This window comes from Cavia porcellus, unplaced genomic scaffold, assembly GCF_034190915.1.
Source record: "Cavia porcellus strain 051 isolate PalLab524CR breed Dunkin Hartley unplaced genomic scaffold, mCavPor4.1 scaffold_4, whole genome shotgun sequence".
Taxonomy (NCBI): Eukaryota; Metazoa; Chordata; class Mammalia; order Rodentia; family Caviidae; genus Cavia; species Cavia porcellus.
Window position 1 is genome coordinate 40,516,182 of NW_026947487.1, and position 72,089 is coordinate 40,588,270.

Here is a 72,089-nt window from a genome sequence, read left to right on the forward strand (position 1 = left end):
TCCTTCTCGCATACCAGGGCGGCTATTGTAAATTGCAGGTTAGAGGGGGTTGGGCCTACAAAGTGACACCTCATCCCCCACACTTTGTATCAAACCTGTTTTTTTTTTTTTAAACATAGACTCTATCTCCATTACAAATGGGCATGAGAGTCTAAATCTAAAACTGGAACCTGGGGCTAGGACCCACCCTTTTCTTGTATAAGTGTTTTTATATGCAAGACTATGCATTTTGAAGTTTTCTGCATTTTGTTTTTACACACAGGACTACAAGTTTGGAGTCTTTTGCCAGATAGAAAATGATTTCATCAAAATTACACATTAAAAATTATACTTAGGGGAGAAGTGATTTTTAAAAAGTTGATAGATTGCAAATAGCATCAGTGTGCTGAATTGATCCAAAAGACATTAATTTACTTAAAGCCATTAAACCACAGGTCGATGAAGACCTTATTGTTTTTGGGTTTTGTTGAATCACACACATCAATATAAAGCCTCTGGGTATATTTACCAGGCCAGAAACAATGAAGTGAATTACATTGAAGAACAACCTACCAAGCTTTTATATGTTCTAATCCAATCCTCCCACATCCATCTAGCAAACACCTAACTAACCATGTGGATTTTGCACAATGCCCCAAGGGCCAGAAAACTTGGATTGCAAAATGGGAGTTTTAGATGCTTGGGTGCTCTTTAAATACCTCTTAGTTTAATTGTTTGTCTCTCCCTTTTGATGAAGAGGGCCAGTCTCCCAGCTGTACTCCTGTCCTCCCCCCCCCCACCAGAGGATAAGGGTAAGGCCTGATGAGTCACCCAAAGAAATAAGATGAAATAAACTTAACCTAGGAATTTCCTAAGTCCCTTGATAATTTTTTTAAGTAGCATAAACCATCTACAAATCAGTTTTCTTTTTTTTCCCCAGCGGAGGTGTACAAAATAACATTCAGTGCCCCAGAGACTCAAAGAGGAGGACAGGACACAGAAGTACCTGTGTCCTTAGGCTACTTTCCTGTCAACCTCCCAGGTGGTTTACTTTCTTAACTTTCTTGGGATTTGCAGTGCAAAATTAGGTCCAAAGATTGTTTAAACAGAAGACATTAAAGATCCAACAGAAGCCAAAAGAACCCTTTCCTGAGCTCCTGTTGCCTGACTAAAGCCACAGAGGTGGCATCCAGTAAGGAAGAGACCTATTTGCAGCTGGATAGGAAATTCTACAAACATCATCATAAACTGTCATACCCTTCTTTACCTAAAGCCATTTGTCTCACCTCCTTGCCCCCTATTAAGTCAGAGTGTAAGTCCTTATCCTTAGCTGGTCAGCAAGCTTCTTCCTTAGAATGAGCCCACATGGGCATGTGATGAAATTTTTTCATTCAGTTATCTGTTGTTAGACCATTTGCAAACCTGCCCCCCCCCCGCCCCGCCTCTGCCACCACTGGCCCCTATATTAGTGCGGGAAAGGTTTCCTCTCAACACTCTACCTCTACTACTCTTAGCCCTAGATTTTTGTATCCCTCCACCCCTAACTCTACCTCCTTGCACTGACTCTCACTTGACCCCTTACACATTTACTCAGGTGTATAGAGTTGGTTATAAAAACCATGGGAACAACTCAGCTCTTCACCCTTCTTCCCTCTCCTGGCACACATGTGAGGTCACCACAGGTGATGGAGAGGACTGGAGTAGATGGGTAGGATAGGATAAGAGGAAGGGATGGTGACACTTCGACGTTTGCTGGGGTGGGCCTCGGACAGGAGTCCACAGTGTGAGGCAGGAACCTCCTGGACCCAGTCCTCTCAGTCATTTGCCACCATCAGGGAACATATCCAAGGGTCTCATAGGTGAAGGCATTGGAAAATAGGGTCCTAAGCTCAGTTTCACCACTCAGATCTCCAGCTCATTCTCATCAACAACCAGAAACACTGACTCTGCCTAGATTTTTCCCAAGCACATAAAGCTATATACAATTTAGAAGAGATAAAGTTCCAGCCCAGCTTAACATTTTACATGTTTTTACCCTGATGATTCAACACTCGATTTTTTTTCCCTGATAAACAGGGGAACCGATCACATGACAAACAGAAGCCCCCTGCTCAGGACGTACATCTCACCTTTATGAAAGTGACTGTCTGGATAAATAGATAAAGAATATACTCCAATTTAAGTATAATTGATACTTCCCTAATCACCTTTTAAGGAACACAAGAAGTAAAACCAAAGAGCTGTGGTTTTGTTGTTGTTGTTGTTTTTGTGGTTTTTTTCTCTTTTTATCAGTACCAGGGGGATCGAACTCACGACTGCCTGCTTGCAAGGCAAGTGCTTATGCCACTGAGCTAAATCCCCAGCCCCGCCAAAGAGCCGTTTTTTATATCCAAAAATATATGCTGACATTCAGTCACAGCAGTGATTACATAATATCTGTCCCCTATGTGAATCAATGATCAGAAAGGCTAATGATTCCCAGTGACACACAGTTACTTGGTGACAGAAATGGGATAGAACTTTGATTTCAGGCTTAGGTCAGAGATGTTCTATGTCTCATGCTTGCCCCTGTTTTGGACCAGCCTTTGTCAGAACATGAAAGTTTGCTTCCATTTGTCATTCATGTCACAGGGTTACATGGCTCTCTGTGTCACAGGTTTATGTTGCAGCTGTGGGTTGAAAGTGTTGGGGAGGATTGCACCTCCACTGAACATGCTCAGACTGATTTCTTGCCATTCCCTAAAAACAAACTACATAACAATTGCATTTACATAGCATTTACACAGTATTAGGATTCTAAGTAATCTACAGATAACTTAGGGATATGGAAGATCTGTTCAGGTTATATGCAAACACTCCATTACTTCTAGAAGAGACCTCAAATCTTAACATCCTCAGGTGTCCTGGAATCCATCCCCCAGGATAGTGAGAGATGGCTGTATTAGGTTTTGAGGCAAGTGGTCTTCAGGACCTCATTCAGTGCCAAATCTTGGGACTTACACTAAACTGACACATTCCTTGAATACAGGAAGAACTTTTATATCAACTTTACTCAGAGTATCGTGAGGCCAAAGTAGTTCCAATCAAAAGTCTGACCCAGAAAACAGACTGCAAGGAATTATTCATACTCCAGTATAAACAGAAGTCCTCAGCCTGACTTTATGACTACATATCCCTTATTGCGATAGTTTTGTTTGACTGGCCCTCATAGACCAATGTCTTAAAAGTTTTGTCTCCAAGGTGGCGCTGTTGGGAGGTAGCAGATCTCAAGGAAAAGAGGTCTAGTGGAAGAAGTTAGGTTACTGGGGACTGCCCTTGAAAGGGATATTGGGACACTAGTCCCTTTCTCTCTTTTGCTGTCTGGTCACCATGAGCCAAGCAGCTTTCTTTGCCATCTCCTCCTTCATTTTTTACTGTTCCATCACCAGCCTAAAAGCAATGGGGTCAGTGAACCATGGAATTAAATCTTCAAAACTATTAGCCAAAATAAACCTTCCTTCTTTCTCATTATCCCTAGTATGGTCTCACAGTAACACAAAGCTGACTAACATACCTAAGGAAGGATTCTTGCTAAGTGTTTGACCTGAAACCACAGAAGTCTCCAAGGAAAATATTTCCAGTCTGTATGAAATTCAGAAATGGAGAAACAAGATAGATGTCACTATGAAGAAATGAATGATACATCAGAGAATGACACATTCTTGAAAAGCTCTGGCCCCCATTTTCCAAATATTAATGTCTTAGGAAAAAATTAGAACATCGAAAAGATGGAAAGCTAGTTCTACATTTATCAGACCAAAAAGACATGACCAATGGCAATGTGTGGAGATTTATCGGATTCTGTTGTGAAAGAAAAAAATTGATAAATAAGTCTTTGGGGGGAAATCAGGGAAATTGGGACATGTCTATTAGATAGTAGGAAATGACTTAATTTTCTTAAGTGTGAAAAGAATATTGCAATCTTGTAGGAGAATACATTGTTTTCATATTCTTTCCAAATCAAGCACTGTCATAATGTTACCAATTTCTCTCAGATATCTCAAGCACACACATAAATAGAAAAATCAAGAGAGCAATATGTGAATATTGTTAAATCCAAGCAGAAAACTTTTATGTCTCAATATTTCTGTATGTTTTAAATGTTTCACAATGAAGTTTTGAGTAATGATGCATGGTCTTATCTCACAGAACCTAGAAATTTCTGAATTTTAATCCTATTTTTCACTAAAGACAAGGGATTTTGTTCCTTATTAATGGGATTATAAGCATGGGAATATACCTAGCGATATGTCTTGTAAGAAGGAGAGGCTCTTCCCCAAATACACAATCAGTCTCTTTGTCCTTGTATTGCTGCAGCTGATCCAGTACACACCAAGACATATTTTTGGCATCCTCAAACCAAAATATATGGTGCAATACAATTTTTTTCTTAGGTTCTACTTTTAATTTGAAAAGCTTACCAAAGAATACAATAAAAACATGTAGACATGTTTTTGTCTAATATATAATGAATCACTATTAATGAAAATAACATAATTAAATCAAATTAGACTGTTTAAAGAATTTTCAATACAGTTTTCACAATTTATAGTCAGTTCCAATGTGAATTACACACACTCTTTAATTTTACAAGGTCAACTGAATAATCTTTCATAACATATGTCGAGGATAAAAATGTCTTCTTTGTCTTTTATTCTTAACTTTTAATTTCCTTTTTGAATCAAGCTTTCAGTTTTGACCTTCATAATTACTAAGGAAAATCAGATTGTGGTAATTAGAATATTGTGGTAACATCATCTAAAACTATGGTCTTCTTAGTCTTTTAACTTAAGCAATCCTAATTCCAACTCCTGAGAATTTTAAACTGATTTAATTTTAGCAGTGTGATAACACTATTCTTTTTTATAATCACTGAAATATTTTCAAAGTAAGTCAGAGTTATTATACTCATTTAAAATGTTATAAGAGCAAAGGGAAAATCCTCAGAACAACAGATTAATTTGAGGGAAACATGCATTTCCTAAATATTAAGACATGTAATATCCAAATAGCTAACATGGACATTTTTCTGTTGTTTTTTTGTCAAAAATATTTGGTATATATTTTCACCTAGGTTCATTAGGGGTTTTGTTTGGTTTTTAAATGAGAAGGTCAGAGTTCCAGCATGTTAATTAAAACTGAAGTATTTGTAAAATAGGAAGATGTTTCTCAAGGGTTTATTCAGCCTAATTCATTTAATATTTCATATCTAATTTTTTTCCAGCATTTTAATCCAGAAATGTGTTCTTTTCTCCTTTCCAATTATGGTAGTTAATTCACACAACTGTCTTCATTAAGAGAGCAATATTTTCATTCTTAGTCAACTGATTAAGGGACTAAGCAAAGTACAGGACTGTGGTCAAATGCTGAATTAGAGAGCTTTCCAGTGGTTTAGAGCCAAGAGAGAGGCAGCCAGATTAACTGCTTCTCTGGCTCCTGTAAATTGACTTAAGTGAAGATGATGAAAAGGATAAAAGAGGGGATTTCCATTTGCTGAAGTTAGTTTTGTTTTTGTTTTCCCTGAGCCAGAGTCCCTCTGAGTACTTCAGGCTGGTCTTGGAACTATTCCCTCAACTTCCTGAGTGCTGGGATTTCAGGCGTGAGTCCCACACCCACTTGAATTTAGAAAAGAAAGGTTATAGTGATAAAACAAAATTCTTTCCATCACTGGGAACAAATTACTTTTTTAGCAGTGTATGAATTACAACACTGTAAGTTTAGCTATAAGTACATCAATATTAGAAGCAATATTAAAACTAAGGATCAAAGGACAATACTCAAAGATAGAAATATCTATAAAAAAGCTCTAAAGTGAAAATTAAAGATCAGTCTTTCTGAACAAAAACTTAAGTGAAATTAGACATGAGCTTTGTGTGGACACATGCCGTTTGTCAAAAAGCAAGGGTTCCTGCCTAGGACAGGGACAGAGGGGAATGTACTCATGAGGAGAAAGATGGGTGAGGCAGAGAGACACTGAGACAAAGACATGATTCCCTTAAAACCCTACAAATGAATAGAGATGCTGAGAGTCCAGGTCTAGGGTTGCAAAGATGACTACATCCCCAGAAGCTGGAAATCTGAGGGGTAAACACTCTATAAGCACATAAATCACATTACTAAAGTGTGACTGCAATATAGAGGGTAGAGCCTCAACATCTGTAGAAAAGGACAACTACGTGTCCATTTTGTTACTGCAACAAAATAACCAATGATGCGTAACTTTTAATAAAAAGAGGTTTATTTAGCTCGTAGTTTTGGAGGCAGGAAGCCCAAGATTAGACATCCTATTGTTTGGGTTCTGATGAGGGCTTCATGGTTGACAGACAGCAATGACACTGTACGCAGGAAATTACACAGCAAGACAGGAAGCCAGAGAGGGGATTCGTGGGCCACTCTTCAGAGGCTCATTCCTTTTATAACAACTCACTTCATGAGAATTAACCAGGTTCCTAGCAGCACTACCTTAATCCCTTCCAAGAGCAGCGTTCTCAGTGTCCTAGTCATCCGCCACTAGCTTCTACTAGGAGGTTCTGCTCTCAGATGTTAATAGTCATTTAACCATCAAATATATAACTCTAGATTGCAAAGCCAGCCCACCCATTTGAACTTGATTTTCATACAGTGTTTTGTTAGTTGTCTCCATTTGGATGTTTGTGGACATCCAAGCTCACCATCTCCCACAGCGCAACATCTTCTAAGCGTAATTTACCAATCTCCACATTTAAAGGTCAACATTTAAAGTATTAAAATAGCACCCCACTCAAGAAAAGACATCTTTATGTATTATCAGTCAGAAAGTTTTGTAATCTAAAAGTGGTCACATCTGTGCCGACACCACCCATTTGCAGTGCTGTGAGGTAGGCTCTACCGTTGCTAGCCTGATTTACTGCAAATCCTTCTTAAGCTGAAGCCCTGCAGGAGCTCAATCTTGACTTCCACATTCACCTTCCGCACTGTGGCCAGAATAAGGTACCAAAAATGTAATTCTGGAGTCAAAAATGGCCAAAAAATCCTCCTAACATGTAAAAACATTCATGATGCATTACTGAGGGTAGATAAGCAGGCACCAAAGCAGTCTGTCCATGGCAACTCCATGTTTAGCTTTTAAAACTGTGCACATGTACATCCAAGAGCAAAATAAAGAATATTCAACAAAACATTAAGAGGTTAACTTCCTTCCAGTGGTAGATTATGAGTGGTTTCGTGTTTTGGATTTCATTTTCTAAGCTTTCTGCAGTAAGCACATACTAGTCCTCAATTAGAAAATATCTTAATCCATAAATCTGACAATGTCAGTTTCTTTCTTAAAATCCTGAATTAGCACCAAGCTGGCAAGGTGAGGTCCAAGCATCTTACATGCAGGCAAGGCCCTCTACAGGCTGCCGATGGTCCCACCCCACAGTACAGAGCAGAGGGTCTCAAACATCAGAGAAGACCAGACTTACGCTGGGCCCTGGAACTTCGGATTCTGTAAATCTGAGGTGGGCCCCCCAAATCTACATTTCTAAGAAGTTCCCAAGGGATGCCAATGTTGTAGGTCTAGGGACACATTTGTAAAAAAGCATCACTGTGGTAAAACACACAATGTAAAATTTATCATTTTAATAAGTGTACAATTCAGGGACACTAAGTACATTCACAATGTTATGCAACTTTATCATCCTAAACTGTGCAACTTTCAGAACCTTTTTGTCATCCTAAACAGAAACCTTACACACATTAAATGATTTATTTAGGTCCCTGACTCACCTCTATTATCTTATGTCTCAATGAACTTGTCTGCTCATACCCTGTTACCTTTTGTGTCTAGCTTATTTAGCACAACGTCCTGGCTCAGGGACCTTCATCTATGCTGTAGCACACCTCCCAATTCCACACGCTGAATGTTTCCTTGTGTAGATCTACTGCATATCGTGTATCCATTCACACACCAGTGGTATTGCTGTAGTCTCCACTTTCTGGCTACTGTGAGAGAGACTGGGATAAGCACCCTGCTTTCTTTTGTATACATACCTAGGAGGCGCATTGGTACACCACATTGTAGGGCTGTTTAACTGTTTGAGGAACTGTCTTCCATGATGGCTGCACCACTGACATGCCCACCAACACTTCTCTACCTCTTCACCAACACTTGTTCCTTTTTTTCTTAGTGACAGACATCCTAATGGGTGTAAAGTATTATTTTCAATTCTCATTTCCCTAACAACCTAATGAGAATTTCTGTGGTAGCATGATCCTCATAGCTTGTCATTGCCCCAACACTGTCATTTACAACTCGGTGTTTTCACTCTGCCAGTCACTCTACCAGTCTCTCTGTGTGGCGTCATCCTCAGCTCCTGGAGAACAAACACCAGTTGAATCAGGTGGCAATTTCTCTGATGGCAGTGCTCACTTTGAATCTTCTTAGCTAGGGTATTTACATCTCTGGAACACAAGTCTTCAGTATTGGGGGCTTTTTTTGAGGCAGGGTCTCACTACGTAGTGCAGGTTGACCTTGAACTCCCAACCATCCTCGTGCCTCGGCCTCCTGAGTGCTGGGATGACAGGCGTGCACCAAGTGCTGGCTGAGGCTTTAATTTGGTCAATGTGTACTTTTCAATAGGGACAGATCAGAAACTAGAAGCATTTTCAATTTCATCTCAGGGCTATGTGAACTTATTCTGTTTTTCTAGGAAACTTGGATTTGGACACACTTCAGAAGTCACCAGAACCCTCACATTGACAGCATCATGCTGATTCAGGCAGGGTTAGTGTTTGTGGTGGACAGCATACTGGTAGCACTGGCAGTTCGGATTCTCCCCAGGAGGTGGGAGATACATCCAATGAATACTCATTCTGAAACTCACCATTTCAGTACAGGCTTCAGGAGCCCAGTGGCCAGGGTGTGCTAAGACATGCTTTCTTCCATATCGCCTTATACCGAGAGAAGCAGCACTGGCTTGGGCCTCTTTGGCTTCCAGCTACAACACATTCTACAGTCAGGGATACTGCTCTAATCCCTATACTAAGTGACCCAAAGGCCCTCAGCCTCAGGGGGCCCTGGAGCAGGACAGAGCTCTTCTAAGGTCAAGCTAGGAAGGTAGCATTTCTGCCAGCTTGGCTATATGTTCTGGTGGACTCCAGCATTGGTGGCATTGGTGGTAGAGACATGGTATGGATTACATGGTGAGCTCCATCAGCAGGAAAATCACCATATAATTCTCAGGGCTTCCACACAAAACCATTCTTGAGCAGGCATGGTGACACATACCTGGAATCCCAGCAGGGGATTATAAAAGGAGGCTGAGGCTAGAGGATCAGCATAAGTTTGAAACAATCCTGGGCTACACAGTGAGTTCAAGGCCAGCCTAAACTACATGGTAAGACCCTGTCTCCAAAAGAAAAATCATTCCAACTGCAATGGAGAATTCTATGATTTTGGAATACCACTTCTGTCAGACAACTGGCCCAGGTAGACAGAATCCTTGACCATGGGACGTCAAGTGACCGTGCATTCAGAAGTATTCTGACTTCATTTGGACTATTAAGGACTGACCTACCTGGACAAATTCCTTTGGTAAAGTACTAATCCTAAATGCCACACAAGAGGTAATCATACTTCAAGATAAGATTTTTAAAGAGAAAATTAAAATGAAGTCTTTAGAGTATGTCCTAATCCAGTGACATTTGGTGTCCACATAAGGACATTTAACCATGGACATGTGTGTGTATAAAGGAAGACCATGTAAGGATACAGGGAGGGGACAGTCATCTGCAAATTAAGGAGAGGCCTCAAAAAAAGCCAACTCTGCTGACCCCTTGATTTAACCTTAGACTTTACCCTCCAAAACTGAGAAACTAAATTTGTTATTGACAGTACCTACTCCATGATTTTCTGGCAGCCTTGACAACCCAATGCCACCCCCTACTTATAAAGTGAAGTGGATCCAGAGCATTTCATTGTAAGATGGACATGGACCCTTGGGAGGCTGAGGCAGGTGGATTGCTGGTAGTTCAGGACCAGTCTGAGCTCAATAGTGAGTTCAAGACCAGCATGAACTAGAATGGGACCATATCTTAACAAAACAAAGATGGAAATGGAACATGTGGGATTGAGTCTACACTGAATCCGAGGGCATGACTAAGCTTCAAGGTGGGCCAGACACCCATGAGACCACCTTGGTCAGTGCTCCCCTCTCAATACCTGCAGTCATATAAAGGGTATCATACAACCAGAGGAACCAGAGAAGGAGCACACTGAGTTTATAAATGGGTGAGCTTGTTATGTGGCTGCAACCAAGCCATGCTGGTGGGGCCTTAACAATAACACAATGGGAAGGGGAGATCTTTCAAAGCACAGAGCTTTGAACAGTGTATCTGGTCACGCACTAAGCCCAGAAGTAATCCGCACTGAGAATGTGCACTAAGTTATAGGCATGGCAAGCAGCCTGGTTCTCTACTCTGGGCCTTGGAAGAAAATGACCACAGGAGCAGAAATGAGGAAGACAGGGTTAGAGGCACGTGGAAGGGTGCGTGGGAAAGAATGGGGGAGGGAGTGTGAAGATCTGTATGGCACACATTCATGTCTGGAAAGCAACCACCATGGAAAAAGACACTGAAGTACTCGATACACAAAATGACCTGGTCGGTTAGCTTCCACCAGTCTTCATCATCAGCAACCCAGGACCAGCACAATGGGCACCTGCATGGAAGGCACAGACACAGAGACCTTCCACAGTCTTGGGACTCCATACATCAATGGACACCACAGTACTTGACAGGCACAATTTAGCAAGGAGAGTTTAATCTGGCTTACAAATTCAGTCCCTGGTCCGCTGGCTCCCAAGCCGAACCATCATGATGAAAGGGTGCAGTGGACCAAAGATACTTAGTTCAGGAAACAGAACGGAAGAGAGCCAGTGTGGGAGAGGCGAGGGACCAGCCCACAGGCCTCAGAGCCACACCCCCACGACCCAGTGCAACAAACCTGCAAGTGTGCTCCATGAACCCCAGAGGCAGTTGCCAAAGCCAGTGAAGGCAAATCTCCACCCTGACTGCCTCAGACTCACAGTAGGAACTATCACTTCCTACGGCCAATCTAGTGACCGCCACCTGTGAGCATTCAGCCTGTAGCACTACAGACAAATGCTGAACCCCGATACACTACTGTTGAGAAGGGAAAACCAACCCATTTCCTTGGGGGCAAGCTGACTTGGGTCTCACAACAGCCACTTCTTCCATGTAGAATACCCTGTCTGCACAGCTTCCTTTCAGCCGGTCTTGCTTCTGCTCTGACTTTTAGGAATGGCCTCTACACCTGCCTTCTACAGGACAGAACGGACACTTACTCTCCTTTCTCTCCAGGTGGGAACTGGAGGAACTGAAGAGGTAGAGTGGGAGATGCCAGGCACTGTGGGAGCCTGCTGTGAAATGCATTCAAAGAGTATTCAGATTTTATCAGGCAGAATCAAGAAGCCTCCACACTAAAAGTCTGCATTCTTCACAGAGGGTCACTGAGTTTCCTTTTTTCCCTCAGCCTGATATCCCATCAGTTACTTTCTCAAGTCACCTTAATGTAGTTAGGACAAAGATTTAAAATACTGAATCAAATATTATTTTAATTTTTTTCTACAGCAAAATAAAAACATACATTATCTTAAAAGCCACATTGTATATTAAATACATTAAAATACTGACAATTTTATAAATAAAATCATTTAAAACATAAAAACATGATAAAAATTCTCTGGTATAGGTTATCTGCAGGTCAACAACTGATTCTGAAAATATAAAAACTTTCCGTACTGCTTTTAACTTAAATTTTACAAAATTATCAAAAGTTAAAAAGTGCAAAAGTTAAAAAGCTCCATCTTGTCCCATTTTTAAAGCAACTAGAGCACAATGTCTGACTTTAAAAAGATGAATTAGGGCATGATACTCATCATATGTTGCTTAAAAGTGAAAACTGCAGACAGACTTCCTAGACCCTGGGGAAGGCAGGAAGCTGGCTGCCACCAACCCAGAGCCACCACCTGCCTTTAGTTTCAAAACCAGAAGATTCCTCCCTGGCTCACCTCTGAAGAGTCTTCCTATGCCTGCTATTCCCTGACTTCCAGAATCTTATGCCAATATGGAAACTCTTCCGAGGATTGAGGCATTTTGCAGGCGAACGTAATACACAAGAAATTATGATCTAATTCCAAATGAGAAGAAAGCACGTCATTTGGTCACTTGATTGCATATTGCCTGTTGAGGTAGGATAATTTTCTTTTTTCTCTGAAAATCGCTGATTATAGACATGGTGATTGTACCGGAAAAGGTTCTAATGCCTTTTCCACATTCTTCCAATTGTGAAAATTCTCTCTGTACCACTCAACTGATAGGAAAAACAAGACAAAAATTAAAAGTGAAGAACTGAAAATCAATTAACCAACATTTACTAAATTCCTGCTATGCAAGGGAAGTCTTGCCTATTAGCTTATCAGCAGACAATTTGATTTTTAACTTACAAAGTAAACAATTTGATTTTGAACAATGAAGTTAATCAAAAGACTTTTTGTTACCTGAATCTTAGAACTAAAACTTACCCATTTTTTTCTATTTAACTTAAAAAATCCTTCAATACTGAACCTGTTGAAGACATTCTGATTTTAGGGAATTCAAAGTGAAGTGAAGCTTAAGTGATTTGCACTGGTTTTAAAAATTACTTTATAGAAAAAATCATAATATTTGTTCATGCTAATATGATAATAATATATCAAAGGCATAGTGAGATGATGTAAGCTTCCTTTTATTAATGGATGAAATTCTTTTATGTTGTTATTCTATCAGCAGAAGTGTTTCTAGTTAAAACCTAATAGTTTTAAGTTATCTTTGATTTCGTTTTTTAATATTCAATTCAGGTATTCTGTATTTCAAATTTGGAATCAAGATCTTTTCTCATGAGTGTATTTCTAAGTACAGTAGAGCTTTTAACACACATGCACAGACTTCACATTTATTTAATAGATTTTCCTGTACATACTCAATTTGTTCTGTTTGTTTCAATACAAAATGACTGAGGACACCCAAAGGCTATAACTGTTTATAGTCACCAAATCTAAGATGGCACTGACCTTAAGACTGACCATTATTTTACATAAGAAAATAAGAAAGAAAATAGCTGCCCTAAGTTTTCGCTAAGAAAGAAAAAGTTACAACAATTTAGAGACATCAGTGATTTTAAGGCATATACCTTTCTTTCTCTTTTTTAAAAACTTATCTGTATTACCTTTTAAAGCAGAACGTGACCTGACATATATCTTTCAAGGAAATAAAGAAAGTGAATCAATTAATTAGTGATTAATGCTAATAAGATATAGAAAGACTAATCCGAGATCATCCTATGAAATTTAAGATGCTTAAGAAACACAGTAGAGTAGTATTGTTGAAAATACGTTAAATGTAATAATTTCAAAAGTGCAAATGATCCATCACAATTTTGTGAATTGTATAGTGTTTTAAAAAATGAATTAGTTTTCTTCAAACACTAAGGAATTGTCTCCCAATGATCAGCTTATAACGTACTTGTTTTCTTTATTCCTTCATTCCAAGGCACTTTAGGTTTCCATCCTAAACCATGAATTTTTTCTGACTTCATTGGATATCTCATGTCATTGGTAGGTCTTGGGAAAAAAAATATTTAAAATGACATTGTGCATACATCCTTACAAATTCAAACATTTGTATAAGAGGTCTTATGTATGTTCATGCATCTTTACCATAATTCAAGTCTAAAAACACAAAATTCCTCTTAACTACATGCTTACTGTAGAAAATTTACAAAGTATATGGGGGAAAAATTCTTGATTTTTAACACCCCAAACACTTAAACCTCTCTGTGATTTATCCTTTTTAAAAAATTTATTTCACACAAACTTTAGGTATAAGTCTAGAGCTAGCATACATAGGGAACCTGAAAAATGTTTGAAGAATAAAGAAATAAATATACATAAATATAAATAAATGTAACTTGGGACTTAAGCATCAGGCTCTGGGCCAGATAATTTACATATACCATAAGTAAATCTTATTTCATACTTTTACAAGCATGGTATCATTATCATCATCTCTATTTCACAATGGAGAGAACTCATATTTGGACAGTGTCAATACCTTTAAGTCAGATAGCTAGTAATAGTGTTATACTTTATCTGCATGACATTTATAATTAGGAAAAGGCTGTTTTACCAGGTAATTCAAAAGAGATTAATCAGTTTTCAGTCAGGTCTATATGCTTTATAATTTTGTAAGTGCCCGAGATTTCATAACCTTTCCCCAATGTTTTAGCTTGTTACTCACCTATCATTAACATAATCAACCCAATTTTCCATTTCAGACTCTGAATTGGTCTCTTTGATCTGTCAAAATAGAGAAGGTTTTTGAGTCAAATTAAAAAATAAGACTAGAGGATAATAATAGTAATTAATAGCTAATTATAAAAAGACCCAAGAGACAACTGTCTCAAAGCAGGGGAAATGGCAAAAACACTGTAATTTACAATCTACTTTCCACTTGAAGCTCAAAAACAATACACAGATTATATGAACTATGAGGGAAAATGTACTTTCCTGACTGTGGTTACTACTCAGTTCACCTTTCTATTAACCTTAAATTTAAAAATGAGATTCTCTAAAACATATGTACACTCATAATTATTTTACTTAGCAGTGTTCTTTGATTCTAGGACATACAATTTTGCACTCATGAAACTGAAGCATATCTTTCAACTAGGGTATATACCAGTCGTGGCAAGCCTATAGCATGCATGTTGTTTTTCTTTTAAGACAGCAGATGTTAATGTATGAGTTGTTTGCTCTAAATTAAAACCTCATAATTCAGGTTTCATTGCAGTGTTGATACTTTGCAATAAATAAGTGGGTATGGGGTTGTAATTTGGACACTCATCTCTAAATGATTTGCCGTCACTGGTACGTATGTTAATGAATTTATTTTTCCTGAAAAGGAAATGAATGATACAACTTCAGATGATGCATGTGATACACATCATGATGAATTTCATTTTCTATGTGTTCTCTTTTAAATTAAATAAACCATAAACTACTGATATCGACTGTCACTTAATTTAGTGACAATTGTGTAAATAGTACCTTTTAATAACAGATACATTACCAGTTGTATTAGTTCTTTGGCAAGCTGGACAACAGACATTTCAAAATTGGTTCCGATGTTATAAATTTCACCTGGTTTTCCTTTTTTGAGGACAGTGAGAAATGCTTCTACGACATCAGTAGCATACAGGAAATTTCTTGTTTGAAGCCCTGATCCATGAATACAGCTAGACAAATGAAATGAAATGGAATCACAAAGTATACAAAAGCTTTCCCACACTGAAATAAATCAATGACTGGGTACAATTCCAGAGAAGGCAGTTCCCACAGGGAGCCTAGAAATCTTTTATTGAAAACACAAATTCACACAACCTTTAACTTTACCCTTAGTTCTTAAAAGATATTTAAACCTCCTACAGACACTCAGTAAGAGAGTGGCCAACACAAATCACTGAGAAATATTTATTAACTTTATACCATAAATTCATTTTGAAGAAATATCTAGTTCTGTGAATTAAATTTATTCTTTGAAAAAGTAAAATTATATAAGGATGAAAGTAAAATTATATATAAAACTTTAATACTACTACTCCAAGTTCTATGATAGATCACTGAAGAATTGAAATTATCTTAGTAAATTATAAAGATGAATTACAGACATAATTAACCTCAAAACAATTATATTACAACAGAGAAGAATCCTTAAATTTGGTAAGATATTCAAGTCAGGGGCTGGGGATTTAGCTCAGCGGCATAAGCGCCTGCCTTGCAAGCAGGCAGTCGTGAGTTCGATCCCCGGTACTGATAAAAAGGTAAAAGACAAAAAAAAAAAAAAAAAAAAAAGATATTCAAGTCAGTGGCTTTCAACAATAAGACTTCATGATTCAAGGAAGACTTATCAAACACTGTCAACATAGAAAAGCATAGAGATACAAAGGTCAATGATAACATACCATTTCCTGTTGTGTTGTAGTAAAGATATAAACTTTGGAATAACCTAAAAGAATATTTGAATATTATTTCAGATTTAGGAAATTTATTCATTAACATGATTCTGAACTTATTAAGATTAAAAATTATTATTAAGAAATACATATGAATAAATTATAATTCTTATTACTAGGGATTCATGGAAAAAACCTGAATTTGATAGGCAGAAAAAAAAACCTTTACGATACTTTGCTATTTCACAAAAGCCAGTTACTTGAAAATAAAAGGACATAAACAGTAGGAAAATGAAAAGAAATTTTTCATAGACAGTTTGCTGTCATCACAAAGCTCGCCTTAGTGTTGATTTCTTAAGGGCAGGAATCATATTTATCACTCTATGTATTAGGACTCACTCAAAAAGTGCTTGTACAACTTTCGAAAAGTAAATTACAGTGTTCTTAGATTCAAAGAAAATTTATGTCAAACAGAGCAAGTAAGAAATCACTAAATTTACATTAAACCTGCTAAGGCTATTTCAGAAATGAAGCAATGTGGTATTAATATTACACACCAAACAGATGAAAGCAAACAGCTGCTAAGTAAGAACACCCAGTCTCCAGATCTATGCAGGGCAGGTAACAGTCATTACAATCCGGCTTAGTGATACGGAAGCCAATTGCACAGACATTTTCAGCCACTTAGCTGTATTTCTTTATTCACTACATATATTACATTGTGGAAGACGTTCAGGCCCACAACAATAAAGATAAACAAGGGAGCAGTTAAGCAGCTGATATTAAGACACATTTATGCGCAAGCTTCCTGCATCACCCTTTAACTGGCTCTCGGTTAACTTTCGGTATCTTGTCTGCAAGCTAAGAGGTAAAACCGCAGTGTGACTGCGGTGGTGGATACTCTAGTGCTTCAGAGGGTTTGAAGGCTCCAGCATTTTCACATATAACATTTCACTAGAGCCTCAAAATCCTTCCTAAGCATTTTCATTATCTCCCAATTTAAAGACAAGTTCAAAGTTATGCCAGCTGGAGAACATCAAGTTGATACTTCAGACTCAAGTCTTGAAGTCTGCTGAGATTTGCATAGGGCCTCCATAGAGCATGATTATGACTACACATTTCTTTACACAAATAACCTTAGAGATTGTCTTTAAAAAAGGACAAGTTACAAACACTATAAAAAGCATTTATGAATTCAGAAACAAAATTTACCTTTTCTGGATATTGATGTGGCCCATAAACATTGCTACTTCTTGTGATGACAGCTGGAAACTTAAAAAGAATGTTCAACATTCAGGTAATGGAAAACTCCAGCACTAATAATTATGTTAAGAATATGCAGTTTTAAAATATAGGTACCTTTGCTTAAATAATTCCATACATCTAAGGACAGAGTGAAAAGACTTTTTGTATGTGAAGTTCCTAAAAAGTCCGAAGAGGATGGGGTCCAAAAGGAAGAAGACCACTCTCTTGAAAAAGGAAAGACAAAAAGATACGGAGGCTGATTGCTAAGTCCCATAGCAGGACATCAAGGACCTCTCTGCCTGCTCATTTTAAGACTCTCTCTAGAGCTCTTAAGTTTGATTAGAGGTAAATTTCAAGTCAGCTCTCTTCATTGTACAACCCCTACGGACAGCAGTGCCTCTATATCATAAAAGGTAAACAATCTTGAATTTCTGGGTGGCTTTCTAACTCATCCCTAATAACTCACAAAGATCAGTGGGAAACCAAACGTTGGGCATTCGAGTTGATTCCTATTGGGAAAGGCTTCTGCAGTGATACTGCCACAACTCCCAGGGACAAGTCTACCTCTCGGTCCTGAGCAACCGAGAGCCTAACATGCAGAGACAAGTGCATGGCAGGAAGGGGTGGTTTCCCTCTGTCTTCCTCTACTCCAAAGGATTCCAACAGGGTTTTCACGGTAGCTATCACACTCTACCTATCACTGAAACAGGGAAAATATATATATTTTTAGTATTCCTTTAGTGATGAATTAAACATAAAGAGCTTAAATTTTTTGTTGTCCAAATGTAGCAGAAAATGGACCTCCCACCGATAATCTTCCATTGTCCAGATAATAGTTCCTGTTACAAATTCTGTTACTACTGTCTCGGTTGATACACAGCTGGTCACTATGATGCATATTGTAAGAACCAATCAAAGACGGCCAAATACTGCACTTCTGTTCTTCCTGCTTACTTAGCCCATAGAAGCCCCAAACTACCAAGGATCAGGGCCTGCTGTTTTGGGAATTATCATGATCAGTGCCTGTCAATGTAAAATAAACACGCCTCCTAATCCTGGGTGTCATCTCAGTGCTTCTGCTTGTCATTTCACACACAATGTGATAAATTAGTATTTTAAATTTATCAATATTTAAGTTTTTCAAGCAGCACCTTTTATCCTAAAAATGAAATACTACTAAAGCTGACTTGGAATTTTAGCACTTAAGTCAAAAGTAACATCATTCAAAAGTTTCTAAAATAAGTTTGTACCTTATATCGTTCCCAATAAGACTGTACAAAACATTCAGCAGCTGCTTTAGATGATGCATAAGGATTTGTGGGTTGTTTGGGTGACGATTCATCAAATTCCTAATTGTAGAAACATATATTTAACAATTAAGCACTATATACATTTTCTACATAGAAACCATATTACACTGGCAGGTTTTGAGGAGCATACCAAGCTTCTGCGTTAAAACTCTCTTTGGCTGCTGTGTCAGACCTGATACTGAGGGGAAGAAGTGTAAGAAGAAAGAAGTTTACCTGATAAAAACTGCAGAGTTGACAGTGGTTGCTTCTCAAAAGCAGGGTGGGGGATTAAAATGTAGTCAGGATTTGCTTTTTCTTACTGGAAGTCTTTTCGAACTATTTTTTTTCAGTATGTTACGTTTAGCAAAATGAAAAAAAAAGTTATTAAAGATAAAATGAAATAAGTTTCTTGTAAACACCGACTATGAAAAATACAGCTTTCTGCGCAGGGAAGCCACGGGGATCCGCTGCCATTGCTAACCCAGTCTCTCCCAGCAAGAGCCCAGGCAGCGGGAGGGCGGTCACCGCAGAGCTGAACTCTGGGACAAGAGGGCACTAAGGAGCCATATGGGGCTTTGGGGACCACTCCGAGACAGTGTGAAAATGAGGAAGAACACCACGCTCAGGGGCTTTGAGAGTTTGTCACTAAGGCCACAGTAGGGAATGTGGATGCAGCTACAAGAGCAAGGACACAGAAAGCACACGGAAAGGCTCGAGAACCACGGAAAGGTGTCCAAAGGAATGCCATCTGTAAGTCCGCAGATTAGAAACTGATAACTAACAAATACCAGTAAAAATTATAATTAGCATAAAAACAGGCTTTCATTCAAGCAAAACTGTATGCTGACTGGGTCAAGATTAGGTGGATCTTTAGAGTTTATAGGTCAACCACATTGGTCATTTGGAAACTAAAAGTATAGTAATATAAACAATCGCATTCTTTTCTTTATAAAATCATGCTATCTGCAGTTTTATTTTAAATCTGACACAAAATCAGACAACAATCAAGTTAATTATACAGAAAACAGCCTTTAACTGCTAATAACCATTCACAGTTAATATACAATAATTATTAGTTGTACATAGGTTCCTCTGAGCTTTCCTTTAGCACCGTCTTAATTTCAAGGTCACTGTACTGAGTAGCATAGATATGTACTGATATATCTATGTGTTAAAAGAAAGAAAAATTTAGATTGGAGGATGGAATCATCTTTTTGTGTAAAATGTATAATATTTGGGAATTATTTCTTTTAAAGACTAGATTCCAGTTTCTACAATAATTTCACACTTCCTCCTTGACATTAGAAGGAACGCAACGTGATTTCCTGGCTGGAAGGGAAAGCTAAGCAGGAGTACAGGGCAGCCTAAAGAGTCTATGCATTGGTCTGTAAGAATGCCAGTCACCACATTTGTAAGCCTGGGACCAAAAGGTAAGATCCGTTTTTGTCTTGCAAAACAGTCAAATTATGAGTACATCTCTACCAGGACCAGGCCATTCCCCAGGTGGGATAGCATTGTTTACTTTCAATGGATGACAATAAAATAACATTCTGGAACGTGCCATGAGTATGTACAGTTAAGAGTATGAGAAAAGCCCAGCATAGCGTTAATGAGACAGATTTGTATCTCAGTACATAATAAATAGATGGAATTCATATTTTATAAGCTTACCTTATCAAGACTGCCCCCATATACTTCATCTGTGCTGACGTAAATAAATTTTTCCACTTTGGCTTCATGAGCAGCACTTACCAAAACATGAGTACCATAAACATTAACATATGTAAACTCAAAGGCACGGACAAAAGAAAGATCTAGGAAAAGAGAAAAAAAGCTAAAACAATTCCACCAAGACACAAAAGTGAACAATGAACTCAGTTTCTAAAATAGTACTATCTACTTCTCTTCACTCACTATAATTGCAATGTTATAACACAGATATTCATTGATACTCATGACTTCTATAAATCTCTATCACAAAGCACAGGTAAGATTCTTAGAACCTAGAAAACTGTTGGTGCTAAATTTGTCTATATAAAAAAAAGAAAATACAAAATACTCCATGTAAATCTTTTCAATTTTAAAAAAATTGTAAACTTCCGAGTTTGGCTATTCTAGCATTATACTTTGCAAATCCATTTCTTATTAATAGAAACAATAAAAGCTGGGTAAACAACTTTAGAATATGCCTACTTTAAAAAAATTGAACCTTTCTAGCAGCCCAAGATTGAGGGGACTTTCCTATGATTCATAATCCAGAAGCAGTAAGAGAAGACATTGATAAATATAATTATATAAAAATTTTTGCATGGTTTAAAAAAAACTAAAAATGAAATTACTTAACATACATAACTAGTACTGTACAGAATAGTAATGGTGCCTATACAAAATTACACAATACTCACTATACAAAATATTTCGAATAGTCAAAATACAAAATTGCCTATAAAAATGACTATATAAAAAGAATGATATCTAGACAGACTGAAAAAAATAAAAACAAGATAAAATTCTTGATAAAAACACTTGGGAATAAATACATGGAGCTGAAATGCATTATTACTTGGGAAGAAGGCAATGGATCTGATGGATTTACTTTGACAAGCTAATTGTACATGTGTATAATTCCCGAAGTAGGCATTTAAAGAATTCAAACAGAAGGGGCTGGGGATTTAGCTCAGTGGCATAAGCGCCTGCCTTGTAAGCAGACAGTCCTGAGTTCGATCCCTGGTACAGATAAAAAAGAAAAAAAAAAAAAAAAAAACAATTCAAACAGAGTATGTATCTTCCAAACTATCAGGGAGAAAAAAGAAAAGTCTCTCAGTTAAGTCCTTAGAAAAATCAAGTAAAAGGGTAAGTATCAAGGGTGATCAGAACAGATTTTTTAAAAAAATTCCAAAATCTTGTACTTACAAGAAACACAGCTAGACCACAAAGCTAGAGAATGAGTTGCAAGTTAAAATATGGAGTAAGACATACAATTAATGTGACATTTATAAAGCTATATTAACATCAACACCATAGACTTCAAAGTAGTGTAATACTAACAAGGCAGAAAAATCACTTCATACAAATGAAAAGCTCAACTCATAGGACATATACTAGAGATAACTGCTTTTCACTTTTCTCACTGAAATATGTCTCTCAGTGAGAAAAGTTTAAATAATCCAATTTAAAAATAGACAAAGATTTCAAGTTACCCCCCCCAAAAAAAAACATTAAAAAGTTCAGTCTTACTAGTAATGAGGGAAAATGTAAATTAAACACGTAAAGAAGAGACTACTCCACAGAGCTGAGTTTGCCAAAAATAGAAAAATCTGACAAAACTAAGCTTTGGCAAAATTTGGAGCAACAGAAAGTCATACATCACTTGAGCAGTGGAAACTAACTTGGAAAATAGTTTGACATCTTAATGTTGATATATGCCAATCTTATGATCCTATCAATGTATCAGAGAGTAATATAGACTCATGTGTTACCATGATACATACATAAGAATGCCCATGGCAATACTGTTCAGAATTGTCCAAAAGTATAAATAACCCAAATGCCCATTAAGAGTACACATAAGTAAACTGTGGGAATTGGAATTTGCATAGTACTGAAAAAGAATAAACTGTATGTACATTGTCTTACTGACAGCTATGACCAGCATTATTTTTCCCTAGTGACAAAATCCAGCAATGGGGTTGAATAAGCAGATATCTAACAACCATCTTTGAAAGAGGACACACACGTTTCACCAGAAAACAGGCCCGTGGGCACTAAATCACTGATATGCTTGGCATGATGTACCTCACTATTATTAGTTTGGGTTGTTATATAACCTTGAATGTATCTTAAAACTCTGAACTGACCCAAAATCAGAATAATGATTACTTTGGAGATAAAGAATGAGGAGATAGGTGTGGTTTTAATTTTGTTTTTCTTAAATTGGGTGGTGGGCACACAGTGAACATAATATTATTATCTGTACCATTCTGTATATTTAAGGTACTTGCTAATAATTAGCCTAATATTTTTACTGAAATAGAACACATTCAGAAGAACTTAGAAGTACTAAAGGACAGGACATTGCTTAATGCTCCGTAACAGTAGTTCGGCCAGTGCCTGCTGCCTGGTTTAAAGTTATAATTTCCTTTGCTTTTCTCTACAGTTTTGCTGTCTATATACTTATCCCTAACACTATAGGTTAGTGTTGGCTGTTTTTAAATTTTGTAAAAACACACAAAACTTCACGGAAATGCTTTGGATGCTTACCTACATGTGTTTGTGCAGCAAAATGTAGCACTATATTGATTTCCTCTGTTTCAAAAAGCCGTTTCACCAAATGAGCATCGCATATATCACCCTACATGAAAAAACAAACATGAAAAAGCTAGGTTTCTTTTAACACTCTCATTCTTAATAATCATTTTTATTATAACACCCCCATCCTCTACCTCCCAGGTCAACAGAGAATGTTTTCAAAATTCAGCCATGTGGTTAGGCAAGTACAGTAATGATGCTATTTCTCCAACATCTGAGAAATAAAGTACTTCTGTCTCAAAATGTTTTTGCGAGTAAGTGTGAAACAGCACTTTACTGAGCCGTAACTAAATGCTGTGCCATTTGTTTCATCACATTCTCGCCAAAAACATCAAGAAGAAAGTTTTTTAGCATTAAAGATATGCCTTTGAGAGAACCACTACTAAAATATACTTAAAGTAAGTGTAATTAGAATGACATTGGGAAACATTTTGTTGCAACTAAATAATACTTTTTTATGTTTATAGGTACATTTAATTTTTTTAACAATACATATTTTCAACTCTCTGAAGAAAACACTTTCACAAAGAAAAAAGTGCGAAAGTTTGTTTAGTATATTGTTAAAAAAAAGTTTACAGAGTCACATTTTAGGAAATCAACATAAATCATGACAGTTTTATTGGACAGTAACATTTCCCTATGCAAACTAATGAACTGGCCCTGTGGTTTATACATCTGACTTGTCTGAGAGTGGTTAGTAACAATCAGCCTTCCAGAGACAATCTGACTTCGCAGGGAAGACTGCTAAGAGCTCCATGGTCTGGCTGGCCTTCAGGGTAATGACACACTTCAAATCCCAGGAAGGTCTTATTAAATAGGTTACTCAGGATTTAAAGTCACAAACTATGGAAATTCAGTCAGCTACTTATAGACTCTCTGAGGTACCAAAAATCACATGAAATCTTTATGTGGTGTCAAAGTACTATTCTCTAGAGCCCAGTGTACTATTCTCTAGAGCCCAGTGTACTTGTGGAAATTAAGTATTTGATCTTTTAAGTGTGCACTAAGTGTGTCCTCCTAGCCCCTATCAATATGTTTGTAAAGTAGAAAGATACTACAGTTTCAGCATAACTGAAGAGATGCAACATAGAGCTTAAAATTCTATTATTCTGGAGGCTGAGGCAGAAGAATTCCAAGTGTGAGACCAGCCTGAGCTACTGAGCTAGTTATAGTGTTCAAAGCCAGCGTAGACTACACAGTGAGACCTTGTCTTAAGGGGAGGGAGGGAGCAGTAATTTTAAAACTTGAAGGAAGAGACAGTACAATTTTAAAACTTCAGTACCTTTATAAATTTGTAGTTTTTTTTGTTAGAAATGGTTTCAAGATTCTTCAAGCTTGCACAGTAATCCAGCTTAAAATAAGACAGCATTGTTGGTGGGAGGCAACACAAAAAGCAGTATTAGCTTTTTCTACACAATACCAACTTAAGGAGTGTAGAAGTTAATTACTATAACATGAAAACATGTCCTCTTAAAAGTGTGCTTGCTCTGTGTTTTCATATATTTTACCCTTCTGACATCTTAAGAGTAGAAAACAAGAAATTTTTTTAATCTTTTAAAATACAAAACAAAAATAAAAACTCAAAACCAAATCTTTTTATAAATCTCTAAAAGATACTCTGCACAAATTTGCCTCCAGATACTGGTGGCTAGAAAAATGCATCACTCCTCACAGAAGAGAAATTAATGATTAAAAATATAATTGCTTAACACATATTATAATTCATTATAATTGGTCCTGAGTTAATGGTTGGCAAGTTAGTGTACAGATGGGGAAAAAAGTAATGATCAATCAATCTTGTTGTCCATAACAATGCAAAAATTCCTAAAAGTTATGTTATTATTTGCATGTATAATTTTGCTATTATGCTTTACAAAACTAAGGTCTCTATTTGCATCTTTTCATTACTTGAGAAAGTCAGTGATCACCAATTATAGCTGTCAGATTTTTCAGAAAGACTTCAATCATTGCAATAAACTAAAAACTAAATGTATAATTTTTTGGAGGTGGCAGTTACAAAATCAAGAACACAAATTCTTTAAATAAAGAACACAAATAAAGCATGCTGACACACACACACACAAAAACCACAATCACAATCACAATACACCGAACACTGAATTTAGAAAATGTGATTTTTTTAAAAAAGTACCATACTCAACACTTGAGTTTATGAACTAGCACAGTAAATCAAAGTTTCAAAAGATTTTATATAAGATTAAAAGTAGCATGAACATGCAACTAAACAGGTGCTTAAGCTGTTACAATGATTAAATAAAATACTGAAATAGCATAATAGGATTCTACTACTGTTTTTCAAAAAGAAATTAAATTGGGGCTGGGGATTTAGCTCAGCGGCATAAGCAAACAGGCAGTCGTGAGTTCAATCCCTGGTACCAATAAAAAGGAAAAAGACAAAAAAAAAAAAAAAAAAGAAATTAAATTGAAACATAATTTCATTGCACGAAGATTACGTTTTTACAAAACTTACCTTGTCTAGATTTATGATCATATAGTTTGGATAATCTTCTACTAAAGAAACAATCACATGCGATGCACTATAAGAAAAAAGTGTTACATTGTTGAGTGGAAAATTTAATGTTGTTAAATTTCTAAATTTTCTTCCAAAACTTGAGTTTTAGGAAAAAATTCAAACATAACCTTTAATTTTTCAAAGATAATGGAAACAATATAACACACTAAATGTAAACACATGCACTTTTTCACTAAACTTTTTGAAGTACCTATAAACTAACTCTTACACTTTTTTTACACAAAGAAAATTTACTGGCTTTGGGGGACAAAGCTAAAAATTAGTTTAACCAAAAGATGCTGTACATGCATGTTTGAAATGTGAGTGTGAAGCAAGATGAAAAACATAAGAGATGTTAAAAAACCATGCCAACACTGTAACATCCCTTCTTAGGAACTCCAGATATAAGCATGAAAAAGTTCAATTAGCATGAGCACAATCATTTATAATGTTTATAGAATTTTCCACAAATGCTATCTTGTGATATATGAATTTGGCAGTGTGTATCAGAATCCTACAGGAATCCTGAACTGCTTCCAGGTTTCCAAGGCTAGTATTAGCTGACACCACCCAGAGCTGGATGCCCATAGTGGCTCCTGGTCTTCAGAAGACCTTGAAGGGGAACCAGAGGCAAATCTCAGTGAGATGATCCCCAGCATCACAGAAACAAGTGTCGGGTGCCCAGGAGTCAGTCTGTTGGTGGTGGTCCTGGTGGTACTGTTTAGCAAATGCTTCACTGGACCATTACTCTCACACCAGTACAACCCTCTCCTGTCTATACTCTTTTTCTTAAGAAACTGCCTGCCTGATATGTTTGGCCAAGTGACTGTCAGATTAGAAGATGAATTAATGTGCTATTGGGCAATCAACAAGAATCCCACAGTCTCTTTTCCTTTACTAAACACTCAGTTCCTCACAAGCAACAGAGGCTCGGGGATGGAGGCAGCAAATAAGCACTAATAAGCAATCTAATTTCAGGTAGAGATAAGTGTGTGAATTGGGAGAGGGACTATTTTAGATAGGTGAGTCGGTAAGGATTCTCTACGGCTTGAATTAAGTGGATCAAACTGCTAAGTAAAGGAACAAGTGCAAAGACTTCATGACAGAAAGGACACTAGGCTGGTGTGTTCTAACCATCATGAGTAAGAGCAGAAGGCACAGAGCAGCTACAGATCAGATTGAAAAAGTATGGTTTGGACACGTGAATCTGCTAGATATGGAAAAGAGTTTGAACTTTATTCTGATAGAAGCCACAAGAATAAAATTCTATACATAACATGATCTGATTTACTTAAAAAAGTAAAAAAAAAAAAAAAAAAAAACCACTGACTTCTGTGCGCAAAACAGACTTTAAGGCAACAAGTGTGGAAGCAGAAAGACAATGAGGAAGCTACAGTTGGTGTCTAGTCACAAGAAGGCGGTGACACGGGCTTGGAAGGAGCGTGTTGAGAAGCGTTGCATTAAGGACTTATTTTGGAAGTAGAAAGGTCTCGATCAAAGAAGAGTATAAGAGAGAAAGGCAATAAACATCTAGTATAGGTTGGCAACAATAGAATATTTTAAGTTTGCTGAACAAACAATCTTATCACAATCCCCAAACCGTTTTGGGGGCGCCAGTGCATCACGATGGTGGGGAGTGGAAATTGGCAAAAACTGACTGTACTGTGCGCATTCCCAGGAGTGATAAAGAGTGATGTTTGGGGCAGTTAGGAAGTTGGGGGACAGTACCACAGTGGCACATTACCGGTTTGGGGAAGCAGGCGATTGAAAGACGTGGCAGTTTCAAAGGAAACACGCCTTGGCCGGCCAGGGAGAGAGGAGACAGACGGCCAGAGCGGCTCTTTTGGACTCTCCCTTGCTAGACCCCCAGCAAAGCTGGACCCAAATTACAAAAGGAAACAGAGCCGAGGAAGTTTGGGGTTTCTGGGGCGGGGGAACTGCTCGGCCAGCAGCGCCGTTACCTACATGAAACCAGCACCCCCGGTCACCAGGACCCGCTTCGCAAAGCTGCCTGGGGAACTCAGGGGTTCCGCCAGGGAGGCCGCCGACATCTCCCAGCTCAGCAGTGTATACCTAGCAACGTAAAGCACCGCGTTTGAAAACCAAAGGAAAGTACCACTGCGACGATTTTGCGACATGACTCGCTCCCTCCACACGTTACGGCGCTGTCACTGGCAGCTTCTAGGATAGGCTCTGAGGCCCATTTTCCCGCCCACCGGTGGGCGGGGCATATCCTCGCAGTGCTACTGCGCAGGCGCACGTGCTCTCAGCCTATGCGGGGTTGGATGAGCATTAAAGGGGTTTCCGGGATAGTGAGGTTAGGAATATGTCACTAACCTGGATTAGGCTTTACTTAGATAAACAGAAGTCTGAAGTTTTAAGTGAGTGCTTTCTTTTCATTCTTGTACTTACACTATTTTTTTCCAGAGATTACACACTAGTTCAACTAAGAACTCTGAGGACTTGTGTTCTTGCGCCGTGGAAATGGGAGTTGCAATAGAAAAATTACCTTTTATAGTTAATATTATTATAGACAGCAAAACCTACTTGCAGTTTTGATAAGGATCTTCCTTAGAGCCCATCCTTAGATCTTATCCTGTTATTCTCCCTGTCGTTCACTCTGTCAATCTCCAGGTTCAGCTTGCTCTTTCTTGAAATGCCCATGCAGGATACTTCCCTGACCCTGAAGCCTTTTCCTCTGATGTCTATCTAGTGCTTACTCCTATTTTTTTCAATTCTTAGCTTGAATGTCATCCTATAGAAGTTTTTCCTTGACCACCCCAATTGAAGTAACAAGTTCTACTCTATCCCTGCAAAACAACCTTACTCTTCTTTATAGCACTTATCAGCAGATACATAAATGGTATAATTGCCCATTGACTCTACTCTATGGAAGTAGGGGATTTTAATTTCTGATGTATTTTATTTTTATTTCTTTTCCAGGCTGATCCCTGGCATAGGATAAATGATCAGTAAATATTGTTAAGCTGATAACTAGATATTTTCCCCCACATAATATTTTACCAAAGCATAAAAAGTAAGAGAATATCCAGTATATGAGGGCCATCATATGTTAAAAACTTATTGAGGGCAAAGTGGTAATATATGAAAAATTCAAATACACATAATCTATGACACCTAAATTCCATGATGTTTTAAACAAATCATTGTTCATTGTATTATTTAATAAGAAAATATTGTACACAATCTAAACGTGCATGAGACTGACCTTCAAAATACAGTGGACTTACATAGCCTTTAAAAAGAATGCATTATCATGGAATAAAACCAAAATATTTGGACTGGATACTTACAGTTTTTAGAAACCTGAATCTGCTATCCTTTGTTATCCACTACGTTGGTTTATGTTAGGCTAGCTACAGGATGAGTATTTGGCTTATTTTAGGTGAATTGAAGCCATTTCTTGATATTTCAAATTGTACTAAGGCTCTAGTACACTCTATTTGCTTTTCTTGAACTCTGAGAACCTACTAATTTAGTACTTGTTAATGACCATGTTCTTTTAAATGAACTAAAGAACCCAAAAACCCTTCTTCAGAGACAGAGAAAAACAAAGCTGATCAAGAGAAGAAAAACAAGGCTGGGGATATAGCCCAATAGCACAGTGCCTGCCTGGCAAGTGTGTTTGATTCCTGATATGAAAAAATTGTTTAAAAGAGAAGAAAGATAAGAGAGAAACCCTCATGGCATTCAAGGCCTGTCTATATTCTGCTTTTCCTTCAAGACAAATTTTATCCCTGTCCTTGCCTTGCAAAAAATACTATTAAAATGTAAAAAGAAACTTTAGACAAATTAAGTTTATCAGGCTTTATTTGAGCAAAAAAAAAAAGACTTTATATATTGGGCAGCATTCAAAACACAAAGATTCAGAGAGCCCGCCCCAGCAACATGTTCAGGCAGCGTATATAGAAAAAAATTGGAAGTGACATTTAGAAATAGCTTGAGTGGTTACTGCTCCAAATTTGTTTTACATAGATAGACCTGGTCTGACCATGCATCTGATACATACAGAGTCTTATTGGGAGTGGCAGCCTGTGTTTGGAGCAATTCCTGTACTATGATTGATGGAGACTGTTAGTTATTAGAAGAATATATTCCTAGTTATATTTCAGATTGTTTATATACTGGGTTGTAGTACTCTATGAAGAAATTCAAAATACTGGCAGAAACCCAACACCAAATTTAGTTTAATACTACATCTGTTTGCAGAGGCTTGTTGTCCGAAGAGCTACACGTTAAACTATTAACAAGGGTTACTTTCGAGTACTGGATGTGGGCAAGTAAAAGAGAAGTAGGGACTGTCTTTAACTTTATACACTTTTGACGATTTTTTCTCTAAGCTGCATTAGTTTTGTAATAAAATTAAGTAATGTTTCTTTTCTTTTTTTTTCCATTTTTTTTTTCTTTTGAGACAGGATCTTGCTAGTAGTTCAGGCTATGTCCCAGGCTGGCTTCTAACTCATGGTGATCCTACTGCCTCGGCCCCTAAGTGCTAGGCTCACAGGCATACCCAGCTTAGTGCAATTTTTTTAAATCCTCAAATATTAACATCTCTAGTTTAATTCTGATCAAAGATACTGAAAATGCTAAATAGAATAGGAAGTATTCTGATTTCTTTTCCTAAATGCAGAAGTATGTCATAAGAACGTGCTTATATAATAAAAACTTGTTCAGTGAAAATAATTTATGTATATTAATTCAGGAAATAATTTTGAGTCTTGCTTTTGTTTACACAAACATCATCTCTGACCAGCTAGCCCTTACAATGCAGTGAAGGATTCAGATAAATCAAGTCATTTACAACAGAGCGGGCTAAGGGCTCTGATAGGGAAGTAAGAGATACTGGTTCCAGGGGCATCTGTCACACACTTGGGAGTTTGAGAAAGGCTTCCTAAAGTGCATTGGAAAAGGGAGAATATGGTAGGGAAAAAGAAGGCGTTGTAGATGTTCAGTGGTAGGATAAGCGGAACTATTTCAGCTAGAGGATTTGCAAATGGTATAGGCCTCGAGATGAAACTTGGTGTATTTATGAAACTGACAGTAGTAAGGATGGAGGTTAGAAGTTGAAAAGTTTGGGGGCTGGGGATTTAGCTCAGTGGCATAGGTGCCTGCCTTGCAAGCAGGCAGTCATGAGTTCAATCCCTGGTACCGATGAAAAGGAAAAAGCCAAAAAAAAAAAAAAGAAAAGAAAAGAAAAGAAAAGTTTGAGAGCTGTAATCTAAAGAGTTTGTGCTGTGTACTAAAAGCAATAGTGGATCCTTTGAAGGAAAGCGATGCAACCAAACTTTCCTAAAGCTTTCTGTGGCTCTAAAATTGAGCTGGACTGCCGCCAATTAGAATTAAGACTGGGGGGAGGTCAAGTTGCCATAGGCCAACTATGTGATGGTCTGTATAGGCCTGTTGCTGCTGTTTCCTACAATCAATCACCAGAAGAGCCAATAAACGTTGGATATGAGGGCCTTGTATGGATAGACTCTACATTTCTCAGCCGTCTGGCCTGCTGAATGATGATCTAGTTCAAGGAGAGAGGAAACCGAGGATGGAAAATTTGGGACAAGAAAAGTCAGGCTTTAAACTTTGGGCAGGTTGAGTGTCTTTGAGACATAAAAGTGGGTATGTCCAGTAGATTATATAGGCGTGGTGAGGGAAAAGAAATTAAGAAAATAGTTTCAATTCTGAAGGCCTTTTCCTTTCTTGGCCAAAAAAGGAACTATCACATTTCTTCAGCTCCAGAACCCACCAACCCAGGCCAGCCCATCTGCGCATGCGTAGTAGTAGGCATGCCACCGCCAAAAGGATAGTTTTCCGCAACCTGAAGCAACATCCTCTTGGTTCTCCATAGGAAAAAAGGCGGGAACTAGCCTAAAGGTAGGAGAATGATGGGAGGCGAGGCTCTGCGCATCCCGCCCACCTCAGCCTCTTATAGGTGGATATCCTTGATTCTTGGAGGAAGCGTTCTCCTCATTGGCTGTTATTCTCCCCGCAGTTCTGGCCACACCCCTTTCCCCGGCTGCCGACGTGGGGCTGACGGACTCAGGCTGTTAGGGTTCGGGGTGTGGGTGCAGAGCGGGAGGCAGGGAATGGGGGGCCTGCGACTCCTGGCGGTGGCCCTCACGTGCTGCTGGTGGCCGCAGGGTAGTCAGGGTAAGACCTTGCGGGGTAGTTTCAACAGCGCCGCTGCCCGAGAAGCTCAGGGCCAGAGCATCGGCCACTTCGAGTTCCACGGTAGGCGGGGACGGGGCGGGGGCGGGGCGGATGGGGGCGCCCCTTGGGGTCCGGCCTCCGGCTCCTGCCCTGCTCCCTGCTACGTCTAGCCGGCGGCGGCTTCCTTTCTTACCCTGGCCTTCCCGCTCCGCCGCTGCCTTGGGACCGCGGGATGCGCAGGCTCATAGCCCAGACCCGGCGGTAGCCTCTCCCGGACGCCTGAAATTATTCAGTTTCTGTTTTCCCGGCCCTCGGGCCAAAGGAATGCCCAGGGGACGGGTCTATTGCAGCTTTCGAGCTCTGTCCTTTCCAAGAAGCATCGTTTGCCCTTTGCTGACTCCACCTGATTGTAAACCTTTAGGCACTGTGGTTGGAAGTCCACAGCCCAATCGTGTGAATGAAAGCCCAGGAGCTTAAATTTGCTGTTCCGTTTTTACGCTGATGTAATAAAACCTACTGGAGCAGAGTGCTGGTGATCTAATTGGCATTACTTGCAAACCAGTTTGATTTCTTGAGTTCTAGCGTGATGGAGTTATGCTGGATCATGACACCTAAAATTAAATTGGTAGAAATGCGTGTTAGTGTATTCGGTAAATTACGTAGTTGGTATCCTCTTTTGGCGCAATTGAAATCAGAGCTGCAACAGATTTGTACCTTTATGCTCTCTGCAGTTTAATTTTTGGCTCATTTATTTCAGTGTTTTTCCGATACTGTTAATTGGACTAGTATTGTATTTCCAGAATTGTTTTCTTTGATGAAGTTAGGATATAATCTTTAGTTCCATTAAAAGATGTAATCGTGAAGGTTAGAATATCCCGAAAAGGATTCTTAAAAGATCATAGAAATGAGAAACTGTTTCTGTGTAGGAAAGGAATTTAAAGCATTGGGAAATTAGAGAATTGATACTGTAAAGAGAGGAAAACTGACTTTAAAAATAACTTAAAATTTTAAGACCGCTAAGTAATGAAACCTGGTTTTCTAAAATCCAATGTGGTTTGGTTGAAGAAGGAATCCTTGAAATAGTTTTATTTCTGTCCTAATTTGTTTCTTAATCAGCTCACTGTAACTTTAACAGTGAAAATGATGGCACTGTAGTAAATGGCACAGTCTGAACAGTGCTGGAAAATCTAGGGTGTTTGGCAGTTGTGACGTGGATTATTTCTCATGATCAGCAGAGAGATTTAGACACCTCTTATGTTCACCATAATTACCTGGGAAGCATAGAGGAGAAATGTATACAAATTTAGATTTCTCAGTATGCTGCAGTATTACCTAATGTAGTGAATTCCAGTTCAGTTCAATATTAATAGTGAAATTATACCGAAATAATGGCCTGTAACTCTGAATGCAGTGTAAGATATTAAATAGGACCATAGACTCACTTTTAAGACTATTGGTAATATGTAATCTAACCAATAATTCTTGTAAAAAAGTTAAAAAAACAAATGAGAATATAAGGGCTTAAAAATGAAAAACGGTTCCTTGTTTCACCTCTCCTCACCAGGGTCCCTTTCTCTAGAGACAACTAGTTTGCTTTTTCTGCTCTGAGTCTGATGTGTGCAACCGAGCTCATTCCGTATTAACCACTTACCAGTCCACTTATTTAAATACAGGACGACCAAAAATTGCATATTTTAATTGATTTTATACAATACTAAACAAGAAATATAAAAAGATCTTATCAAATTTATTCAATACAAGAATCGACTAGTTGCTGCCTCAGTGACGCTTATTAAGTGGTTAAGCACCCAACATATATTGGTCTGCAAGTTCTTTTGTGAAAGTTACAGAAATAAATTTTGTTGCGGGTGTAAAATGCACATCCCAAAAACATGTATTGAGTCTTTCTTGCTATTAGATATGTTTTAATATTAAAAGAGTAATTGAGTATTTAAAGTCATTTTATTAAAATATGTAAAGTCATTTTATTAAAAAAAAATTCTGGCAGGAAATTTCTACAGTGAATGCAAAAAGTATAAAAGGTGTGGAGTGATTGTAAAATGAGACAAAATTTCTATTACAGTGCCTGTCCGAAGACTGCAGATGTTTCTGTTATTCAGTAGTATGTTAGCATTGGACTGCTGAATCATAAGGATATATCACACGTTAATTTGAATAGTCTTGCATCTGAATGCCTTGTTTTTTCTATTGTGATTCACCTGATTAAGTGAGATTTAAGAAAATTGTTTTTTAAGTACTGTTTTGATCAGTAGGTGTTGAATTGTCCTGCCTTCTCAATGCCATATGACACAAACTAAGTGTATATGATTTTTGTATTAATGTCAAGGTGACCATGCCCTTCTGTGTGTCAGAATCAACAACATAGCAGTCGCTGTTGGAAAAGAAGCTAAACTCTACCTGTTCCAAGCCCAGGAATGGCTAAAGCTGCAAGAAAATAATCATGGCTATAGTTGTAGTGAAAAATTATCCAAAGCTCAGTTGACAAGTGAGTATATTCTTTTCTTTCTTTCTTTTTTTTTTGACCACTACATCGGTACCTGTGTTTTACCTACCAAAATGATTCATGACTATATATCATTTTGTCAATTACATTTCAAGCTGAATTATAAGGAAACTTTTTACTTTTTCAAAAGATAGGATACTTTTTTCTTCTTTATCAATCAGTTTTGAAAAGTAGCCAGACAGTTTATAAAGGAATGTTCTTTATAGTTTGCTTAGTTCACACTAATGTAACAGACATTTTTACCTAGGAGCAGCATGGAGAGAATAACATTTGTTTAGTGTGTGTTTTCTGCCAGTACAGAGCTAAACACTTGAGTATGCACTGCTTCAGTTAACTGTTAGCCCAGTACTGTTTTATAACATGTCTTTGGGATATGGGAGTTGGTTTTTTGGTAACATATTTGTTGATGTCTCCACATCATTTGTAAACCTCTGGGTTTGCCTGTAGAGGTTCCTATTTTTCCTCATTTAGTGGCTTGAGTCTTCACTCTTCCATTCTCATCAACACTATTCAGTTTGTTAGAGCAGTGATAGGGAACCTTTTAGTGATGCAGACAGCCTGCTGCAACATGTGTGCCATAGATTCACCACCACTAGGTATTAGCTATTCAGAGTAAAAGCCATGCAAAACTTTAATAATTTAGAAATAAAGTAACGTATGTTATTCCAATCATATTACCTCTTGTTATGTTAATTCATTATGGGAATTATGAGGAATTGGATGCATCTGTGAGAAAAAAAATAGCAGCCCTCCCTCCCCCATTCCAGGACTTATCTCCTTTTGCCTCATCAGGTAAAATACTTCAGTTTCTAAACATCTAGGTGAATCAGCCACTGTCTGGTTCCTTCAAGAGAGCTAGCCAGAAAGGGAATAAAAGTAAAAGTTTGAATCCTTTGTGGCTATCATCTAGATTTGTAGGTTGACATTGCTAATGTGCTAAAGAGGTCTGAAAGATTATATTCAGATATCCAAGAGACAGTTACATGAAGTTACTTATGTCAACTCTGAACTTCAGAACTTACGAGAGAAATTTGTGCAAATGCTCACTCTTTTCCTTTCTATACCAATTTATCTAATATCCTACACATTTAATATAAAAGTTGCAGCCTTTGGCTCCAAACTGAACTCCCTGTGTCCACCATCCAAATCACTCCTCTTCCAGTGTTGCCTGCTTTGGGAGCTGGCAACACCATCCAGCAGTTATACAGGGGAAACTCAGGAGTATTCGGACGCTCTCGTTGTTGACCTCTCTGCCCCCTTCCAGTTTATCAGTACGCCTGAGTCTGGTTGGTTGCCTGGCTGCCAATATGACAGAAGGGTGTGACAAAGCAAAGTTGCCTGGTTCGTGGCAGCCAAGAAAAGGCACAGGGGAACAGTGCTGGAGAGGACAGGGCCAGGGACAAGGGATAGAATCCCAGGTCACACCGTTGTGACCATTCAGACACCCAGAAGGGTGCCTTACTAAGTCTCTAGGCAGCTCCCAAGTCAATCAAGTTGACAGTTATACTTAAGCACCACAGAAGCTAAGTATAATATTGTATATAAAACATTTTGATACTTTTTATGTCTTATACATATAATTCCTCTTGTATATTTGGTATATTTGAAAAATCATTTAAAGGTGTTTTTTATTGTGTCTTTTGGTTAATAGTATTCCTTTCGAAATATGATTGGGCAATTATCTATTCAATGCCATTCTCTGCAATTCAGGTTTTGTTAATATTTGAGGTACTAATTACACCAGCATCGACTACACATGCTGTGCTGTAGTCTTTTGTCTCAGAAACAATGAGCACACAGTTTTGTCAAGAGGCTTGCTTCCCAGGCTTGTTGAAAAAGACAGCAAGATAAAAACTAAAGGCCGGTATCACTTTATAAGCATACTTTTGTTTCTGTTTGAGGTAATCCAGATAATTTAAAATGAAACATCAAGGAATGTGTTGTTTAAAACAAAATGATGAGTTTTTGTATTGTCTTGTCAAAAAGTGTGATAAAACAGCAAGATAGCAGAACCTTTATATAATAAGGTCCCAATTCTGTAATTGCAAGCCTCACATTTCAGCAACCTTATTTTTGAAACAGTTATTGTTCCTATATTTACTTCTTATTAAAGCCATTCAGGTATTTCAGAGAAACCACAGTCTTAGCTACAGTTTGTTTTAAAGAAAGGAAAAAGAAAATATTGCCTTAGCAATTACTCTCTTACAGATACCATGAATTTTGTAACTTAGCTCCTATAACATCAGTCCTTTACTATAGGTGGCATCCTAATTTTACAAAAGAGGAAAGTAAAAATAGTTGCATATGTAACTTGTCCAAGGTCACATAACAGGTAAGTACTGAAGTCAGGATTCCAAAACAGATCTTATCATGCCAACATTTGTGACTCTTTCCTTCCCGTATGTCATACTACTGTGTATAGTCCTGACTCAGTGTAACTTTCACATCCCTGTAAGTTCTGTTTTTGTACTTTTTATGTTTTTGAATAATGACCTGTTAGAAAAATATTTTTTAAAAATCTTTTAAAACCATTTGTCTGGTGTAATTCTTAGATATACTGCAGTATTTTCTTAGTTGAATGCTCTATTTTAAATTAACACAGCTTTTAAAAAGTGTTGCTGTAATTGCTACATGGCATTGTGGCTGTACTTCTTGCTGCAGACTGTTGTCTTAAAAATGGTACAGTGATAAATTTTGCATATATTTTATCATAGTAAAATAAACTTTAAATGTTGAGTTTGGGAACTTGGAAAATATTTAGAAGTAAAATTGAAACTTTCAGTGAAGTTATTCTGCTCATTTGTTGTGTTTTATAGTGATTTTGAATTTAATTCCTTTCCAGTCTGTATGCCTATTCCAGTACTAATCCAGAGGTTAGTTTTCTGAGGCCAAAAACAGACAGAGAAAGAATTCTAACCCAAATTGATTATTTAGCTAAAACAATAAATACATTCTTGAATTTGACTTTGAAAAGTACTATTTTCTTTCTCTTTAAAGTGACAATGAACCAGACTGAACATAATCTGACAGTGTCCCAGATTCCATCTCCACAAGCGTGGCACGTGTTTTATGCAGACAAGTATACTTGTGGAGGTGATGCTGAGACTCTGCAGGTGGACGATATCCCATTTGAAATGGTGTTGCTAAACCCTGATGCCGAAGGGAATCCACTTGACCATTTTAGTGCTAGAGAATCTGGTAAGAATATGTGTTTAAATGTATCATAAATTTTTTAAAAACACATATGTACTAATATCTTCCTGTTGTGTTTTTGGAATATTAAAAACTAAAAAGCAACCCGTGGGTTTAACAATAGGGAAACTGTTAAATGAATCTAATTAGAGCCTTTTAACAGCTGTCATTAATTTTAAAAAGCAGAACACTAAATTTTATATTGCATGAGCACAAGTATATTTAAAACTGCAGAGAATAAAAAAACTATTAAAATATTGACAGGTCGTTGCCATACCCTTGGTGATAGAGTTTTATAGTTTTTAGTGTCTTTTGTATAGTCAAAATCTTGTTTTTGTGATATCCTAGCATTAATTTAATTAACATGTTAATAAATTGAGCAATCTAAATTAGTAAGTCAGTGATTGAAATTAGAAACTGAACTATTTTGATGCTTGAACAAATACAGACATTGCTTTTATTGGTGTTTTTTATGGAATGATCAGAATCTATAATTTTTCTAGAATGAGATTTACTCACATAAAATGTTTTGTCAAACTTTTAGATGACCGTTCTGCTGCTCTACGGTAATGAGAGTCCTAGCCTGATAGAACAAATGACTGCTTATGATCGTAATAAACATGCTATAAAAATAATAGCAAATTTATCAGTCAATGTGTTGGAGTAAGGCTCTTTGAAAGCCATCTCAAAGAAAAGAGTTTGAGGTTTATTTCTTGATGAGTTATTGCTGACTTGATAAAGTCAGTTCTTTTAGAGAGATATCAATTCCATTCCATCTCATTGGCAGTAAAGGAGATAGATGGAGAGTAGGGTAAGAGTTAAGAACTCTTACCTGAAATACCTGCTTACTTCAAAGTGTACCTTTACCGTGGCAAGAAAAGCAAGTCAAAGGTAATGTATAATAGTAGATCACAAGTAATGTATACAGAAATGAACATTTTTAAAAAAATATTCAATGGAATACTAAACATTTTAAAATAGTTTTAGAAGTTGTTTTGTGAAGGAAATTACACAGTGTAAGCAACTCATTATTAGTGTAGATGAACTTGAAGGTTATATTTCCCTAATGACACCTTGGGCCACTATAGAGGATTATTAGAAGTTAATCTAATCCTGCAGTGACTTTTATCTTTGTAAAGATGTTGACATTTTCCCTGTTTTGGAAATATGACTGATGAAACCCAGGTCTGCTGATAGCATTTGACGGATGATTGGAGCAAATTTCTTTAAGGTCATTTTAACTGTGATACTTGTATATAGAATTGGTCCAGGCTCACCAAGAAGTAATACTGTGCTGTGATTGCTGTACCCATAAACCCTGCTTCCTCTAATACAGTCCAAATCTGCTGACCCTTTTCCCTGATGCCTTCCAGGCAGTCAGCCTTTGGCTCAGGAGGTTGTTTTATTTGTTGTGTACACTCATGAGACTCTTCTGGATCTTGTTATACTTTTTCTTGCCTACTTTTCTCTCCTATTTCTGCCTCATCCCCAGTGTGGCATTTCAACTTTAACCTCCACTCCAAAATGATCACATTTATGCCATGGGCCATGCTAGGCCACGCAGTGCTCATTGTCCTGTGCCTGTCCAGAACCTTGCCTGTATCTTCTAACGTTTCCCTTAACATCCTGGATTATGACGACCTTTTCTTTAGGATTCCTGCATTCTCATTTAGTTCTTCGTTCTCCCTCTGACCTACCTTTTCCTGATTTTGTCACTGATTTTGATTTAATGCTTACTATAATATCTAAAAGCACTTTTTAAAAAAATTTCCACACATAGAAGGTTACATTGGAAAGATCATTGATATTTAAACAAGAAACAACTTAGTGAATAAACATTTTCATTAAGCATGAGATTCTGGGCAGGTCTAAACCTTCAGAGCTGATTATTAAAAAGTGCCAGAAGTGCCTCAGAAATATCCAACCCTGTCTTGAGGCTGACTTAATTCCTAAAAATTACATCATTGTATTTATTAAAATGCTAAAAACTTTTGTGCATAATTCTATATCAAATAATAAATTGGTTGTTTATAACCCTTTTTGGTGTATACATCTAGAGAGATTTAAAACAACAACAACAAAAATAGATATTGAGCCTCAGAGTCTCAAATAAATTTGGTTTGGAGTGGAAGCCAGGTGTTCATTCAGAGCTCTGAAGTTGATTCCCATGTACAGAACCACTTATCTGAAGATCTGCATTGCATATTGTTTTAATGATGTGTTATTTTTAAAGTGGAGCCCTGAGAGCGATTCTTCTTATTCTGTACCCTCATGTAAGGAATTTGTTTCCAGGGGATAATCTCCAATTGATTCATTTTAGAAACTTTTGCTAATTATATCTAATTATCTGCTCCAAGTAAGGAAAATTGATTTGCTATGCATTTTACTAAGAACTATTACCATATATCTGAGAAGTTTGAATTCAAATAACCTGCTGCACGTAGCCCCAATTGAAGTTACATGTTATGCTACTTGGCAGAGTACTAAGTATGAATGTAATGTTTGAAGGTTAAAAAAAAAAATAGAACTGTTTCTTAAGATTAAAATCCTTGCCATGATATTTTATTTGTGCTATTAGAAACCAAAAGAAGTATTCAGAAACCTGAGAGCAGCACGACCCAAAGCAGATAGACTGGTTTTCATTGAAATAATATTACAGGCCCTGCTGCTGCTCGTGTGGTCTTGCCATTTTTAAGATTCCAGCAGATAATTTCCTGCTTTTATGTTTTCCCCCTTTATGTTTCAAAAGGTAACAGGTTGGTCCTTCCATTTAGCGTTGCTAACATGTTGTTAGTAACATGTTGGGATGTTCTTGGCTTAAAGTCACAGAAAATCCTCATGCAAGTGATGTAGACAGTAAAGAAATTAATTACTGTCTTCAACAGTACATTCCAAAGGTTCTCAACAGTAGATTATTTAGCATCTCTTCCCTGCTATCTTCTAATCCAAAGCTTTGTCCTTAGCTCCCTCAAAGTTAGCTTCAGCAGTTCTGAGTGCTCCATCTAGGTGATGGTGATATTCCGTATCTTTCTGAGAGAAGGGAAATCTTTCCTCATCACATTTCATGTGTCATACACCCTTGGTGTACACTGCCACAGAGAGAGGTAAGTGAGGATGTCAGGAAGATGCCAAGGCTAGACAAATCCATCAAAGCGATTATGTTTACCTGCTTCTGGCAAGGTACTGGGAATGCTGATTTCAGTGACACAGTTTTCTTAAGACATATTTTTCTGGTACTGTGTGTATTATTTTTAAGTCTCCTGCATTATTGTCATTTCTCGGTAAATTAAAAATTTGTTTTCATGGTGAATTTGTAACCTAATGGAGTCTGAAACATTATCCTGTAATTCCATAAACAAATAAAACTTTAAGTAGAATGTTTTAATTTTTTAATACCAACAAGGAAAGATAAAAATTAAGATCCAAAACAGAATAGCATAAGGAATTTTATTATTATAGTATGGTCAGCATTTGTATTTTCTGTCTTGTTCCAGCACTGTAATAAGCTGAGGATTATGGCCCCATTATTTCTAAAGTTGCAATACATATCTGTGTAGGGAGTTTAAAAAGAAAGTGTGCCCCTTCTGTTATTTGATCTTCTCTTTCTGAAACCTAAATAGATGTTTATATCTGTGCTAGAAAAGCAAATGATCATCTTTTATGTAGGTGGAGCAGGAGAGACACCGAGTGGCTGAAAAATTTCTTGCTTCTTTTTTCCCTCCTAACTGTGCCTCGCCAACAAACAGTCTGAGGTTGAACTATTTATTGGCTGTTTCCTATTATTTGTGTCATCTGGATTGCTTTTCCCAAATTATTTTCCACGTAATAGGTGTATTCTCATTTGTGCTCATTAATTGTGCTTTACCCTAAATGGGAAACTGGAGCAGGCTCAGTGTTCACAGAGGAGCGGGAGAGAGTGCAGTTCACAAGCTTCCTCCACAAACTCAGTAGCGACAGCTCTGCTCACAGCCTGTAAAGCAACACTGGTGTCACATAGATGCAGAGACCTGGATATCAGGGACTGTTGTAAGTGTAACCCAGGACAGTTGGCGCTCTGTATGCACGGTTTCCACATCTGGATGCAACCACACTTGGATCAAACATACTTGGAGAAAAAATTGTGTCTGTATTGAACATGTGCAGACTTTTCTCATCAGTTTTCTAGGCAGTATGGTACAGCTGCTGTCTGTATAGCATTCATACTATATTAGGTATGATAAGCAATCAGAGATAACTTATAGTATGTGGGTGTCTGTACATAGGTTATATACAAATACTGTGCTCTTTCAATAAAGGACTTGAGCATGCAAAGACTTGGGTCCTGAAACCAATCTCTCTTGGATATTGAGATGACTGTTAGTATAAAACATTAAACTCGAAAAGGCTTGTGTAATAATAGAGTTAGGGTTAGGGTTAGACTTACTATAAAATTTTTCAGAAATTGGAAAATTAAAACAGCCCAGAGAATCTAACACAGAAAAAAGTTACGAGGTTACCTAAGATGATGCACAAGAGCTGCTCATAGGAGATAGAGGTTGCTATGATTGGCACAATTTTTAATACAAAATTGACACATTCTTGCATGTCTTTGCCAGCTCACCAACCCCTTTTGCTCATAACTTCTGCTAACTCACTAATAATTTCACTAACCATGAGAGCATTATGGCCTAGTTTGCCTTCTGTATCCTGACTCAACATGGGCTCCTTTTCGCTTCAACTTCTCTGATGTACTTCTGTCCCATATTTTCTAGTTTGCATTCAGAGGAGAGAGTATCATTTGCCCAACTTTAAGAATCAAATTAAGTTGTTAGCTACTTGGATTGGTGGCCGTTTATTTGCTATCATAGTTGTAGCCAACTGGAATAGTCAGCTCTCTCCGTAGGGTTTTCTCTTTGGCAGAAGCTGCAGAGACTCACCTCAGAAGAGGCCTGTGGGCATGACAGGTGTTTTAAAGCTTTGTCCAAATGAAAATTCAAAGTGATGGAACATTGGAGAGCTGTGATTCTCATATGTTAGTTGTAGCAGAATCACCCTCAGGCTTACTAACACATGGATTGTTGGGCTTCACCCTCCTGAGTTTCTAATTCAGTAAATTGGAGGTGGATCCTAAGAATTTGCATTTATAAGAAGTTCTCTGGTGAGGCTGCTGACCCAGGGACCCCACTTTGAGAAGCACTGTGGAGGTATATTAAACTATTGCTGGCTGAATAAATCCATTTCTAAACTTCTTAGGAAGGAAATTCACTTGAGGGTAAGAAGTGTATGTAATTGAATGCTGAAGTCATGGTTTTCATTTGCTATTTTTAAACAACTGATTTTATGGTGAGTTTGACTTCTTTCACTATGGTATTTTTATGGATTGACTTTAGTTCAGACAAATCTGCCTTCTTATAGTTACAACTTTGTCCCAAAGTAGAAAATGTTTAATTTTCCTCTTTTTTTTTTTTTTTTTTTTTTGTCCTTATGAAAGTGAATATGAAAGTCCTTATGAAAGTGACTCCAGTTAAAAAAACAAGTTCTAGAAAAATACAGGAAGATTTGAAAGCAGCCCCACACTAATCTGGCATTGTTTTACTGAAGCAAACTCCCTCTCTTCTCTTCACAGGGTTACATGAGTTCTTTTTCCTCCTAGTCCTAATGTACTTTGTGATTGCTTGCATTTATGCTCAATCATTGTGGCAGGCTCTTAAGAAAGGAGGACCCATGCACATGATTTTAAAGGTTCTGACAACTGCATTGCTGTTACAAGCTGGTTCAGCTTTAGCTAATTACATTCATTTCTCCAGGTAACTCAAAACCACTAAAACTGTGTTCATCATTACATCTAATTAATCCTAATTAGTCCACCAAAATTATGCTTACGTTGATTATGAACAATTTTTATTCCTATTTGTAATTCACACTCCACTTTTCCAGGTACTCCAAAGATGGAATAGGGGTTCCTTTTATGGGAAGTTTAGCAGAATGTGAGTATCTTGCTGCGTATTATTTTGTTGTTGTTACTATTTAAGATAAGCTTGCCATCTGTTTTCCTTTTGTTAAAATTATTCTGGGTTGAGAGTATAGCTCACTGGGAGAGGTGCTTGCCTACCATGTGTAAGGCCCTGGATTTGATCTCCAGTACCACACCAGAAAGAGAAAGAATAAATAAATAATTTTTTGTTATAGTAAGATTTTTCTGTCTAGTGCTGATTAGAGCCAAACTCACTGGAAACAGGGTTGCAAATTTAGTTTTCATGTGTCCTATATAGTTTCTTAGTCATGTATGTGGCTCTTCATTATCTTGAGAGCAATCCTCGTGTATGGTCTCTCATTTTATCCTCAATAAAAAGTAGGTGAGCTTATTTTTGTTTTGCACATGAAGAATCTGGGCTCAGTGAGATGAAGCATGGTTCCAGATACTGGTCAGCTATTGAACAAGAGCCCAAACTGAGACCTGTGTTGATTCCATTTTTTCATACTGAGTTTGTTTCTGTTTCTGACTCAACGCCTTTGTGTACACCTGTGATTGAGTTGCTCTTATACCTTTGTTCTTTTATTTATAAGAGAAAGGCTTATGAAGTAATTTTTAATTAAGCATGATTGAAAAATATTTAATTTTCTTCAATTTTAAGATAAATTTTTATCATGCAGTCCATAATGATTTCGTTGCGTTTGGGGAGTTGGTACATGCACATAACACATCTTAATTCTTGAAAAAAGTGTTTAAAAGGTCCATTAGTCACAACAGGAAGAACCTCAGAGGGACATTAATTTATATGCCACTCTTAATGCTGGAAAACTATTTAAGATTTGCTCTAAAAAGCAGATTTTGAATATGAAACCACACTAGGATTTACTTTTTCTTCTATTTTCATATTTCTCTTCCAGTCTTAACCACTCTTCAGTAAGTATCTTACGATATTTGCCATTAATCATCTTAGGACCCATTCATCCAGATCTTGCCACCTGTTTTAAGATTCTGGAACTAAGCCTTTTATTTTGCTTGTGAAGAGGATGTGTATAGTTCATCTCCTGGGCGTAAACAAGAGGAGCTTTATGCTCTCTCTAAACATTGTTTAGAGCCCTTTTTCTCCATTTTAAGGGGGCTAAAACATAAAGTGTTAAAGCTGGACAGAACCGAGAAAATAATTTAGCTTATGAATTTTCAAGGAGAAAATTAATGTCCAAAGAGACAGAGCATGCAGAGTTATTAGTCGCAGAGCTGTTAATCAAATCAAGGATTATTAAATGTTTGTGTCAGCTGTATACAGAACAGTTTTTTAGACTATCTGGCATTTTCACTGAAGGAATAAAGTTCTTTTTTTCTTTTTTAAAAAAACACCAATAAATTGATGTTGGTAACTTTTGGTAGTTCCCACAATAAAATGTTTGGTTGGTTAAGTGATTAAAATTCGAGACAGAATGGAGTTTTTGTGTGATCAGTTTATTTTAATCTAAAATTAGTTAATTTTTCAATAATAAACTAACAGTGTATGCTCATCCAGTTTTACAGTGGTATTATAGTGCTCTCTGTGTTACTTAGAACATAAAGAAATGAGCCAGGAAATTAGGGATCTTTCACCCAAAGTATATGTTTTTGATGCCTAGCAGCTTATGTAGGAATATTCTTTTAGCCAGCCTTTTTATCTGTGTATCTGTGAGATGTTTAATAAAATTAATTGGTATCACAATTAAAACTGATGAAAGAAAAGTGAATTTAATGTGACAAGTCATGACATTTTGCATCATTCAAGTACAATGACAATTTATTGTCAGGAATGCACTACCACATAATTGTAGAATAACTTGTTTTCATTTAGATGACAAGACAGAAAAAGATCTATCAAAATATATCTGAAAAAGCATGGTATTAGTAGGAGTTTGGCATGCGATTTTTAAATGTAAACATTGTACACTGTGGCTAGTTGTCTTTGTCTCTGCAAGACCATCCTTACTTTAAAAGTGAAAGCAGCCAGGGATAGTGGTGCACACCTATAGTCCCAGCACTGTGGGAGGCTGAGGCAGAAGAATTGCCAGTTTCAGCAGCTTGGTGACTTGCTTACACTATACCTCAAAAGTTAAAAAATGCCTGGGGTGTAGCTTAGTGTAAAGGCCCTGGTTTCAATCTATGGTACTGTCCCAAAAAAAGAGTAAAAATTACCAACATCCAAGTTAGGTGACAGATGTCAAATTGTGACCACAAATTTATTCCAAAATCCAAATCATAATATAAGAAAATGATAGCCTTTTAAAAAATCAGTAACTACTAACTTATAATAAATATGCACAGAACTTTAAGCATTTATAGATTTTTGTTTCCTTGTGCTATTAGCATCCTTTTTAATAGCTGGCTTCCCCTGCAGTGCAAGTGACGGCCACATGGTGGCACACTGCACCAATTCATGAAGCTTTTCATTTGTCTTCAGGACTCTGAACCCAAAGCCAGTCATTGGATGTTACAGTGGTTATACACTTCATAGTCATTATGTTCGTATTAACAGCTCTAGAGAATTCTTTTCATATTGTACTTCAGCCAGAAAAACAAAACAAAACATCCTGGTAACCCAGAAATGAAAGCATTACATTTCCATGTTGCAGAAATGATATTTAAAATTTGTTTATTTAAAAAAAAAAAAACCAGGGTTGTGTGTATAATTAGAAAAACTACAAAAAACAGGAAACATGATAAGCTTTAAGATGGACTTAGAAAAATGATATGCACATCTATGTATTTTAGAATCGTATCACCACTGTTTCTTATAGATGTTTTTAGATTACATGGCAAGTTTTTAATTCCTTAAATTATTATATATGAATATCTCTTACTGAATTCCCTTACCTTCACTTTGCAAGTGCCCATCTTTCTGTGACAAAAAAAGCAATGTTTTTATCTCAATACAAAATGTACCAGATTCTGTGTATTGTGAAACCTTGGTTGACTTTGGTTTTCATTTCCCTTTAGTTTTTGATATTGCTTCCCAAATCCAGATGTTGTATCTACTTCTGAGTCTGTGCATGGGTTGGACGATAGTCAGGATGAAAAAGTCTCAGAGCAGACCTCTCCAGTGGGATTCCACCCCTGCATCCACTGGCATTGCAGTGTTCATCGTCATCACCCAGGCGAGTGTTGAAACTCAGTTTTTCCTTCTAATACCGTTTAGAAATCCAGTCTTGATGGCATCTCATTTCAAAATTGAAACTTGGAATCCATGAAGAATTTGTGTCATTTTCAAGTGATGGATTTAAAGAATGATTGATTACTCTGTTACTCTTCTGGGTATAAAACTTAATTGTAATTTACCTGACTCTGAGTTTCCTGATAGTGTTTAAAAGCACAGTATTTCCCACTTAATAATTTTATTTCATATTTTCTATCACGTGGTAAGTATTCAGCCTTAAATGAGTGAATCAGTGAATTTGGTGTTTCATCCATTGAGAAGACTCTTTAGAATTGACTACTTCACACAGGAAAGTATTCAGCTGAATGAGGTTAATTAAAAGGCAAACTGAAGTGGGCAAGAATGAAATCTGGTTTTTGAAAACAAATACAAAAACAGTTGGATTTCAGAAAGCATTTCTCTACCTTTTCCTCTATATCGGCAGCATTGACATTATCTATATACATATATCCAATGGATTATAAAAATTCAAAGACAGATACTAAAAAATTCATAATGAGTCCATGAGTTGATAACGAACTATACACCTATGCTCAATAAAGGACATTATAATGTAAATTTTAATGCATTAAATAAATTGAAAAGTTCCATATTGAGGGGTGAGGCCACTGCTGTAATTATCTGTAACCCTAATATTTGTTTAGTACAGTGAAGTGAGCATACTAAATTTCCATGATTAGAGAAAGATACTGTATTCCTGGGGATAATACTTAGAAAGTAGATAGTTCCCAGAAAGGGAGCAAAGGAGAGTTAGAAGGGATTAAAATATGAACAAGATTATATAATATTTTAGATTCAGGACTTAGAGTAGTGTTAATACCAGGTTAAATTTTCATCTCTTAATAACTTTTAAAACTTCAGTTTTCATTCTCAGTATAATTTTTACTTCATTATCATAGAGAAATACAAATTGAGAATTAAAATTTTGACACTACACTAGAGCTTAGATGGGCCTTTTTAAAAAATACATTAGATATAATCCTGATCTTCAACAATAGCCTAACAAAGCTGATGAGACAGGTGACTGAAGGTCACATAGATGCTCACATAATTGGTCACATATTATCCTACGTATATGAAAATAAGGGATTCAGATATGTAAAACTGAGAATCACAGGAAATGGCAGCTTTGGAATAGTACTTCTTTATTGTAAAAGTTAAGTCTAGAAATGTAGGTTAATGAATCAGACAGTAGTAATAGTAGTAGTAATAGCAGATTGTAGCCCAAGTAGAAACTTTCACATGTGCAGGATAAAGTCTTTGGCCGTCACTAACAGCACGATTCTGAGAGCTGAGTTGACAAGTAAAGGAAGCCCAGGGGTGTATTTGATGATGAAAACGTAGTGGTTTCCTGTTTAGCATGGGCAGAGGACACGTGGACTCTGATTTGTGCTGAATAGAAGTAAATGGAGGAGCGTCATGAGAACTTGCAGGGCTCTCCTGTTGCGTTAGCAATGTGGGAGGAAAGGTCGGCAGACAAGGATGTATAGTGGTGCTCGGGGTGCTCATGGTGGATGTGTTTAAAAATGGGCCTTCCTTTACCCTGCGTAGCAGCCATGAGACAGTTGTGATGAAAGAGTGCAATCCAGGGTCAACAGTTCTAACATGACTTGTTAATTTCTGGATTACAGAATACTTGGAAGGTCTTAAAAGTTACCTTGAGATAGTAGGCTACAGTGCAAACGTTTAATTTCTGTTGATGGTAATGGAGAAAGGAGATGGATTTAGAAGAAAATTTACATTTATTTTCTTTTACTTTTTTTTTTTTTTAAACTTTTTATTGGTACTGGGGATCAAACTCACAACCACCTGCTTGCAAGGCTGGTGCTTATGCCGCTGAGCTAAATCCCCAGCCCCCAGAAAATTTACATTTATTTTCCAACTTCTCAACAGGATTTTGTCTTAGAGGTGTCATATTTAAATCATGATGATAGCATCTTTCTTTTTTTTTAAACTGTCTCGTTTGATAAAAATCCCTTTTCTGTAGCTTATGCTTATTAGAGAGAGAAAAAAATTGACTGTACTTTACTGTAGATGTCATTAAGCCTTTTGAGTCTGATCAATCTCTATCTCACAGAAATACTTACATAATGTTCATACAGGTTATATAATGCTTAAGGGACTGTTCACAAGAGTTGAAAAAAGTATTGTAAGTAGTTACCATTTTCCCCTCTAAATGTAATTTTTTTTTTTTTTTTTTTTTTTTTTTTTGCAGAGTATTTTGCTACTTTGGGAACAGTTTGAAGATGCCAGTCACCATAGCTCCCATTCCCACCACAGCTTAGCGGGGATCCTTCTGATCGTCTTAAGAATCTGCCTGGCACTGTCACTAGGCTTTGGACTCTATCAGATCATCACAGTGGAGCGAAGCTCCCTCAAAAGAGAATTCTACATCACGTTCGCCAAAGTATGAATTGGGGTAGAGAGTGGATTCTTCTGATTAGCGACTTCATTCTGCTTTCTGTGGGGAATCATAACAATGGCATGCTAAATTTTTATTATGTGCCAAGCACAGTTTTTTTTTTTTTTTTTTTTTTTGGCTTTTTGAAACAAGGTCTTACTAAGTATCAGGCTGGTCTTGAACTCACTGTGGAGCCCAAGCTGGCCTCAGACACCTGCCAATTTTCCCACCTCAGCCTCCCAAGTGCTGGGGTTATAGATGTGCAGCACCACACCCAGCTGCAGGCACTTCTGGGGGCTCTACACTAAACCCGCCTTTTGCTTTTCTTATTTAATCTCCAGCCTACATAATGGAGATGGTATTAGCCCCATTTTACAGAATCCCTATTTTTCAGGGCATGTATTTTTCCAGGTAATCTTTGATAGGTCAATTTTGCCTCAGTCATAATTTATCAGTAGAGATTTTCTGTTTTTTCAATAGTGTTAGAATATTTAATAAATGAGAATATGTTCTGCATTTAGCTTCTTCACAATAAACAGGCTGCTCCTGTCAGTTACGTGGTGGGTTGCAGCAGTGGGGAGCTGTCCCCAGCGTAAGTGAGGAAAGTTGGGGCTGAATGTTTCCACACCTTTTGCTTATAAGATGATGGCTGCTCTCTCCCCCTGTCCATGTCCTCCTCAGGGCTGAGAGATCTAAAAGCAAATTCGACTCCTTTCATAGCCTTTTAGTCCAAGAAAAGGACAGAAGGGGACTGGAGCAGTAACTTACAGAAGCCTCTTCCTTGAAGGCTTCATTTTTCTGTCAGGTTGAGTAAGTCTGTGTCCCTTCACGTCAGCATCTCAGAAAGATGTCCAAGCACTCTGAGGCTGCCTGGGACCAAATTCCCTCCTGACTCCTGGCGTCAGAGCCTGGCGGAGCTTCTGCTGTGGCCCTTGGAAGCAGTGTCAGGCTCTGAGTACTCCGTGGGGCCAAGGGCCAAGGGCCAAGTGGTGGAGTACTTGTTGTTTGGTAAGGTAGTATACAGTGGAGGTGTTGAGGCATTAGGTTTCCCTCTTTGGTTTCACAGTTAAGTTTTTCACTGGGTCAAACATCCAAAAGTATTTAAAGAGCACCAAAAAGTGCTTCTTACCTTGATTCCATCGTCTTTTCATTGTCACCTCATATAATTTCTGATACTGGTACCTACTTTATTTTCCTATAGGTTTTTGTTTGTTTGTTTGTTTCTTGAGACAAGGTCTCCTATGTACTATAGCTCAGGCTGGCCTTGAACTCGCCATGTGGCCCATGCTAGCCTCAAACTCACAGTGCTCTTGCCTCCGCCTACCAAATGCTAGGGTTGCAGGCATGGACCACCATCCCTAGTTCCTGGAGAATTTGTAATACATAGTTAGTGCCTGCTATTTTAATGTAAGGAATAATACACTTAGCCCTTTATTCTACTCTTTTTTGCCCCTAAATCTTCAGAATACTCCAATTATCACATCAGCGTCTCAAAGTTAATTTTAGAAAAAGACTCTTTTTCTAAATAGAAAGAGGCATTTGAGAAATAGAAAAGGGCATTTGAAAAGTGTAAACCATTAGCCATTTTTACCTGCTTAGATTCTCCTCCTGCATAGGATTTCTCAGACAGTTAACTACCTTGGTGGTGGTGGTGGGGAGCTGGTAATGGGGAATTGAACTTAAAACCTTGCACTGCCAGGCAGGCTCTTATCCACTGAGCTGTGTCCCTGGCAACAGCTGCCTACCTTTAATGAAGATTTTTGTGTCCTTTTATAGAATTTGTGTATCCACATGGAAATATCATTGTTCACTCCTTATTTCTTTTTTACAGGGATATACATTTGTCCCTGTTTTTCTCAAATTTTTATATTAATGTATTTACACTGTATCAAAATATGCGTATGTAACAGCACTACAAATGTAAGGTTATAAATTCTTCCCAGAATTTACTCAGTTAGAAACAAAGTATTATAGCAATGGTAAATTTATTTCTATATTGTATTGCAAGCTCTACTCTCTAGCCAATCAGAACCTAAATAACTAGTATTCATTTTATTTGGTACATGTTTAAAGTAGAGGCATAACTGCACTATTGACTATTACTCATTTGTTTCAGGGCTGTATCTTGTGGTTTTTATGCCACCCAAGTCTAGCGTGCATTTCTGTCATTTTTAGTGACTACCAAAGAGATAAGGTAAGGAATAGTATATGTCATATGTGGTCAGAATACTTTTCCTTAATGAAAAAATACTTGTTGAAAAAATATTAACATAGGAAAGCCCTGTTTATCCATTCAGAAGTGTCTTGTGTTCTTTAAAATAAAACTTTGAAACAACCTGTTTAACCAGTGGACAGGACAAGTTCAAAGCACAGAATAATTTTTTCTTTAATTCGCAAGCAAAATGATGGAAATGGCCTTGTTCTTATATCAGCCTGTTTCATAATGAGGTTTTATAAATTACAGGGGGCCTTTTTGCAGTGCCGGGGACTAAACTTGGCCTTGTACCTGCCTGACCAGTGCTGTGCTGCTGAGCTGCATCCTCAGCCCCAAATTTAAAAATTTATAACACATCTATGTTAAGAAAAAATGATTAAAAATTTTGGTTACATAATGGTAGAAATACAGACAGGCTTAAGAAACTCAATCTTGGTTCTTCCAAGCCTATAGACCGAAGTGTCGCAGCTCAAGGATGCTGAATTTTAAATCTGCCTTCTTAGATGAGTGGCTCCACCATTTCAAGGTGGAGTTCTGCCAGAAGCCCTTCGCAGGTAGTGCTGGGTGTGCTTGAACACAACTGTATATTGAGGCCGAAGTATTTACAGCGTAAATAAGTAGAAAGGTCGTCCACAGAAAGAGAGAAGTGACTCAAGCCATCTTGAAAGGGCCTTGAGAGTATTTAGCATTTGGGTAGGGGCATGCTTTTTCTTCTTACTGCATTAGCCTGGAATCTGAAACTCTTGTCCATGGTGTGCACATTCTTAGGAGAGAATGCTTTGTTTAGTAAATTACTCTTTTGTGTCTTACTTTGGTGTCTGTAAACCATAAGTGTCAGAAATTTTACCCTTGGACAGTTAGATTTCTGAACATAAGTCATATTTTCCTGAAATCTTTTCAGTAGAATGTGCTTATAATAAAGAGGAAGGATCGAGTACTGTGTAGAAAAAGCATGTATGATTCATGATAAATTGAGTATAATTTCTCTGTTTCACCATGCAGTGAAAGCATTCTTTTTCTTTTCTTTTCAGGTTATTACAATAGGTGTTATCCTTTGCCAGTCTGTTTCCATGGTGATTCTCTACAGACTCTTCTTATCCCACAGTCTCTACTGGGAAGTTTCTTCGCTTTCCTCAGTAACCCTGCCACTGACCATATCATCTGCACACAAAAGTCGACCTCACTTCTGATAGTTTTTGTTAAAAGAAAAAGTGAATTGGTTAAAAGGGTGCAATAAGGGTCCAAATACAGTGACTCCTTTTTCATACATTCGGTATGAAAAATTCAATAGTGAAAGTAAAGTGCGTTATTTATATAACTGCATTTAAGCAGTACCAAAACTTTACAAAGGTAGTTAGTGAATGTTTTTGAAATATACTTAAATAATAAACTTTTAAGAAAGAGTGTTGTTATAAAGTGATAGAAAGACTTTCCATATGGAAATAATTATGAAAAAGAATTTCTTTGTTTTTATTTTTAATTTCTTTTTGTTTTTCATGAGACAGAGTCTTGTTATGTAGTCCAGGCTAGCCTTGAACTCTTTATGTACCCAAGGCTGGCCTCAAACTTGTGGCAATCCTCCTGCCTCAGTCTCTTCTGAATGCTGGGATTACAGGCATGTGCCACCATGTTTCAAATGAATTATATTACATGTTGGTAAGATAACACTTGCAATGCCTCATATCCACAGCCAACTCAGGTTTGGTAGTCTTTTTTAAGAGTAATCAGTTAAATGATTACTTGCTTATATATGTCTAAGCTATTCCTATTATGAAATCAGTGTAATACACTGATTTTGAAACGTGCTTTTTTTTGATGCTTTAAAAGAAATGCATTTCCTACCAGAATTTAAAAGAATAGGAAAATTACTTCAAGAAATAAATATAAAATGTTCTCAATTAGATGAATAAGGTTTTATTTGTGAGTGGGATTATTTTCCAATTTTTATTTCATTTTTGGCTTTAGTTCAGGTTTTAGCTTGACGAGCAAAGGATTTTTGACAAATAATTTATGAAAAATAAAACAGGTACATTACATTGGTTGTAAGGACAAAGGATTTTAAATCTGAGTACTTAGGTGAAGGGACAAGTAGGTTTATGTTTAAAAAGAAAGAGGGAAAAGGAACTATATGATACGCTGCTAAAATATTTAATCCTGATATAATTCATTTCTCTTACATTGAATCCCCAATCATAATTAAGCCATATACACAGATTAAATTAACAGAAGCATTTCACATAAATGTTGGTTTCAGTCATCAACTACCCATGAATTCCTGCCCAAGGATACTTAATCAGGATTAAATTTTCTATGAATAATTGAAAAACAAAATACTCACTGGATTTGTTATAATCCGAGTTGGCACTGGATTCTAAGTAGTTGCCATCTTGAATCCTTTGTAATAAAGCCATATGTGTGTGTGTGTATGTGTGTAATGCCCCTGTATTGACTGTATTGAGTATGCTTGTTTAAAAAATATTCTTATCAAGTGCCTGATGTAATTGAGTATGCTTGTCAATACCTGTTGTATAAAATCAATAGTCCCGTTTAATATTTACTGCCATGAAATTATTCCCTTGCTGTTTGTCAAGTTCAAGCATTTTTATCTTTACCTCTGGTTTATTTAAAACATTCTTTTTATCTGCTTATTAATTGTTAAGGAAGAAATGGTGCAATAATCTGGTAATTAACCCTTTTCATTAGATATTTAAAATAATGTATTGCAACTTATCTGACTGTTTTTGTTATTCCCTTGCATGTAGACTTGTTAGAAATGAAGTTTTCTGATTCATTTTAAAGGCAGAATATATGTGTCTGACTAGCCAAAAGGCAAAGTAGCATTTCAGCCTGCTGATAGGAATCATCTAATAGTTCTTTATCACTTATTAAACGAAAGCTGCAGATTAAGACTAGAAGGTCTGAGGTATGTCTTAGGTGTGTAGCATCTGCTGAGTGGTCACACTGCCCTTTTTATTTTACTGTATCTCACCAGTAATAGTAGTTGATGTCTGTCGTGTTCAACTGAGTTGCTTTTAATTAGATGAAAATAGTGAAGGCTTTTCATAAATTTTGTGAACTTGCAACAATGGAAAAGGAATAAGCTTTATGTTATTTTACACAAAGAACATAATAATTAATCAAAAGATAAATTTGCATTTGTGAGACTAACACGGTGTTTAATGTATGGTTGAAATTGCTGATAATTTCTTTTGTTACTGAAGAGCCACTGTGAAATGAAGGAAAACAGTTGTTAATAAATGTATAAAACTATCTTAAGTTAGCAATGGGGGCACAACTTCAGTGTGTAAGTCATGGCGCAGTATCTTGTTTTTTCTTTCTGAATGTTTTTATGGAGATTTATTACTGCAGATTACAAAAAGACGTGTACAGCATAAACTCTGATTAAGAAGAAAACAACTTTTCTTCCTCTGTCAGATATTCTTTTAAAACTCTATTTTACACTTTTTTTTCCTCTTAAGATAAATGGTCTTCTAGGATTCTTCACCTTTTTTTGGAAGCATTTCTCCCCTTAAGAAAAATGCGAACATTTCTCCATGTTTAGTGATATGAACACCTACTATGCTTGCTATGCACCAGCCCTGACTAAGCTCTGCTGTAGTAACCAACCCTGCTTAACTGAATAGGAGGGAAGAAATAGTTCCTCTGAGATCACCTAAAGTTTTTCTACTTTACTCTCCTGGTTTAATGAGTATGTACTAGGTGTATATATTTTACCATTAAAAGCTGTCAATAGTTAATTTTAGCTGTTGAGTTGAACATTAAACTTTGGAATTGTGCTGAAATCTTAAATGTACTTGAATATGTTTAAAAACTCAATATTTGAACCTGGCTTTCAGCCAGAGAGTATTGTTAGCAGGGACAGTTAATCCAGATGCAGAAGTGCTTGCTTTAAGGAAATTTTTCATAATCTCAAGTAAAGTAAGCAAAGTCTGATGAAAATAGAAGATACAAAGTCTAAGGTCAACGCTGGTGAAACTAGAACCCGCACCTCACAGTGAACACGGGCTCTTCCAGCAGGTTGCCCTTACGAGACTACACATTCTCTGGAAATTCTTTGGAAACCTGGAGTTATTTGTAAAACATTGTCTTACATAGCTTCTCTGTCACATCTTAGAGAATTTTTTGTTTTGTTTTGAGAACAGATGACAATAGAAACAATCAGCTGGAAGCCAGATCCGAATAGGTAAATACTGTTTTGTCTTCCAGTGTGAATTTGTGAATTGACACTGAATTTTTTTTTTTTAATTTAAGAGGAAAAAGAGAAAAACACAAAACAAAACAAAGCGGTGTAAGGGTACACGTAATACAGAACTACAAAAAAAAAAAAAAAAAAACATAACAGTAAGAAATCACCTGTTAATAGATTACATATTATCATCTTGAAAATAGTTGCTCAAATCACAGTATCAAAGAATACAAGGTGGGCATTCAAACAGGGAGACTGCAAACAGCTGTGTTCAATGATCCAAAAACATTGATATAGTCAGCTATTTAACACCCCTAAACACACTTGCTGTTATACCCATTAGAGCTTTTTTTCTTTTTTTTCCCTCTCTTTTTTACAACAAAATTTACACATTTTGGATTTTATTACTCCTTAGTGCTTATTACTTTTTTGGGGGGGTGGAGAGAATACAGTCAAACATGGCAAAACAAAGCTGTCAATACCAAGGATAGACATAGCACATGGTGTAGAACAGAGTACAAGGTTATCAACAATGGTTATCAACGTTGTCTCTTGTTTCCTTAAAAAGAATTGTCTATCTCATTAGATATTATAAAGTTGGACAAAACAGTAGAGAACAAGACCAATAAAACTTAGGCATTGAAAACATTACAGGACTTCCAAAGAAGACAATAGTCAAACCAGAATGGGTATCTTAGTGAATCTTATTGCCTTCAAAGTAGTTCCTGAATTGATGAGATTGACTTTCCTGTGTGGTGGATTTATCTGGAAACCCTGTGGCTTGCACGCTTGCCGTAGCTCTTTAAGTGATGTCACAGCTCGCATACCCGGGCTGCTGGACATCCAGTACTGTATGCCCTAGGAGCAGTGAAGGGCCTGCAAGTGTAGAGGAAGCAGTCCTGGTGGTGAGCCATTTACGCAGCCAGAACAATCTCTAAAAAGGAAATCAGCCCGGTGATGGGCGTAGAGCATTTCTTTGTGCTTGTACCTTTTTTATGTTTGAAATTATTTTAAAATGCAAAATTTAAAATATGTGTATATCAGATCCAACTACTACAATCCTGAGAAAAACTTCCATTTTCCTCCTTTTGAACTTAGGAAAAGGAAGTACTCACATTTTTGCACATGTGCTGCAGGGCTTGTTGGATCTAGTGCCTGCCTCTCTGTGATTTTGTTTCGTGACACCTCCTCCCATCATGCCCCAGCTTCATTGTCCTTTCTTTGTCAAAAAAAAAAAAAAAAAATCCAGAGTTTATCACTGACTTGGCATGATCATCTCCTCTGGCTGGGACATTTCTAAATCTTGACATGGTTGCATGGCCAAGTCCTCAGCCTTCAGCATCTTAGCTCGTGTCTGTCAGAGACCTCAGACCTTCCGGTGGTTTATGTGCCAATCCAGTCGATCTGGAGATGTGCTCCCCAGAAACCCAGAGCAGGATGGGTTTTAGGAAATGTTAGGAGATTTAGAAGGCAGAAGTAAACTAGCAGCTGGGCTCAGATTCTTTATTTAATTAGAAGTTCCACGCAGGGCAGAGATTCTTTAATTAGAAGTTCCAAGCAGGGCACTTGTCGCTCACTGGCTCATTTTGGCCTGTGAGACAGTAGTCAGGTCTGTAGGACTACAGCTCCTGCCCTAGCTCTTCTGCTTCTCTTACTCCTGGGTTATAGGATGCCAGCTTCTGCAGGACAGTCCCATAGTTCTTCTGGGACAATTGGAAGAGGTGAGAAATTGGGATGGGTTTCCTTCCCAGTTTCATTAGGTCCCCTCAGGTTCTACAAATCCTAGCCTGTTTCCAGTTTCCCCCATTTTGCATCATGTCAGACACAAAAGCAGTTGTCTATAATCCCTGTAGGTGCTTTGTGTTAGATCAGAGGGCTGTTACAGACTAGAGCTTCTGCTCTGCAGGACCCTCATGGATACACCCTCCTAATCAATAACATTGTCTTTTTTCTTTGTTGTGCCTAACTGCCCTGTGTGTCATGAAGGATAGTCTGAGTTTTTACCCTGCTTTAATATGAAAAGTTGCTGTAATTTGGCTGTGTCCCCCAGATTCTGTGTGGGAAGCTTGATCCTCAAGCTTGATCTCGGCGTTGAGAGTGAGGTCTAGTGAAAAGTGATTGGCTTATGAGGGCAGGGTCCTCCTAAATGGACTAATTCCCTTGTCCCGAAGGTGTGTACTACCAGGAAAGTAGTTTGTTTAAAAAAAATTTAAAGGGTGCCACATGTTTTCTCTTTTGCATGAGCTCGTTCTTTTTCCTCCAGCAGTGTTAATGCAGCACAAAGGCCTTCCTTCCCAGGCATGCCCCTGTGCTATTGGACTTTACAACATCCAGAACTGTGAGCTAATTGAACTTACTAACCACCCAGTGTGTAGTATTCTGTACAATAAAAAATGGACTGCTGGTTATGTTATAGCAAGCATCATGAGTTTCTTGTTGGTTTACACATACAACCCAACTTCAGTGTAGGCACAACTGTAAATACACATGCAGTAGATTTGTACTCCTGGCAAGAAATGCTGAGCTTGGATAATTTAGCATGTAATTTTTTTTATTTGGTTGAGGAATGAACCCAGAGTCTGAGGCATGCTGGCAGTGAACTGATCCCCATCCTTAATTTATCACCTTTGTACCTGGCTCTTTGTGGAGAGGAACATTACCTCCTCAGGACATAGATAGCACACAGTAAAGTAGTTAGAAGCTTGATTCCAGGTGTACCCTGAAGAATGTCAGAGATGCTTCAGGCCTATGGTAAATTGCCTGTCCTGAAAAGTCAAGAAATAAAGATCTATCTTGTGGTCCTATAACTGCTAAAGAAATGGAATTCTTACTTAATGGAATCAGGCCCATTTGGTTTCACTAATGAATTGTACCAAATGTTCAGTTCTACCAATCTCATTTCAGACAAATCAAAAAGGAGGAAGCAGGTGCAAAGGGAATTCAGTGGAGAAAAAAATGTCCTTTCAACATAATGTTGGAACTATTAAGGCCACAGGCAAAATAAATGAACTTCAGCCAAAATCTCACCTTATACAAAAAGTAGCTTGAGTCATAGATCTAATATAAAAGTACTTTTAGAACATGTAAGATGAAATGTTTGTGGGTTGAGGTTAGGCAGAATTCTTAGATATAAAAAGCACAATTCACAAAAGAAATTGATGTTTGACTTTCAAAAACAGACAATGTCGAGGATGAAAAGAAAGCTAGTCAGTTTTTAGGTGAAAATGTGAGTCACCTATCTCAAGAATTGTCTAGGAAAATTCTTAAGAGCCTACAATGAAAAGATAACTAGTTTAAAAATGGGACAAAGACACTTAGCCAAAAATAATACATATGGGGGATCAGTACATGAAAAGATGTTGAATGTATTTATGAAAATGCAAGTAAAACCATGGTGAGATACTTCTATACATCTATTAAAATGCCTTCAGTGAAAATAACTGAAATTACCAAGTCCTGACAAGAATGAGGAGCTACTGAAACTCATTTCTGGTGGGATTGTAAAATGATACCATCGTTCTGAAGAACAGTTTTGCAGTTTCTTATAAAATACAAATTACCACATGACCCAGTAAATCCCATACTTAGGTATTCACCCTGAAGGAATGAAAACTTTAACATTCACACAAAAATCCATATATAGTGTTAATACATGAAAACCTGGAAGCGACCCAGATGTCCTGAATCGAAGTGTAACATACAAAGGAAAATATTCAGTAATAAAAGCATTACTAATTCATATGACTTGGGTGTTTGAAAAGAGCTCAATTTAGTATAACTCCAATATGATGTTATAGTTTACATCCAAATGTTCCCCCAAGCTTTGGTGCTCATAGGTGGACTTCAAGGAGATGATTAGCCCACAGAACATAATACTCATAGATTACTTCATTGATGAGTTGGCAAATGACGCTGTTAGGAGATTGGATCTGGTTGGAAGAGGTAGGTCACTAAAACTGTGCCCTGGAAGGATTTGTCTCTTCTCTGCAACTCGTTTCATTCTTCCTACTTCCCGGGCAGTTGCTATCATGAGCCACTTGTCTGCCTTGCTCCCCTGCCTCTGAGCCAACTGATGGGACTGAAACCTCTATAAACTGTGAGCCAAAATGAACCTTTTCTACCTTCACAACAAGAAAATTGACTAAGACAAATGACATTCCCACAGACTAAAGTGTTAGAGAAAAGGTCAGTGGTTCCCAGGTGGTACAAGTGTGGGGATGTACAATTTACCAAAGCTTAAGACCAAGGAGCTTTGAGGGTGATGCAACTGTTCAGTTTACTGATATGATAATGGTTACGTCCATCTATACATGTCTTAAAATTCAAGAACTATGCACCCCAGAATGTCAATTTCCCTGTACTATAATCTTTAATTTTTAAAAATAGATATTGGATGCTAATACCTTTCAACATCCAAGGATATGATGACATGATTTTCTTTTTGTTAGATTAATGTGTTGTAATAGTTAACACATTATGTCAACCTGAGAAGTTTAGCAGCTTAATGAAGCAACTCAGCCGGGGGCCAGGGTCCTCACTCTGTAAATACACTCATCCTGTGCAAGAGAAGGGCGGGGAGATGGTGTGAGTGCTGCATCAGCCCTAGGGAGTGGTGGCCAGCATACAATCTAGGTAAGGAAAAAAGGCTGGCTCTCCCCCTTTTGCTCTTGCTGCTTTTGCTGTCTACTGCCACCTTGAGCTGTTTGCCCCCGTGCCATGACACCCTGCCTTGGAGCCGGCTGATTACAGATTGAGGCCACAAACTGAGCTAAATAAAATTTCCCTTCTTTAATTTTGGGTGTCAAGTGTTTTGTCTCAGCAGCAAGAGAATAATACAAAGACATATGGTAAGTAGTATTAAATAGATTTTTCAATGTGGAATGTATAGCCAATGAATTTTTGGACATTTTACCATTTCAAACAGGATTTTTTTAAACTGGGTTATTTAATAAGGAATAAATGTTAGCAATATTTAGAATTTACTCATTTGAATAAATACATGTGAAAATGTGAATATTAGGATTTAATCATTCCTCAAGTTTTGTGAAGATGTATGTTGTTCTGAAAAGCAAACTTAAAATCAGTTGTATTATTTTGATATTTTGCTTTATGCTCACATTTCAAGTTTATTGCCACCAGGTGCTTTGGTAGATAGCAAGACACTGAAGTCTTTCATAGAAAATATTATGATGTGCTGGAAGGAGCATAGACTTCGTGTCACGATAGACCTGATTTCAAAACCTGGCTCATCCGTTTTCAGTGACTTTCCTTTATTGGCACTCTCGGGAAGACAGGTGTTTAAGCATGGAGAAAGTCTCTTGCAGGACAAGGGGAGGAGTGGCCAGATCTGGGAATTGGATTCTGATATTACTAACTCACAGGATTGTTGCACTTTGTGGATGGTGTTTGTGCTTCATGAGTGCAATATTTCTTATTCGTACCCCTGAAAGGTGTATGTAAAATTTTCAGTGTACTTGAGGTTATTCCTAATCTATCTATTCATGGAGATAATATTTAAATGCCCCTGAGATGAAATGTTTGCTTTAAACAATCACACATATGTGGTTAGAACAGAAAGTAGGTGTGATTGGAGTATGTTCAAGATTCTAATCCACACACAACTGCATTCCAATTTACTCCCACACAAAATAAACGTTTACATCGCTTGCCTTGCCTGTAAGCAGTATAGATCTTTCAGGAGATTAGTTAAGATTTACCCAGAAGTCACTATTAGTAAAAGGTTTCTCCTTTTGTGTGTTGTTTTGTTTTCAGGGGTTGGAGGTAAAGGTGGATTTTTCCAAAGTGAAAAGTAGAGTCTTCCTGGATACACCACAAGTTACTAGCAATGTGTTCCTTGTCACTTTCGCAAACTGTGATGTTCTTTATTTTACCTTGTAAGGATGTCAGATTCCAAGGAAACAAATGATTCTTGATAATTTTTTTTTAAATTTAATGTTTTCAAACTAACCATCCTTTTAGACCCCTTGGTATTCTCAACTCAAAGCACATATCAGGACTCAAAAGCTTAATCTGAACATTCAAGATAGAAAACAATCTCATGTCGAATGTCAGGTTTTAAGCACATAACAGAAGTTCCAGACTATGGCTCCAATCTAGATTTTAAGAATATAAGTCTTTCACATTTTTTAATATAAATTTCCTTCCAGAGCAATATTTCACAGCCACATCTTCAGATTCTAAGAACCCATTTCTCAGATCTGGCCACCTCTCAATCCACCCAGTGACATACCTTTGCTGGGTTGAAAGAATCACCTCTCCTAAACAGATGCTCCCCTCAGCCCAGTAAGGCAATATTTCCTGACCTTTGTCTTTTTGTATTTCATACTTGTACTCTTTATCACAATATTCTTTTGGTGTTTCTAGTTTTTGATGAAACAGCACTGTCAAACATGCTGAGTTTCTGCAGCTGTGACATGTCTAAACTGCATTATCTTGAAAGTGTTGGCTCTAGTGAAAACCAGAAAGGAGCCAAATGCTTAAAACAAAATATTTCAAAGGGTTCCTATGGATACGTGCTGAAACCAGGAAGTGCACACCAGTTGAGTTGACTCATTCGACGGTAATAGCCTCTTCTATACTCCGGCATCATTTGTACACACACTATAATCCGTGCTTGAGGAGCGCTGAAGCGTCTAATGATTGAGATCACATCACTAAAGGTGTACATTTTTTGCCTATAAAATCCATCCCTAAATGGGTTATTGTGTTTGAAGTGATTCATCATAATCTTTAGAGATAAAATATGAATGCTGTACAAGGGGTGTGGAAACCAAGGTACAAAATGTATGTTTTATGTAGAGGAGTAATCAGGACGTAATGAGTATGCATTCTAATCAGAGAGAAGTCACTTGGGCAGATTGAAAAGACGTCCTTTTATTGCAAGTCAAACCTGTGCGTAGCTGGACTCAGGCAGTAATAACGTGGTACTGCATACCTCTGCATCTGATTTTATGACATCTTTATGTGTCAGTGTGACTCTCCTATGTATTCATGTTTTAGTTTTAATGTATTTGCTTTGAGTTTGATTTTATTTTTAATATGACAAAGCCTCTGGGCATGAGTGTAAACCCAGTGGGATAGCCCGAGTTATGGGGCGCGGGCAGGGAGGAGTCAGGGAAGGAGGAATTTATCCTGAAGTGAAGAGCAGCTTATTTTTCACTTAAAAAGGAAATGATTTTTATCTCCACAGAGAGTGACTTTTTTTTGATCTGGGTGATATGCCTATACTGGCCTTTAAAATCTCTTCATCTTTTCCTTTATACTCTTAAGGGTGCTGCCTATTACACGTACTGGAAATGCTGGTAGTACTTTGTGATTTGCTATTGAGTTTTGTGTGTGTATATGTATTTTGACATTCCAAAATTAAAAATTTTCTTCTAGTCAATATTTACCTTTTGTTTCTGCCTTTGGTATTCTTTAGATAATATCTACATTTGTGTTTAATAATTGTGTTGTTTTGTTTAGTTTTTTTTCACAACTCATTCTTTAGTCTACTCAGAACTTAGGTGAATGTGAAATAACAGGTTTATACATTTGAATCACATTAAAAAATCATTCCTAGTTTTCCATCCCAGACTAATTCACTGAGAATCTCCGAGGATGAGCTCTGACAGTGTGTGCATGTGTTTGATATATATGTATACACACACACACACACACACACACACACACACACACACACACGCACGTTAAGTTTCTGTAGGTGATTCATGACCCATAGCCAGAGTCCAGAGCTGGTGCTGGTGTCTCAATCCACTTTGCAAAGATGTTTCTGAAGAATGTTTACTGATGTAAATATAGTCATAATAAGATGAGCATTGGTGAGAGAATATGGACATAAACTTTATACGCCAGTAGACTCGAATTTCAGTTTTATACTTTCATGTTTAGTTCTGTTTGAAAGACTGAAAAGATAGGCTCAAATATTAATAATGATGGTTACCACACAGTGGCAGAGTTTAAATTTTTCTTTCCTTTTTTCTACATTTTCCAGACTTTTTTTTTTTTTTACAAGAATCAGGTATTATTATCTATAATGGGAAAAAGTTGCAAAAGAATGTTAATTTCTTTTTAAAAAAATTAATTTCTTGTCACTATGGAAATACTTAAAGAGTATGGTTTCAATGTGTTGATATCATTGGGTTAAGTCTATATCTTCCCAAAAGTGACATATCAGGTGAGAACATATGTGCTTGTATGAGAACATAAGTTTTGCCAGTTTGTTAGCTATATTTTTATATCAAAGAAGCATTTATTTTTAAATGCTCATATATTAATACAGTATATTGATTTAAATTTTAACTGATTTTAAGTTTGCTAGATTTTTTTTTTCTTTTTACTATTAACTTATCTTGAGAATGCAATACAGTTTTGAGAAGGATGATAAAAAGAATTTATTTCAGCATTTGATTTACTTGACTGATGAGGAAAGTACGCAGTTAGTGATAACTTTATGTTAGCATGTCTTCCTACCCTTCCCATTTTGCACAAGGAAATAAATTTAATAAGGAGATCTTACATTCTTGTGGGACTTCTAAATACATAGAGACTGAGAACTTAAGACTACATTTAGTCCTTTGTCTGTTTTACAGTTGACAGAGTTTTGTTTGTTGTGTGTTTGGTTTTTTATGCTACTGGGAGTTAAACCCAAGGCCTTCACACTGATCTACATTCCCAAGCCTTTTATTTTTACTTTTTATTTTGAGACCAGGGTCTCCTTTACTCACAAATTGCCCAGACTGAGCTCAAAATTGCTATCCTTCTGTCTCAGCCTCCCAGAGTGCTCCGATTACAAAAATGTGCCATTATGTCTGGCTAATTGACAGGATTTCTTTTCTTTTTTTTTTTTTTTTTTTTTTTTTTTTTTTTGTCTTTTTCTGTTTTTATCAGTACCTAGGATTGAACTCACGACTGCACATTTGCAAGTCAGGCACTTATGCTGCTGAGCCTAATCCCCAGCCCCAGTTGACAGGATTTTTTAAAAGACTGTTTACTTTATCTAACCTTACAAAAGTCCAGTATTAAGTGTTCAGAGTTTACTATATTTAATTTGGCCTGAGATTCCATTGCTTTTAAGATTCATCTCTAACTAAGAAAATAATAGTGCTGTGACTCAAATTTTAGGATGAATACTTTCTAAACATTTGGCCTTAAATGCACTGCAGTTTTAAAGATTTTTAACTTTGAAAAATACATGCAACTGAGAATATAGAAAGATAAGGCAATGTTCTTGTCAAAGAATTTGAACCTTAAAAAACTAATTGTTCTATGCTACACAAATCTTAAACAATGCAAATGAAAAAAGGTCTCATCTGATAATTGTTGAGACTCAGCCTAAATGGTAAAGACGCGGTGGGGTATGGACCTGAGAAGTATTAGAAGCCGTGCCTTCCTTCCGATCCGAACCACAGATGGTCTGCCCTGTGCTTTTTCTTTCTCAAATGCAAAGTATAACTTATTACAGTGGCTAAGAGTTGCTCTGGGAAAGCTTTCTCAGGTCAGATGATCAAGTACCCTGTTTGACCTGGCCCTCTCAGTGAGGAGAATTCAAACATTTTATATTTGTGATTACTTAGGGTAGAGGAGCAATTAACAATTCCTGCTACTGTTAAGGAATCTAAAGTTTCCTGGGATAAACAATTTGCTGCTATCCACATGATCACATAGAGGTGGTTCCAAGACCAGAAGCCAAGTATCTGTGCTCCAGTAAATATACCCTTTCTATTTTTCTATATGATGGCTATGCCTATTTAAGTGCACTGAATTGGTTAACTAGGTGTTCATTTTGGAATGTGTATTTTGTAAGCATTAATTTAATCTGCTTTGGGAAAAAGATCTAAAAATAACAATCAGCAGTAATAACTTACTCATCATGGAATTCAAGGCTGTGGCCAGTAGTTGTTATTTAATGTCATCCTTTCAATGAGGAAATGAGTTCGGGTAGATTAAGCAACTTGCTCAATGCTGTACAGTTCAGTGACAGAGTTGGGAGTGTGGTAGATTCTAGAGCTTGTTTACTACTTTCTCTTGTTTTAACAAACTTCAAGTGAAATATTTTGTACCACATAGAAGACAGACATCCTGAGCCTCTTACAAACACAAGACAATAAAAGATACTTGAGCAGACTTGTCAGAGCATCCACGGACCTTTTGGTAGACCAGTATGAGGGAGACACTCATTGGCAGGAAACTTGGATGCTGTGGTGTTCTACCTGGAGAGATGGGAAAGACTGAGCAGTCAGTCTTCCTCAGTCACTGTAGGACTCATTTTTATTAGTAACATAACCTCTTCCCCAGCAACGAGGTTATCACTCATTTTTATTAGATATCATAGTTTCCTTAACGTATGTTAGAGAAAATAAGGACCATGCTTTCCATTGCTGTTTTTATTATATATCCAGCTTATTTTTTGCAAGTTTATTTTTTCATTTTTTAATCTCTTTGTAAATATATCACCTTGAATTCCAACAAAAATTGTTGGCCATGACCCAAAAGTAGTTGTGTAGTAAATAACAGCTCTCTCACCACGGTGTTTTCTCAAAAAAATTTTTTTCAATAAGATTCTAAAATTCAAGGAGAAAATTTTGCCCATATTCATACTGAATGATTTTATGCATAACTGTCAACATAGGCTAGAGACAGGTAATCTATTTAAACAGATTTGGTAAGAACATCAGGACAAAAAAAAAAAAAAGACAAATTGAGTTGGTTATTGTTTTGCTTACCAAAAAAGCCATTGCTTGTTTAATAATACTGACTTTTTAAAAAGATCATATTCATTATTGTTAAATAATGTATAATTTTAAAGATGAAGCCAAAGTAATCTTGAAAAAAAAGAGCAAAGTGGACTCACATGACTTCATTTTAGGACTTAGTACAAAGTTTTAGTAATCATAATATGGTTTTAGTGTAAAGATAAACAGATCAATAGAACGGAATTGACCCCCACTTATGATCCATTGCTTTACTACACATATGCCAAGACAGTAAAATGGGCGGAGGGGCTTTGTAGTAAACCATGCTGGAATGGCTGGGTCAATGCATGGAAAAATGAGGAACTTTAACCCCTTCCTCATACCAGATCAAAAAATAAAAAATTGAAAGGAGTAATAGGCCTAAAAGATAAACACTAAAACTATGAGACTTATTGAAAAAAATCTGTAGCCTTTTCATAGGGAGAGAAGTTACGATACAAAAATGTTAAGTATCACAGAAGGTTGATAAACTATTTCATCAAAATTAATATTTTATTCAAAAGACATAATGAAGAAAACAAATGATAAGCCATAGATTGGTATGAAATAGTCACATTACATATATTCATAAAAGAATTTACCCAGAATCGATAACTAAATTTATAAAGTGCAAAAATTTTGAACAAACACTTGACCAAAAAAGATATATAGACGGCCAATAATAAGCACACAGAAAGATGTTCAGCCTCATTAATTATCAGGGAACAAATCAAAACCAAACACTACCTTCTAAAATGGCTGAAATTAATAAGACTGATAGTTTCTAAATGGCAAGAATATATAGCAACTCAAACTCAAACACATTGCTGTTGGGAATGTAAAATGATACAATCGATTTGGAAAACCTAATAACAGTTTCGTACAGGGTTACACATATGCTGCTTCTGGGATATAGAAATTCTACTTTGAACTCTTTTACAGAAAAGACCAATTGATCAACAAAATCACTTGATTTGGATTAGTGTTCATAGCCACTTTCGTCATAATAACTGTCTTAGTTACTTTTTCTGGTCACTGAGACACCATACCCAAACCCCAGAGTTAAAGGAAGAAAGGTTTAGCTCACAGTGTGTAGAGGTTTCAGCCCACAATCAGCTGGTCCAATGCAAGTTGGCATGGCAGAGGGTACTGCAGAGGAGAAACAGTCCACGGCAGGAGGAAGGCAGCAAACCATCAAAGTAGCAAGCAGCAAATGACAAGCAGCTTCAGCAGCCCTATTTCTGTCCCTTATACCCAGCTACCTGCCCTTAGACCAGGTAGCACTCATACCTAAAGACAGCCATCCCATCATCCATTCCCAGAACTATGCCCAATCAATCAGTGGAATAATTTAATAATCATACACCCTTTTAAAAATTAATTTTACTAATACATTATATATATTATATATATATATACTCATACAGAATTTGTACCTATATATGCTATATCTTGATTCTTCTTTTTTAGCCTTTCTCTCCCTCTCCTTCAACCCCTTTCTCCTCTTTATTTACAAAAGTTTCAGCACGTACCCTTAAGCCCAGCATCACACACTTAATCCCAGCATCACACACTCTAGATCCAGCCACCTGTAAAAAAGACATATGCTTTTATTAAAATTCACCAACTGTATGCTTCATATCCATGTGTTGTTCTATAAATTTCCTCTACAAATATTTTTAAAGATACCATAGTAATGGCAATTCTGAAAGTGGTTAACAAATGAGATTGTTTAACACAAGGGCATAAAAATACAATTGGGTTGCATAGTAGATTTGACTCTGTGAGACATGAAAGATCTGGAAATGCATAATTTTAAAAAATTAGTCTAGCTATTTAAATTCCTACTGGAGGCTCAACTCCTATTGAAATGTTTAACTCAGTTAGTTGGGTTTTAGTATTTTGAGAGTACTACGGGTAAATATATTGCAGAAGGAGAAGAACATAAGATCCTATGAGGAAATGTGGGAAGCAGGATAGCTACAAGGATAACAGAAAAGGCCAAGGAGGCTTCTTACAAATGCAAACGAGAGGGGGAGTATATGGAATAAATAGCTTTTTGTATTTCACAGATGACAGAAGTATGTGCAATGACTCAAAACTCTAGAAGGAGATCTTAGGTTAGACTTCCAGACAGAAGGTCATGATGGGACACGTTCTGACCTGTAGGTCAGCCGTGGGAACCTGACACGCTCAAGGACACTAGCACTGCCCGCAGGAACAAGGAAGAACTACGGCCACTGGACAGCCCTCCTCAGCCCTGAGCCAGGAACTGGGGACACAGAGGGTACACTTCCTTTCAGCCGTAGGAGACAGACAGGGAGGTGTTTGCTCATTTTTAAATTTATTAGTAGCACTGTGATCATCAGGGCTCACCCTCAGTCTTGGCTTGTCTGGCTAGAGATCCTTCTCCTGTGCTCCCGCGCACCCCTCTCGCCTGCCACACCGTCCCTGAATTTCTACTTTTTATTCCCCTCTATACCCAGGAGCTTCTTCAGGACAGGAACAGAATTTCATTACCAGTATATTCTCAAGATTTAGCAGTACGTGTAGCACATAATAGGCACTCAATAAATACAGTTTTTATTGATTGGTGACCCCCTTCTGAAGTTTGTTTGCAAGAATGATGCTCTCTTGATGACCATATTCAGCAATGGAGAAAAACACTCGTTTTTTCTTTAATTGCAAATGTTTTCTCCCCAAAAATTCTATTACAAAACAAACATAGGTAAAGTAGAACTTACTGGAGGGAAATCATCAAACAAACTCAAGAACATGATAAAGTGGAAGGGTTCACCAGGTCCTTGGTCCCTTATGGCTTTCTGTCCCTTGGACTCTGTGAGATGAGCAGCTTCCCCTCGTGACTCTTCTGATAATAAACTTTCTATGTTTTTTCCAGGTTTCCTGTTAGGTTTAAATGCAGATATATAGACTATATATAATATTCTTTCATCATGTACAAGATATAATAATTTTTGGTACTAACTAAAATACCTGAATATGATTTCATTGTGTGAACATATCACAATTTATTTAGCAAATTCTTGGACATTTGGGTTAGACATTTAGATTTCCCTCAATTTCTAATTATTATTAATACTAAATTTTTTTTTTTTTTTTTTTTTTTTTTGGTACTGGCAATAGAACTCAGGACCTTGTGCTTGCCAGGCAGGCGCTGTACCACTGAACTATATCCCCAGCCCTAAATCATTTCTTAAAGATTTGTGAAGGCAAGCAGACGTTTGTTACCAAAGGAGACTGTAGAATACACAGAAATGCCACTTTACTAAAAGTTCTGTCCCGCTGGGGTAGTCCTACTTTAGGTTCTTGATGGGTTTACATGTCAACAAAAAAGGAGAAAGGATGGGTTTCAGGAGCAAGGGCTTTCCTTTCTGTGCGTGAAAAGTGCCCCCTTTTAAACTTTGTGTACAGTTTGTGCTGAGCTGGGGATCCACGTCACAGGAGAGAGGGGCCCTTCACTAAGCTGCACCCCTAGCCCAGTTCCTATCCATTTCTGGAACTCTATGTAAAATTCACACTAATTTTTGTCTTTCCAGTACATTCAACTATTCATAGCACAGATTTAATAACAATTGTATTTTTAGTCTTTTTTTTCATTTCCTTTTTGCTTGTGGTGTTTCTTTATGGTCTTAACTCACTGTTTGTTTGTTTGTTTTGAGACGAGGTCTTGCTATGTAATCTAGGATGGCCTTGAACCCACAGTAATTCTCCTGCCTCCGGCTCCAGAGTGCTGGGATTACAGGTGTGTGTTACCATGCATGGCTCTCACTGTGTCTTTTAAACTTTATATAGTGCGTTGTACAATGGCAAGCGTGTGTGGGCATTGTGTAAGTAACATTTGAATATGGTTTGTTTGTTTTGAGACAGGGTCTTACTGTGTAGTGCAGGCAGTACTTTAGTTCACTATATGGTGCAGGCTGGCCCCAAATTTGCAGCGATCCTCCTGCCTCAGCCTCCTGAGTCCTGGGATTATAGGCTGCAGCCTTCTTTCATAGGGCAAGCTTTACTCACTGCCTGCAATTTATCAATCAGCCTTAGAGGCATAGATTTGGACTAAGAAAGGAGATGGAACTTGATCCTCAGAAAGCTCTTATAGATAACGGAGCGACAGGGGACATGTCTTGTTATGACATTACCCAGAGTAAGTGTCCAAGGAGTTCTGCACAAACATCCCTTCCATGTGCTCACGACCCTTTGCGTTCAAGTGGTGTGTGTATCTGAAGAGGACAGGACGGACTCCTGAGCAAGATCTTGCCTAGTTTTCTTCGCCATGTGAAGCAGCTGAATTGTCACTTGGAGGCTTAGTATGGTACACATGGGAGGCATTAAATTAAATCAGTCTTTATTTACTAAACATCTAATTTTAAGATGGAAAAACTCTCCCCATTAAAGGCTTTTATTAGGCTGAAACTTTACATGGAATATGAAATTAAAAGGTTTACAAATAAGTATGTTTTGCTGTGTTATGATGATTCTCATTTATGAGTTTTAAAAAAAAATCTTTGAAGTGTATCAGCCCTTACATGTTCACAGGATCTGGAGGATCAGGGCCTTCATTTGCATTTTTGTGTTTTCTTTAGCTCAAAATAGATTTGATTAAAAAACAAAATTTGGCACAAGATTAATCCATAATAGGATTTTATTGCTTCTGTTATTTTTTTTTAAAACAGCGTTGTGCTTTGAGGTGTGATTAGCTCATAAGTACAGCAGCTACTTTTCAGATACGTCTCATTGGCTTTCTTTTGTGTACACTCATGGGACTCCACACTTGTGCAGCGGTTGTGTTGGAAGTAGACAATTTCATTTGCTCTCTCCACATTTACTGAAAAATACGTTTTAGTATTATTTTCTTTTGCAAGATGGTGACAGGGGAGTGCTTGTAGTTAGCAAGAGTGAGGTACAGTGTGTTACAAAACAAATAGATTTACCTGAAAGTGCAGCCAGCAGACACTAGAATTGTAAGAAACTGATATTCATGATTGAAATGTTAGGATGGAGGTGCCCACCCTGCCTCAGGAATGTGTGCGACAGGGCCTACTTCTTGCTCTATTAGTCACTAGACAGTGCAAATCAGCACACTTCCGGCAGTGTGCAATCTGCTTGGAGCATTGTTCTTTTCCTGGTAGTTTACTTTGACTGGAAGAGGTGAGATCTGCATGATTATTAGCTCAATTTTCCACAAATGATCAGTTTAGTTTTCCTTAGGATAGGACTTTTGATTTTGAGCTGTTCATTTTGTTTGCTATATATGACATTACGGCCACAGTTTAATACTTCTTTGAGCACAAGTTGAGAATTAAACAAGTCTCAAGACTTGGAAAGGAAATTTGGTTCTCAGATTTATTATCTAAATGAGGCATGTACTTCAAAGGCACATTGTTAAAAACCTGTAGTAAATACACAGACTTTATCAAAGAAGCTGTGTCAGCCATACATATACATTTTCTCTGGAAATATACATGAATGTCTAGCTCTCTACATGCTCATCCTTTATCTTCTCTCTGTATTTGTATAATGCATGTGAGAGGTAGGCATACGTGTATTCCATGTGTTTTAAAGCCTCAGGAGTGGGCTGCTGAGACTTAAACCACATTTTCTATGAAGGTTTTTCATTTTGAGACGTATAAACTCATTCATCAAGTACACACACACACACACACACACACACACACACACACTCTCTCTGGTTCATCTGAATGAGAAGAACGTGTATTGACCTTTCATAGTTAGAGGTTACTCTAGCTCTGTCAATTAACAGTGTAACTTTGAACAGGTTATTGAGCTTCCTATATCTTTTCTAAAGGAAGGTCTTCTTAGAAAACTACCTACCCTTCAATCATTATGGCAGACCTGCATGTAGTCCTCACGTACCACTAGCATGATCATAGGAATCATCTTACTGAAAAGGAAAGAAGGGTTTGGCCTCATTTTTCTTTATGATAAGCCATTGTAACCCCTCACTAGGCTGTTTCTAAAATTCTAGATTAGATAATCAGCACTCTGATTTAGTGTCACGTTTTGAA

The 72,089-nt window shown here is 37.2% G+C and overlaps 2 protein-coding genes across 4 annotated transcripts; one reads left to right on the forward strand and one right to left on the reverse strand.

The window, feature by feature from the left end:
* Window positions 1-11,588: 11,588 nt before the first annotated feature.
* On the reverse strand, window positions 11,589-27,549 carry Tgds (TDP-glucose 4,6-dehydratase). 3 transcript variants are annotated; one of them, XM_003477538.5, is made up of 12 exons: window positions 27,392-27,549; window positions 25,385-25,451; window positions 24,176-24,244; window positions 22,846-22,936; window positions 20,257-20,399; window positions 18,547-18,645; window positions 17,264-17,323; window positions 16,061-16,104; window positions 15,169-15,334; window positions 14,338-14,396; window positions 13,564-13,661; window positions 11,589-12,373 (listed from the first exon to the last, which is right to left on the reverse strand). In XM_003477538.5, the coding sequence occupies exons 1-12, from the start codon at window positions 27,475-27,477 to the stop codon at window positions 12,288-12,290; spliced, it is 1,068 nt and encodes a 355-aa protein (XP_003477586.2). In that variant the 5' UTR covers window positions 27,478-27,549; the 3' UTR covers window positions 11,589-12,287. The 3 variants fall into 3 exon arrangements, with proteins under 3 accessions (XP_003477586.2, XP_063103005.1, XP_012996951.1); XM_063246935.1 differs by lacking the exon at window positions 27,392-27,549 and adding an exon at window positions 27,171-27,355; XM_013141497.3 differs by lacking the exon at window positions 24,176-24,244.
* Window positions 27,550-31,450: 3,901 nt separating this feature from the next.
* Window positions 31,451-54,894, forward strand: Gpr180 (G protein-coupled receptor 180). The gene is made up of 9 exons (XM_003477616.5): window positions 31,451-31,672; window positions 33,939-34,097; window positions 37,113-37,313; window positions 42,913-43,093; window positions 43,224-43,273; window positions 46,252-46,409; window positions 48,684-48,875; window positions 50,986-51,063; window positions 52,116-54,894. The coding sequence occupies exons 1-9, from the start codon at window positions 31,528-31,530 to the stop codon at window positions 52,272-52,274; spliced, it is 1,323 nt and encodes a 440-aa protein (XP_003477664.1). The 5' UTR covers window positions 31,451-31,527; the 3' UTR covers window positions 52,275-54,894.
* The last annotated feature ends 17,195 nt before the right edge of the window (window positions 54,895-72,089 follow it).

Excerpts from the sequence above, each read along its gene's own strand:
- Gpr180 (XM_003477616.5), top strand. The coding sequence starts at position 31,528 with ATGGGGGGCCTGCGACTCCTGGCGGTGGCCCTCACGTGCTGCTGGTGG. Across the intron at positions 34,098-37,112 it reads ATCCAAAGCTCAGTTGACAA|TGACAATGAACCAGACTGAA; the intron begins GTGAGTATATTC and ends TTCTCTTTAAAG. Across the intron at positions 48,876-50,985 it reads TCTACATCACGTTCGCCAAA|GGCTGTATCTTGTGGTTTTT; the intron begins GTATGAATTGGG and ends CATTTGTTTCAG.
- Tgds (XM_003477538.5), bottom strand. The coding sequence starts at position 27,477 with ATGTCGGCGGCCTCCCTGGCGGAACCCCTGAGTTCCCCAGGCAGCTTT. Across the intron at positions 25,452-27,391 it reads ACCGGGGGTGCTGGTTTCAT|TGCATCGCATGTGATTGTTT; the intron begins GTAGGTAACGGC and ends TTTTTCTTATAG. Across the intron at positions 14,397-15,168 it reads CCAAAGAACTAATACAACTG|ATCAAAGAGACCAATTCAGA; the intron begins GTAATGTATCTG and ends CTATTTTGACAG.